This window comes from Dipodomys spectabilis, unplaced genomic scaffold (assembly GCF_019054845.1).
Source record: "Dipodomys spectabilis isolate Male_0828 unplaced genomic scaffold, ASM1905484v1 ptg000197l, whole genome shotgun sequence".
NCBI lineage: Eukaryota > Metazoa > Chordata > Mammalia > Rodentia > Heteromyidae > Dipodomys > Dipodomys spectabilis.
Window position 1 is genome coordinate 12,859,014 of NW_024870874.1, and position 72,089 is coordinate 12,931,102.

The following is a 72,089-nucleotide window of genomic DNA, read 5'->3' on the forward strand; positions in this document are numbered from 1 at the left end:
AATTACAAAAGTCTTTCTTCAGTAACTTTTGTTTCTTTGATCTGTTTCTTTAATCTTATTCCCTGTCAATCATGCTAACTTACAGCTATCATATTTGTAATTATAAAATTACTTTATTCTCTTTATGCTTCTTTTATGTTCACATATTGCTTATCGTGTCCCATAGATGCTATCAGTGTTCTCAAGTATTTACTTCTAAGAAGCAGGTGGAAGAGCACTGGGAGATCATGAGGGCTTATGACTCAGTGACTCTCCTCAAATCTTTTCTGTAGACTTAAAGTACAACTTAAATTTCTCACCCTACTTCACCATGTCTCACCCTGCCTAATTTTTCCAAGGTGTGATTTCAGTGGTGATAAAATTCCTTTCTTGAGCAAACTTCAGTCACCTTTCCTCTCTCAAGTAGTCCTTGTCTCAGACCTTGTCTTTGGCTTCTCTAATTTTGATCAGAATTTTGCTATGTAAATTGACCCAGAAACTCTCCATTTTTGATATCTAATGAGTGTATTCTCTCCTCAGATAGAATCCCATGTCAGCTTATCAGTAAACTTCTAAACATATGATGCCTGTCAGTCATTTTCTATCCTCTGACACCGCACTCCTTCTATTCTCATTAGCTGTCATTCTTAAGATGTCTTTGCAATATTGGAAGATAAATTCCATCTCTCTCTCTCCTGTTGTGAAAATCTTGAAGCCTCCAATTTTTATATAATTTTTAATGAGTTTCATGATTCTACTTTCATTGATGTAATAAAATTTACCCTCCGTTTCATGCTTTAACCATATTTATCCCAGTCAGTATTTTGCAAGGATGTTGTTTCAAAATCTATTAGAAGAACTCACTGTTTTTGATAATCTAAGTACATTATTTTGAATATGAATTATATATACATATGTGCATCTATGTAAAGTTATGTGTTATGTAAAATGGCATATATACTAAACGTTTTTATTTTGTAAGTAAGTGTAACTGAGTATAATTTATGTTGTAGCAGTTGGGCATGGCTGGCTTACCTCTGTCTTCCTAACCACTCACAGTTCATAGCCAAATCAGGCAGTAAAGTTTGTGAGACTCTTATCTCCAATTAACACTGCTGCCCCCCCTAAAATAAAAGCCCAGAAGTGGAGCTGTGGCTCAAGTGGTAGAGTGCTAACATTGAGGAAAAGAGCTCAGGAACAGCAGGCAGGCGCTGAGTTCAGCTCCAATACAGGCGCGCGCACACACACACACACACACACAAATTATGCTGTAGCAATTTGACAATATTACTAATATCCTTAGAAAATGATAGAAGTCAGAGTTAATAAGCTGAAAATTAAGGTAACATTAAGATGTTACAAAGAAAAGCCCCATAAAAATGGAATTATAGACATTTAAACAAATAATCAATTTACAACTAATTAAAAAAATAATATCCATACATTTTATTTATTTTTTTATTTTCTCATATTTTTTTATTCTTATTTTTTAATTGTGAAAATACTGTACAGAGGGGTTACAATTACATGGGCAAGATAATGAGTACATTTCTTTATCAAGCATTGTAGCCTCCTCCTTTGTTTCCCCTTCCCATCCCTTCCCATCCTCTCCCTACCCCCCCTCCCACCCAATCCTCCCCAACCCTCTCTCCCTCCCCTCTGTTTTCGACATAATGACTTGTACATCTCATTGTTGCAATGGGTCCACCTGTATCCCTATTTAAACGATTTGTTTTTCCCCTTCCCCTCCACCAATTATACCGACATCAAATACAGTGAAAGCTGGGGTTATACTGTGGGGGAGGGACATACAAAGCAACAAAGAAATAATCTTATAAATGCGTTAGAAACAATCACATGAAAAAAAAACATTTGAATACATATCTTAGGGTTCATTTCCCTAACATCACCTTATCTGACCTTTTCTGCTTGACTCAGACATATACTAGATATTGCAAATAAGGGAAACCATGGGACCTATGTTTCTTTGGCCTGGCTTACTTCACTTAATTTTAAATATAAAACCAACTGCATTTCTCAATATTTGCCAGAAGATGGTGCTGTATTAATAAAGTAAGATCTCTATTTCAGAAAATACAGCTACATATTATCAAAATATTACAATAAAAATAGTTCCCAGGGCTTGGCAAACAATTCCCTAAAGATATACTCATCTTAGGGTTAATGCTTATATCTTAAATAGAAAAGTTTTCTATGAATTTGGATGGAAAGGACACAAAAGAAAATTTTCTTCATTATAGTTTCCTTTCCAGGTCTTAAGAACAATTTGGGCAAAAAACATCTTCTACTATAGATATCTAAACTAAAGCCATCTTACAAATATTTGGGACAGTTTTAAAGGTTGATGTATACACACACATACAAACAGACAGACACATATACACACACATACAGAAACACACACACACACACAAACACACACAGAGTTTTGTATCAAGCCTGAAAAAATTTGAAAAGAAGCTGAAAACCCGGTTTAATAATGTTAGGAGTCCATTGGACTGACCAGAGGAAAACTGAGTTTCTGCATTGCTAATTGCTTGCATTTAACAATGGCTGACTGAAATTCCTCTCAGAGACATACTTGCACTTTATGGTGCTCATAGCAGGACACCATCTCTCTTCGGGCTCTGCAGATGAGCAGCATCCCTTCAACTACTGAGTCTATTTCAGTTCTTGAATACAGGTGTCATTTTAAAAGTTAGCCCATTTAGCACAAAGGGAACTGTCTCAGTGTGTGCTAATAATGGGACCTTTGTTCAGCATAAAAAATGAGCCTTAATAAACCCTTTCCCTCTGTTTTGCTCCTGGCTCCAGAAATTTCTAATGAGTAGCAACAGGAGCTCAGCAAGCACTCAGAGGTTTTTTAACCTGACAGTAATTGCATCTAATAAGTAGACAGAACAGAGTATTTTCAGCCAACGTTCCACCGAGCTATCCAGCATTCTCTTACTCATTCTTACAAATGATTGGAAAACCAAATGAGTGCCTTGAGATGCCCTCTGAGGCATTGGGTTGCATTGGGCAGGAAGAGCTACAGACATCATGCCAAACTTCACAAAGGTGCGGAATTGCCACTGCTTCCTATTCTATTTCGTTGTTTTTGGTGTAAGCTCAGCATTGCCTTCTGAATCCACAGAAATGCAAAGTTCAGCATTGCTTCATTCTTTGATTCATAATAGCTAATTGGATAGCTGTCTATTCACACTTACTGAAGTCTTCTTCTGGGCAGAATATCTTTAAAATACTCAAAACTGAAAGGTGCCATGATGGTTATTATTACCTGTCAAGTTCATTCGAGTAGGAGATGTCTAGAAGATCAGCAAAGCACCCTTGTGTTTGTGAGCCATTCTAAGAGGGCTAATTAATTTTTTTAAATTCGTGTGTGTGTCCCCTGAAGCTTGAACTCAGAACTTAAGTGTTGTCCCTGAATTGTTTTTGTGGTTGTTGTTTTCTCAAGGTTAGTGTTCTACCACTTGAGAGCCTAAGCTCTACTTTCAGTTTTCTGGTGGTTAACAGATCATTGTCTCATGGACTTTCCTACTAGGGCTGGCTTTGAACTACAAGCCTCAGATCTCAGCCTCCTGAGTAGCTAGGATATTGCAGGTGAGAAACTGGCTTTTAATGATTTTTTAAAATCCTTTAATGGGTACATAACATAATGACAGGACTGGGAAGTGGTAAAAAGTAGGAGAGAAGACCTAGTTGGAGGAAGTAGGTAGCTTGGGGCATTCCCTTGGGGCTATCTCTTGCCCTAGATTCTTCCTATATCCTTTTTGCTTTGCATTGTTTCATGATCAACATGCTGTGAATTGCTGTAACCCACCATATCTTCCCCTCTGTAATGGACTGATTGATACATCTGGAAACAAGAGCTGAAATAAGTCAACCTTCCCTTAAACTGTTTTTATCTGATATTTGGTTAACACTAGGAGAAAGTAACAGGTATAGGTGTGTTTAAAAAAAAGAAAGACATTTTATTTTTGGAAATAGTCATTAAATTAAGCAGATGCAGAAAATAAGTACAATTAGAATATTTTATAGCACCAAGGAATACAAAGTAAAATTGTCATAGTTATTTAGTACCCATTTGATTTCTGATCAGCGCTTCTTGTTACAGATGTAATAAAAACCACTAAGTATGCTGTTTAAGACAGACATCATTATCTTCACTTTTCATACAGTGAAGCAGCAAATCTGAAGAAGTTGACAAATTCACCAAGTGATCCAGCTAATAGGCCATGGGACAGAATTCAGACCCAGCTAATAGGCCATGGGACAGAATTCAGACACAGATTTGTTCTATCTTCAAAGCTTGAACTCTTTCCATCATTCTAAACTGAATTCACGTTGAGAGGCCACCTGTCCCCTGTCTTAACCACACACCCCTTTTGTCTGCTTTCCACTGTGAAAGTTTAGGATACTTGTCTTCTCTTCAAAAAAAAAAATCCCATGGAAAATTTTTCCAAGTCAGAGTTGAGATTGATTTCTGTGATTCATTTGTCACTGTGAAAAGAGATTAGAGTTGAAAGAAAAGTGACTCATATGATGGCTCCGGTTCACTGCTGCATGACTGGCAGCGTCTAGAACAGAAAAACATTTTCTTTCCTTTGGGGAGCTGATGGCAATCATTCTTTAAGTTAGACACCCCAGTTCTCACCGGAGCACCCTAAAGTAAAATTCCTTTGTCTATAAATTCTCTAGATAATCTTTATCACAAAGGACTGAGTACCCTCTCTTCTTCCAACTTTTTGTATTCTTTGTCTCTGACATAATGATTTTATCACGTATTAGATTTTTTTCAGGAGAGAAGTTTGTTCTCTGAAGGGTGTGGAAGCAAGTCAATTAAGTATTTCTTTCCCTTACTTTGCTCATTTCTTTCATACTTTCTGATTAAATCAGTATTTCTTAACTGTGTTCCAAATGAATATATGATTCAAAACTTATATAAGGGTTATTACTTTGTCAACTTTTCAGAAAGGAGGTTTCATTATTAGAAGGTACTTTGCCTTCCTTGCCATTCATTTAGATTACTGATTTTAATTCTCATTTTCTAACAAATAGAGCCAAAAACAGTTTGGGATAATTCATCATTACTCTAGAAATTGCATCTCTAAGTTATTGGTGAAACTATCTATTAATCAACTTATAGTCAAGAAATGCATAAGCTTTATGAATTATGAGTAAATCTATGCTGGAAGCAGAAGTATGACAGAGGAATTCAAGCAAATTTCTGCAGTTAGAAAAGCCTAAGCATAAATCAAAGTACAAGCATGGATAAAGTACTTGAATTCCCTTTCTCTGGCTTTTATCTGATTGTGCTTTACAAAAAAACTTTTCATAAAAATTAAATTTAATAAGTATGTGTTGATGTTATACATTTAAATGTACATACATATTATCATATTCCCTATGCTTCGTAAGAGGTCAACTGATAACTTGTATTATGTTGTGTTTTCTCTTTTCTTTTTCCTTTCATTGATTTGAAGTTTTGACTCAGTTTTTCCTACTCTTTTCATCAACCATGTTTTGTTTCTTATATTCAGAAGGAGTGTAAAATAATCTATTGTCAAAACAATACTATATATCATGTTGCTAAAATCTAAACTAATATGTCACTGTAATCACTTACATTTGCCTATAAGTCCTTAGCTTGTTCCTGCTGACCTTGTATAGAAGGATAGGATCTCTATTTTTGGAGCACGTTTGTCATACCTTGGATTTTGTCAGCTGGATCATCTTGTTTCTGAGACACAGAGTCTCTACTCCAGCCAGGGCTGGTTTTTCTCAAGAAAGAATATAAGCTAAGCATATACACAGCTACTGAGGCCAAGACATGGAAGTGACCTGTGCTCTAGGAGGTTCAATGTCTCTGCCTCAAGGAGAGAGCTACAAAGTCACAGGGCCAAACTTGTGAATGTCAATTTCTATAATCAATCTGCCACAAAGATAAGGTACCTAAAAGAAAGGTACATTTTCAAAAAAATGTTGTCACTGCAATTCTTCAGAGAAATTGAACCAATAAGATGGATAAATGGTAGATAGATAGACATCCAGACCGAGAGACTGACACCAGTAAGGATGGAGAGGGGATATATGAGAAGGGAATTAGAGGAACTGCATAACCATGGCACCTAAGAAATAATAGAGATCATTAATTCATACAAATAGCAATGACCATCACTACTGACTCTTACTATGAACTTGGGTATTTTACAGAATTTTTCTTATTTAAGTTTCACAACTACTCTTCAGATATTGGCTCCTTTTAGGAAACAGTGAGCCTTAGACCAATAAGGAACCTATTCATAGTCAGATGACTGTTAAATAACATAGTCATGATTTGCTTGAGGCGGAGGGTACAATTGCTATACGGTACCATCCTTCATTAATCCTGTTGGTTGGTTGTTGGGTAAGTCAGCCAGAGCAAAGAAATTAACTAACAGTGATGGGTGAGATGATTGTTACTCTGCATTAAACACAAATAAACGATTTCAAATTAGAAGCAATGATCTTGAGCTATCACTATTTTATATGTAATTATATATAAATAGAGGTAAACTAGAAAAATACCTTGGAGGATTGTTGTCTTACACTTTCAGAGTCTGCATTATAATTGGTAGCCCTGCTTCCATAGCAGAATGAACCAATTAACTAAGTTTCCATCCAGCTGCTTGCTAAAATGTCAAGACTAAAACAAGATGCATTTAAAGGCATACAGTAATGAATGGGGTCCATTTAAAAGAAACACCCCAGGCTATATTCCTAATTGGAAGTTTGAAATGATTGGTATCTTAAAATTGTAACAAGGTCTTAGTATTTTTCTAGTTTTATTAGATGTTCTGTTGTCTCACGCCACCTGACTCATAGGCATTTTATGGAAAGTTGTCTTCAAAGTGAATAGAAAGAATTGCCTAAAATACATATGAACTGCATGGAAATAGATAGTATGACCACGAACCTACAAAACATCACAAACCTAGAGTCATCCTTGGTTTTTATTTTTCTCTTACTTCATCATCCCTCTTAACCCCCGCCACCACCCAGCATGGATGTCTCGGTGCCTGTTTAGAAATTTGTGTGTTAATTTTTTTTCATTTCCCCTCTTATTTACCTTGTGGCTGTCACTATCCTGCTCCTCATTTTCCTGATCTTTTTTACTGTATGGTGGTGGGATAAAGCAATAACTTTCTAGCAGATTTTCTTATCTTTAGTGCCTTCTTTACCCATATTCATTTTAGTTAAGATGTCAACTTAAATACATACCAGAATTTCTACTTTGTTTTAATGATTCATTATTAGTATATTTGTAGAATTTCTTCCCAAGTCACTGAATGGCTTGGGAAGTTCTACATGACCAAGGAAACCCCTCCAATTCAATCCAATCATTTTAGGTGATAATGGACTAGGGTTAGGAAGGTAAACCTCAGAAAGGAAAGAATAGATGATGCTAAACTGTACTCCTCAAAATCTGCATGGAAAAACTATGTCTTCTCCCTGAATATCACGGGAAAGATGATGGCTTGTATAAAATGATACTGGATGGTTCTTTTCTCTATTTGTGTAGCCATTTCTCCTGGTCCCTCATTGCCTTCTTAGACAGAAATAATTCAGCTATTCCATGTTATTCTCATTTGTCTCTCTGTTATAAGACTGTGATTGTTTCATATTATGTATATCATTTCATGCCACGTTCATATTTATATTATGTACATCTATATTACATATTTCATCCAGTCATAAAGAAAAAAATAAGTGTTGCTATTTCTGCCATCAAGAATTTCACTATCTAGGATGGTGTAGGTGTTAAGAAAATACTGTAATAATGAGCAGGTAATTTACAACTGTGATAAGTACAAGGAAGCTTATAGGCCTGAGAGATTACCATTGGAAATTTGGCTTAATTAGGGACTGTGATGACTCAATTGAGAGCAGAGCAGGTAAGGTAGACATTAAGGGAGAAGGCACTGGGATATTAAATAAGCAGAGACGAGAATGGTTGAGAAAATGTTCTAGATAGAGATACAAGAATAGGCAAAAACCTTTTTCTTCACATGCACTCTAATAGTTAGAACCACTTATCTTTTTAGAGCTTCTTTACAACGGCAAATTTTCCATGTAGAGTTCAAATTCTTAGCTTCAAATTCTGTCATAATTTTATGACACAGGACCTAGGGATAAGTTAAAAAAAATCAGAGCAAAACAAATTATTAAACAGTGCAAAGTTATTGGAAATGTAACGCCAATAACAAGTTATTTAGCTTTTGTAGGTAAAGATTTTTAACAATATAAAACCTCTGTAATGTGATACTGATTATTTCCAATGATTTAACAATAACTCAATGTCATTGTGTGTTATGAAAGATTTTTGAAGTTGGAAACAAAGATCTATTTAATCTATATGGAATTTAGATGTTTATCGTGATTTGATAGCTTACACAAATCTATTGAATATTTAATATTGCTTTGACATTTTCACATACCAATGTCATTGAATAAACACCTTTTATATGAAAAGCACAACAACAAATGGTGTTGTCATATAGCCACAGTGGTTCTATAGTTTGCTTTATCTGCCAACTGCTTTATCTCCATTAAAGTGATATAGCATCTTAAACAAATGATAAAACTTGATGGCTGTTATCCATGCATGTCAGAGCTCCGAAGATAGCTTTTCATCACATCAGACAGAAGACTCTCCCAGAGTATGTTGCAAAGCCTTGAAGAACAGGTAAATTTTGGAAAAAGAAGAATCACAGTGCTTCTTTGCAAGATAAAGCAGACAAAGGAAAGAGGGTAAAATGATGCTGCCATTGTGCAAATGCACTAGTCAACAGACAGATGTTTGCTTGTGGACACACACAACTCAAGTGAATAAAATATAGTAAGTTATTGATATTGCATATAATTCCACTCATTGAAGAAGAACTCATCATCTAAAATGGAAGATAAAGCTGACAATCACATTTACTTCCAGTCTAATCAATGCCATCTCACCAAGATACCAAAATCAGTCCACAGACTGCTAATATAGCAGTTCAAGACTGACTAAATTCAAATAACAATGCCTGGAGAAAAGGATGCTATTATTTCCGTTAAGTCAAAATTAATTAATTAAGTTGAAATGGCAGAGAGACAGAAAGGAAAAGAAAATGAACCTTTGGAGAGTACAGGGTGGTAACAGTTTTTATCAACCTTCTTTCCTCTTTCAACTGCATCCATCCTGGGGAATAGGCAGCCAGGTCTGCCTTCTGTTTATGGAGTACATTGGTTTACTCCACACTGTGCTACCAAGAGGAGAGAAATGAGAGCTGTATATAATGTATAAAATTTATGTGAGCTTGTATATTTATAGACGCATTCTAATTATTACAAACGAGGGAAACCATGCAATCCTATGTTTCTCTGGGTATGGCTTACTTCGCTTAGTATAATTTTTTTCCAGGTCTTTCCAATTTCCTTATGAATGGGACAATATCATTTTTTCTGATAGAAGCATAGAACTTCATTGTGCATATAAATACCACATTTTCTTAGTCCACTGAGGGGCATCTGGGTTGACTCCATATCTTGGCTATGATAAACAATGCTGCAATGAACATGGTCATGCTGGTGGCTTTAGTGTAGACTGGTTTGTGGTCAGGTGAATAGATGCTCAGGAGTGGGATTGCTGGGTCACAGGGAAGCTCTATGTTTAGTCTTATGAGGAACCCCCATATTGCTTTCCCGAGTGATTGAACCAACATTGTAATAGCATTCCCTTTTGGCCACATCCCTGACAGGATATAAAAGACAAATAATTATACCTGGACATGATTAATTAAACAGCAGTTTAAACATTCACTCAGTGAGAACAAAGGAGGATATCCTTAGAAGATTACGAGTCAATAGCTATGTGCATCTGACCATATAAAATGCTTATCAAATGGACTCCAAGAAATGGAAGAAAGGTTTTGTTTTGTTTTCAAAAATTGTACTGTTTATGGTTTTCTTTTCTTTTCTTCTTTCCTTTTTTCTTTGGTTTATTCCCTTCTGTCACTGTTTATGATTTCTGTACCCTTTGTCTTGTATGTATGTTTATCTGATTCTGGGATGGGGGATGGGAAGCACAGAAATGGTGGGACACAGGATGAACCAATTCAGCCGTGAAACCCACAAGATGCTGTGTTGGAAATGAACTATACTCTTTTGGGGGAGGGAAATAGGACAGGACAAACTGGGGGAGAATGAGAGAGAGGGTGACACTGTTCAAAAGGACATGTACTCATTACCTGACGAATGCAACTGTAACCCCTCTGTACATCACTGTTTATATATATATATATATAAATGTATGTGAGCAACTAGCCCATCAGCTTTATAAGACGTACTGTAGAAACTTGAATGAATTGAATGATTGAAGCTCTTCAAGTCATGCTTATAGGGAAACAGCACACATTTATTAAGTAAACAGGAAAAAGAATCTCTGTTCATAATTTTGTGTTGTTTTCTTATAGTAAGAAAAAAATTGCTACATAAATTTCTTAACCACAATCCTTTTTTATAGAAATGGATCTTGGCAAAAAAAAAATTATGGTTTCCAGGAGTGTGAGCCTCCATTTAGGCTCAGATTTGTGCAGACCTATGTAGTTAGATGATTGTAGTAACAAGAAATTTGAACATTTGGTTTTGTGAGTTTAAGCAGATGGAAATATTCAAGCATCAAATGTCTGTTTGCTCAAAAACTTGTGATAGCTTGAGAAATTTGAAGTTTGTGTCATATTTTTTCTATTAGTGATAAAATAAAAAGTGCAATTTATAAATATTTTGTATACAGTATCTTCAGAAAAATTGTTTGCTTTGCTAAACTGTGAAGCCTGTGGCTGCTTGTCTTGTGTTCTGTTATTGGTGTCAGGATGCAGAATTTGGTTCTTTTGTTTACACTGCCTTTTCACTTTGTGGCTCCCATGGTACTAATGCTTGCTTTTCTTTCCTTTTCTTATTTTTGCTAAAAGGTAACAGAGTGCGAAACATTTACTTTGTTGAGATTCACAATACTATGCCCATTCTCTAAACCATTGAGGATGCAAACCAGGTATGGCATAATCCATTATTTTTCTCAATGAGAGTTATCTGGAAAGGTTTTGTTTAAATGTCAATGAAGAAATTTCAAATTGCTCTCCTTGCAACAGTGATTTCTTGGAAATGTTCAGTAAAATTTAATACAGGGACATTTTCTTTCCTTTAAGCAATCCACCAAAGTCATTGCTTTCGATCTTTTGACAATAGGAAGCCATGTTCAGAATATCCTTTTGCTCCTGTTGGCTAATTAACCTATTATCTCTGGCCACAGGATCTATTAGTTTAAAATGTGCTGAAGCATACTCTAAGCAGAATCAGATTGCCAGCAGTCATGTCTTTGTTTCCAGCACTGATAGTTTTCCACAACAAATCACGATGAGTACATTGGGGAAATTAGGTAGAAGCCATAAGACAATAGTCTTCAAAAATTATGACAATGCAGTTTTGCCAGTCCCACGTGGACCCTGTCTAGAATGATGAACATTCTTTTAGCTATTAAGGATAAGCAGTCCTATACTTAAACGGCTCAGTCAAAATTTGAGGATGAGTTGTTTTACCTGTATGAATTCCCATTGTCATTCAACAGTCTATTATTATTAAAGGGTATTTGTGTGTAGGCACTGAAATTCTATAGCATATACTAATTTGGATATACTGAATTGGATACAAAGGATGTTTGCATGTATGAACTGAAGTTCTATAGCATATACTAATTAGAATTTTGATGCCATTTGAAACATATAGGAACATTCCAAACACAGGACCTTCAATGGATCTCATAAGCAGTTTACAAATGTTGATATTTGTCGGCATTTGTTTTATTGTTTATCATTTATTATTTCCTTCTATCTCTCTGTCACTCTTGTTCTCACATATGTACACAATTGATTTTTTTCTTAAACATTTAAGAGGAGCAAAATTAGGATTTACTACTGTGTTTACTACAAATAATTTCCACATATCTTCCTAAGAACAAGACATTTTCTTTCAAAACAGTGTACTTCTTAAAATCAATATTGAAAAATCCCCACAATTACCTAATTGACAATTTAAATGAGAATTTTTCTGTTTCCTGAATAATAATGCAATCATACAGGTTATGCACTAATTCAGCAGATTTTACACAAGCAAATAGTTCTAATATTCATATATCTTACTGTTTATATAACTGTTTTAATCCTTCTTTCTGGTGAGTAATAGTTTGCTTCAATTTTGGTGATCATGAGACAAGGTTCCATGACTGTTCATGCTCAAATTTGTCTGAAAGCTGATTTGTGCCTAGGATAGGAAGTGCTACATAACAGAATAGAGCAAATTATGTCAAACTTAGTAAGACTTGTCCCAAAGAACTTGCGTAATATTACACTCTTTATGGGAATTCTAATGCTCTATACCTTTTATGTCATTATCAGTAATTTTAACTTCACCAGTTTAATGTTAATTTATATCTTGTAACTTCAATTCATATTTTCTTAACTGCCAACCAATGAGCACATTTTCAGGAGCATATTGTTCCTACTTCTTTTGTTAATTATCTGTTCAACAAGCTTTTCACATTTAATTGTTTACTGGTACATTTGCAATTTGCATTCATGAATAGAAATCATTTTCAGTTACACATTTTGCAAGATACATTGCTTCATAGTTTCTTCTAATATACTTTTAATTTTAAAGACATACAATTTAGTGATTTTAACAATTCATATCTATGCTTTCTCTCCCTAGTTTAAGAACTGAATATTTAACCCTAAGCCATGAAGTTCTACTCCAAGTTTACCTCAAGATATCTTAGGGTTGTAGCTTTGACACTTAGGTTTTATAATTAACTTCAGGTTAATTTTTATGTATGATATGAAATACTGGTTCATTTTCAATATGAATAATCAATTATCTCAGGACCATTTACTAAAAAGAGTATACTTTCCAATTTTAATACTTTGGCATCTTTGTTGAAAATTAACTGAAAGAGACATTGACTTCCATAAGGCACATAGAAAATTGGGAAAGAATTCCCTGCCCTTTCTAACTCTAAGTCGAGAGTCAATCATAAAATCATGACTTTTAAGCCATTCAAAGAACAGGGCAACCAAGAAACATGGGTTATGAAGTTGAAGTCTCTCTGGGAGTCATGGACTAGTCTATCATCTGTCTATCTGTCTGTAGAAAAATATGAGAGGACGAGTCTTTACCAGGCAAGCCAATAAGAATCAGTTACAATAGATACTGGTTCTGTCCAGTGGACACAGTGATGGAAGAAAAGGGATCACCCTTGCAAAGATACTCATATATATAATATAAATATATATGTATATGAATTCAATTACACATTTCTATTGGCATGAGAGGTGAGGCATGAGTTATCTCAAGAATCTGGATCTAGAGCCAGCATGAATAGGTTTAAGTCTTTCACTCCCCACTTGATTTAGAAATCATTAAAGGAAACACTTGTAATGTTTCTTGCATTTTCTAATTTATAATTGCTATTAATGACCTGCTTATATTTTCCTATAGAAATTCATAATGCTTATTTCAGGAGCACAGGATTTAGTTGCAATAGTTTTCAACTGACCAAGGAATGTAGTATATTTTTGATCACCTTCTGAGATGCATCAAGTTTATTTAGACTGAGGTGTCTGTCACTTTGAAATGATCAGTTTATCTTAATCTGTGGCCAAATACATATCAAATGCACTCAGTTTATACTCTTAAAAAGCAGAGTTGGGAAAGTGTAGTATAATTTGAAATACATTTCAGTACCCAGCTATTCCCTTGTTTGATTGTTTTTATGTTTGCTTGTTTCTGTCTATTAAGAGCATTTAATTTGATTCACCCAAATTTTCAATGTAAGGCATTTGTTTGGGGAGCATATTGCTGCAGCACTGATGCTCTTTCAGGTTATTGAATACTTAACACAGTCTCAAGAACACTTGAATTTCAAAGATAATTAAAGATTTCAGACTTTTTCATCATTTTCAAGTTGAGATTTCATAATTCATTCTGATTTTGGCTTAATATGGCAATAGCTTGAAGGAGGTAGAAATTGTCTTTAGTTTTCATTATCTTGCAAAACAAGATTCCTTTGCATGACAATGGATCACTTCTTAAAGGAAAAGAAAGAAAGAAAATGTGCTAGCTATTTTTAGTTTTCTTCTTGTTTTCCATAAGCAAGCAGTATTTTATGGGACATTCTCAGCTGCAAAGGACACTAATAATTTGAATATTTATGTTGTGAAATCTTTAATAAGTAGAGAGTTTAGGAGTTAGTATTGACTATAGTCTGTCTCAGTAATAATCTAATCTAACTTGATGAACAAATATATCTTGTCAATGGAATGGAAGATTCAATATTTTGAAGAAATCAATTTTTCCCAATATACTCCAATTACAATTCTATCAAGATTTTGCAAGGAAAATGACAAAAATCAAAAGTGTTTATAGGAAATCAGACTGTGCATAATAACTAAGGCAATTTTGAGAAAGAATAAAAGTGGAGGATTTCCATAGCAAATATGGGCTTTATTTTTTAACTATAGTAGTTAAGACCACTGAATGCTAGATGAATAGACCAAAGGAACTAAATCGCTATTTAAAAACTTGGCTACACGTACATATCTCTTGATCTGTTACAAAGCAGACATAGCACAGCCAAGGCAAAACACTAGTCACTAAAACACACGGTCCTGAGTTAGTTAAAATCTTAGATAGAATTGAAACTACACCATAATTTCTATTTTACATATGAAATTAGTCCCAGTTGGGTTTTAGATTTAATAACAAAGTTTTGGGCAATATTTAGGATTCTTTCCCTCTAAATTGCTCATAATTTCTGTTCCTTTCTATTTCTCTACTTATTACTTTTAACAGGTTTCTTAAAGTTGAGGTTCCAAGTTATTTTATTAAGGAAAACTAGAGTTAACTTCTTGGAAATTGAATATTTATTTGTTGTATTATGAAAGTTGAGTATAAAAGAAATGATCATTTCCAATATGTTGTCTTGAATATTGGAAATGATCGGTATAACTTGGGAGGGGTGAGAGAAATTAGGAGAAAAATGAGGGAATGGGTAACAAGTTTGACAAGAAATGTACTTATTACCTTACTCATGTAACTGTGACCCCTCTGTCCATCATCATGACAATTTAAAAAAGTAAGGAAAAAATAAAGAGAAATGAATGAATATAGACTAGATCTTCAATTTGTGTGCTGGTTTCATTTAGGGAATGTGCAAGTTGTATTTCTGTTATATATCATTTCATAGATATCTGAGGCACTGAGATTTATTCAAATTAGCTAAGGTTTTATGACCAACTGCTTAATTAAAATAAAAACTTTTCTTACTTACTTTAGATGATCATGATATGAGTGTGTAAATTTCTTCAAGCTTATAGTTCCCTGGAGATTGCACAAGTATCATAGCCTGGAGCTGGCTTATAATCCTAGCTATTCGGGAGGCTGAGATCTGAGTATTGTGGTTGGAAGTCAGCCCAGGCAGAAAAGTCCCTGTGAGATTCTTATCTCCATTTAACCTCTCAGATACCAAAAGTGGTGCTGTGGTCAAGTTGTAGAGTGCTAACCTTGAGCACAAAGAGGCTCAGGGACAGTGCCCAGACCCTGAGTTCAAGCCTCACAACTGAAAAAAAAATGTCATTGGATTTTATGTATAATCAATGCTTTTTCTTTAAATGCCCAAAGCTCCTTTCTTGTACAGAGTTTATGAGCAGACAAACTATCAAAAGTGACCAACACTGTTGTTTGAGTGACCCAGTAAACACGACAGAGGTTTGGGGACAAGAATCCACTTCCTGAAAGAGATAAAGGAAATGGATCTTTTTTTTTTTTTGTCCATTGTGAGGGCTTGAACTCTTGGCCTGGGCACTGGCCCTCAACTCTTCAGCTCAAGTCTAGCACCCTACCATGGAGCCACAGTGCCGCTTCTGGCTTCTTTTCTGCTTATGTGGTGCTGAGGAATCGAACCCAGGGCCTCATGCATATGAGGCAAGCACTCCACCACTGAGCCAACCTCCCAGCCTAAAAGAAATGCATCTTTCGAGAACTTGAGATCTCATATTTAGAAATATATATGGAATCTAAACTGAAAACTATATTCTGCAAGGACTGAAAGTCTGCTCTATCAGCTCAATCATCTTTTGTTTTGACTTTAGAAATCTAATGTCATTTCTAGCTTGAGCAAATGTAATCACTTTGACAGCCAAGTATCTTTACTTCTGTGAGGACTAGGTGAATTTTCTAATAATGATGTCATATACTTCAGACATCCTAGCACGTGGGGAAAATTGTATTCTCTTTCTTTGTCTTCTGTTCTTTATTTGTGAAACTGTACTTATTCACATTGCATATCATGGACTGGTGCACATGCCATTTGTACAGCTAGTTATAACAGGAATTATTTAGTTCATGAATAACAATGAGACTCACTTTTGGAACCGAAGGAAATGGGCATTTTTTCCTCTCTTATGGTCTGTTCCATGGGAGCAATGGATCCTATTGGTACCATTAAGCTGACAAACTCTTTGCTTATAAAAAGAGGTGCCAGGGGAATCATCAATAAAAGTCTTCATCCACCTCTTTATTTGACTAAGTCCTTTTCAGATTCTAATTTTACCTGATCTACTCAGGATAACTTGCCTTTGTGTCTCAGGTCTTGGATTGATACATTCCTCTAGTTTCTTTTAGCCGCCTTCCATCATCTTCTTGGAATTCTAATCACACTCAACTGTCATTGGTGGTTCAAAAATGATATCTCAATGTCCAGTCAAGAAACCTTGAGGTAATTTAATCTATTCTTCCCCAGTAAGCATGAGCTTCAGTAGCCCCAGAAAACTGTTACCAAATATTTTATTAATGCCTTTCTTTGCACAACTCTGTGTTAGGACAACTTTATCACATTCAACTCGAGAGGCTTCCTTTCATGATTGGCAGCTAAAGCCTGACAAAGAGTAGCCAACCAGTCTGCATTGCCTTGTTTAAAGAACAACTTCATTCTGAACTCTTAAGAGGAGGTGGCCAGACAGTTTCCACACTATTAATATGTTTTGGGAAGGCAAGTAAGGTTTTCTTTCCAGTTATAGAAATAAAACTGAAATAGTCAACCTATTAAGCTAAGCTAAGCAGGAGAACCTTTGGTCAGTATGTAGAGATGTCTCTGGCAAATACATTCTGTGGGTGGGATGGGTATTTTAAGAAATAATTCTTAAATTCATAGGGGCTAACTTTGATTCAGATTTGTCCTAACCTTCTGACGAAGAGGTGTTAAACCTGTGGAAATATTTATTTCATGACAATTCTCACTTCTGTCTCCTTAAACATATGATTATCATGCATCACGGGAGACTTTACTTTTCCATGCAGGGGAAAAATATCCTCTACATCCTAGTAGAAGGCCAAATGCACACTGAAATCTTTCAGGAGAGAGAACTTCCTCTTAAGTCAGTGAAAGCAAAATTCATTCATCTTCTTCCCTTATTTTCCCAACTCCTTCCAGAGATATTCTGAAGTAGGAAATCCAGGCAGAACAAAGCCACTTGTAGCATGCTGGAAGAGCAGCAAGATCCTATATAAATTATAAATGCCTGAGAACTTAATGGAAGAGAAAAAATTCATCCAACTCCACATTTCTCCACAGGAGAAAAAATAAGTGGAAGGAAGCTTTGTTTTGAAAATGATGAATGGAACAATTTGCAAAGAGCCAGATATTGCATCTATGAGTGAATGTGTCAAGGAACAATTCCACTGATACATAGATGATGGGGGAGAGAAGCTGTACAAGTTGGGGCCAGCAGTCGGGAGACAGGAGTGGTCGAAGCCACATGTGGAACAGGAAGAAGTGGGTATATTTGCATGACCTCTCAGATGGGTTCATTTTGGCTCTCAGCAAAGAAGACAGTAATGGAGTGCTTGGGAGCAGCGATTCTAATGTGTAAATTCTTCGAGAAATAGATGTTTTTATAGCATCTCTATAGGGTGAGGCTACGATGAATTTTTGATGAGTTTTGTGAGTTTTAGGCTGTTTATTCTTAAACCAGCACTATGCTGAGATTGGCTTGCAGAAAATCTTATTTTGACTGATAATACTCAAAGAAATTCACATGGGCATAGACCTATAATAGATCAATTGCCTGATTAACATAATGAAAGCCAGTTACTATGCTGACACAGGAAAACCCGCTGTCAGTCCTCCATTTCCAGTTACCATGTGACCTCTTCAAATGCTTATACATGGCTATCTATTAGTCATGATCCTCCTGCATTCAGCTTCTGGAATGGTTAGGATAACAGGTATGAGCCACAGGTGCATGGACATATTGCCATTTTTTCAAGACTTTGAGGACAAATACTTCATTAAACTTCAGACACTGCAGTGCTATATTATGGTGTCTCATGTAGTTGGCAACAAATTTTAAAGAAGTAAAAGATACATAATAATGCTTAAATTTATTATCCTTGATTGTTTTTCAAGATATTACAAAAGGGCAAAAAACTAAGGAGGGATTATTTGAAAGAAAACTATTAGACCTAGTCCATGGAAAATGGCAATTAAATAATTTTCTTTCTTATTTTAAGTTGCCACAATCTCTAAATAAGGAAAATTGATTTTTATTATAGTTAATAAGAGGTTCAGAATAAAATATATTTCACATCATCAGCTAACTCATCAATCTGGCAATTTTTAAAAATGTAAATTATTTTGAATGCATACATTTCGTGTGGTATCTCAATAGGTTTTTTACATCTAAAATGTATGCTAATTTTAAAAACCTTTAGAAATAAGATCTTGTATTCTTGCTTTTGACGAGGAAATGAAAAAATGAATATAATAGTGGACATAAAATACCTAGTAAAAATATGAATCATGAAAAGATGCATGGTAAATTAAGCATAACTTTGTACTAAGTTGGTTGAAATATCTCAGATCAGTGCCAATTTAAGCTTAGAAGCCATAGGTCCTGTACTATCTTAAGTCTTACACTATTTAACTTACCAAGCAGATCAGCAATATTAAAATTTGAAGTAACATTTGTTTTTGAATGGTAGAACACATTGCTATGATGTATTTTGTGGACAATTACATACAAAATTAGGTCAACAATTATTTTTGAAGGGTAAAATGGAAAAAAGAGAACAATGGAAAGGGTGACATTCATCAAAATATTCTGTACTAAAATCTGATTTATGGAATGGTAACCTCTTGTATAACTACTAAATAATAAAATAAAATGAAAATATAATGTTGAGGAAGGCTAAGTAACCTCTGTGTGACTGTATATCTGTGCCTGAGATCGTAAATTCTGTGGCTTTACAATACCACTTTAAGTGCTAATTGATCAGTGTAAAAACATAGAAAATAAGCTTGGGAAAATGTCTTAGGACATTGGCTAACATTTATGTATGCATGTTATTTTGCCAAATTTCAGAATTTGTTGAATTCTAAATTCTAATTCTAAATTCTAAAGCTGATGTCTATGAAGACTGAGCTGTCTTCCTGAATGATGTGTATGTACAGTGAACTGTTAGTAATATCAAAAAGAGCGTTTCCAGAAAGTCAAAGGGAGAGTTGTTTCAAGATAAATTCAATTGAAAAAAAGATGTAAAACTAACAATGCATCACACATTTTATTTGACAAAAATACAAAACACATAGTCTGTTCTTTTGACATTCTTTCTTACCCTTCTCATTTCTGTGTTTATAAATAGTAATGAAAAACAGTAGGAAATGGTCAATAGATTCTTGAGTCTTTTCTAAGCCACAGACAGTAAAGGTTCCACTCTATTAAATACTGTTATTTACTGGCTGGCTCCAAGCTTCAGGGTATAAGCTGGATCTTGGTGATACTTCATTACTAATTACTGAAACAATGATTAATTGCTATTTTATTTTTATATCAAGGTTAAAATTTAGAGATAGTACAATGAAAATAAGAGCTTATGAAACTATATTTCTATATAAGACAAATAATGTCTACAAATAACATTGACCAGAGCTAAAATTAATGTGTAATAACAGTCTAAAGACTATTACTTGTTGCATAAATTTACATTTCAGGGAATAAAAATATTTTAAAATTCAACTCCAATCTGAAATAAAATCTTAAACTTAACACAACGGCTAATTTGTGGTGTTATGAAGTATAAGAAGTCTTTTAACCCTCAGTACTGGAGTTTGAATTTAGGACCTTATAATTAATCATTTGGTGCTCTACTGCTTAAGTCACAATTCACACCCTGTCTTTTGATGATTAGTATTTAAGGACAGGATCTTCAAACTACTCTGCAGAAGATAGCCTTCAACCACAATCTTTCCATTCTCAGCTTCAAACTTTTTTTTTATTAAATGGTGTTTTATGTATTCCAAGTTTAGAACATGCCTTGGAAGCTTTAGGTGAGGCAACAATTACTAGAAGAGGGTCTGATCTTCCTGCCTAGGTTGTGTAGGGGACTGGGTCTTTTACTTCCCTTTCTACAGGAAGAATATTCTTCTTCCATATAAAAATCTGCTTCACTTTCTACTTCTCAGTTACTGCCCATGAAAAGATTTAGTTTCATGGTTAGTTGGAAATAGCCTACAAAACTTTTGATCCCAAACGATAAGAAAATACAAAACATCCCCATTTCTGTGATTATTACCTCTTTCTATCAATAAGAAACACAGATTAAAGAGAAGAGGACTTCATTCTTCACCCTATCTTTCACATTATTTCCTTTTTACAAATATTCTATAATTCTGAAATCTATCTTCCCTACAACAAACTCTCTTGGTGAATAGGGTTATTGTAGCTAGTTCATCACTGGCCTTTCTTTTATAATATAATCTTCAACACTTTTTATGAAAAAAATGAACTAAAGTCTTTTCTTACTAACAAAAGAGTGATTATTGTTTCTGATAGTTGAACAAATATGAAGGAGCTCGGTTCACAGTAAATTGTAATCTTGATATTTATGAGATTTGTCAGCAGAGAAGTTGAGTATAATCAAAAATATGTTACAGGATAGTAACTATTAAAAATAATCCAGAAATTATAAATTTAAATAATCCCACCATATCATAGCTCTGAATTCATGCATCTGGGAAACGTAGTCAAGAGGAACCACTGAAATAAGGTGTTGGGTGGGAGGCAAGGACATTTAGAAAAGTCAAAATCAAAAACAAACAGGAGCAAGAGAAAAGAGTTGTATCCCACGCCTGGAAAAAGAATCTTCTTAGACAACTGGAGGATTTCAGTTACTGAACAATGTTCTGTTTTGAGATATCTGTGCATCTTCAAGTAGTAGCTATGCCAATGAAGCTGGTTAGACCAACATTTTGCCAACTAAGGCGTTTCCAATAATAAATTATTTATTCAAATTCCTTGATTTAAATACATGTAATTGATTAGATGTGGGCCCCTTGTAATACATCTTTCAAACCAAACTGTTCGGCTTGGTGTCAATGGAGTTTGTCTCCATGACACAATTAATTTTAAAGCCTACTATGTTAAATATGTTTTTTTTTGCAGTTTTATACAACAGATACAATACCTTGAATAGCTTTATATTTAAGCCATTTTAGATGGTAACCAAAGTATGCTACTTGTTTTCAAATGTCCTTATGTCATGTAACAAGTATAAGAAAGAGCAATAGGGCAGGTTCCCATGGCTCAAACCTTTGTTTTAGGAAGCTGCAATCTGAGAATCATATTTTGAAGATACCCCCAGCAGAAAAGTCTGAGACTCTAATCTCCAATTACCTGGCCAAAAGCTTGAAGTGGAAATATGGCTCAAGTGGAAAAACTACCACCTTTTGATGAAAAACAAAACAGAATGGAGCCCTGAATTTCAGATTAAGTACAGGCATGCAAGTGCACATGTGCATGCACACACATGCACACACACACACACACACACACACACACACACACACACACACACACACACACACACACACACACACGAGAGGTACAGCCAGATATGTGTAAAGCTGGGAAGGCATAGATTGTGTTGTATGGCACTATGACCCCCTTGTAATGAGGAAACACATGAAATCTACAAATGCCAGGTAAGAAACTGATTAAAATATTATGTAAAGACTTACGTGTAGAAAGACAGAAAGCCTTGATGTGCAGCATCTAAATTCATAATGTTGCGAGATTAGGATCCAGGAACAAGAAAGTCTGGAGGGGATATTAGCCTGGGTAGAAAAACTAGAAGTAGGAGGGTTCTGGAAATCCTTACAGAGGTCTAAGAAAAAGTTAGAGGGAAATGGACAGATGAAAGGGTAAGGCCAGGGATGAATATCAGTAGCCGCAGTCTGTATGGATGCAGGGTAAACAGCACAGCTCTGCACACATGACATTTATACCCTTGCCTAGAACTCCTTATTCACATATGAACATTGTCCACACAGCTATTGTTCCTCTAACATGGGTAGCTTGCTGTTCTGCTATTCTTTCAGTTTTCTTTGCTTCATAAGTAAATGTTTAGTCACAAAGGTTATTAAAACAGATAGTATGTGACTGCCCAATAGCACATGCATATCTAGATTCTCAGAGGAGATGGTAGGCTTTGGTTAAGTACCATTTAAACTGATTTAAGCCAAATAACAGATAGACAAATAGAATAATAATTTATGGCTTAGGAATAAGATAGTTATTTCTTGCCTTACGTAGTTTCCCTGTGGAGCTTATTAACAATGAAAACAAAGAAATGTAAAATAAAACCTTAAGCTTTGATCTAGTTCCTTGTATACTTTTTGCAGAAACAAAGATTTTGCTATTTGATACACTTCATTGTAGTACCCCTCCACTCTCAAATCCCAAACTACCAAAAATCTATATGCTAACTCTCATCACATAAAATGATTTTAATATATTGAAATCATGAGATATCACACCAATGCCATGCGAGCATTTATCCAAGAAATTACAAGTCAGGATACTGTAAAAGCCCTTGCAAAATGATGTTCATTGTAACATTATTAATTATAGCCAAGTTATTGAAACATCCTAGGTTGCATTCAACGGTAAAAAGATAAAAACATGATTATATATATATATATATATATACATGCATACATATACACACATATATGGCATATGTACACACATCCCATATAGCTATGTACATATATAATGCATGTACATATGAATTTGATCAGCAAAATACAGAGAAGCCATACTTTAAAGATTGAATTAAGAGTCTTTATTAAAATGCAAGTGGACTCATGTCCCCAAAATATATGTATGTTTTATATATAATACATACAGTATTTATCTATCAAGACACAGGATCCTGTATGTAGCAAAGAAATGGATAGATCTGGAAAATTATGTTAAGGTAAGCAAATCAGGCCCAGAGAGGACCAGGTTCCAGAGAGACAAAGGACACATTTTTTTTCTCACATGTGAAAGTTATGATTTATTAAATATATATGTAAACATATGCAGGGTCCTATGCAAACATATACAAATACACTAACTAAAGTATGGTTTAGATATGGGACAATTTTAGTGGTGTAATTCCTTTGAACATCTTGGTACTTGAGAGATCAGGGGAGGGGTGGTAGAGTCAAGGGGAGAAATATAGATGAATAAAGAGGAAGGGTGGGAAACTGTAGTCATACTATTCAAGGTATATATTTTAAAATGAAATTAGGAAAATTGAGAGGATGAGTAAGGTTGGGCAAGATGAGGTAGAATGATGAGATGAGCAATGCTGATCAAGACGCATTGCACTCATAAATTGACATGTTGAATTGAAATCTTTATGTAAAGCTACTGGAAGATAATAAAAGTACAATACAAATAATGCCACTTTGTTCAACACAAGTTGAACATGGAATGGGACAGCTCAGATAAAGAGTCAAAAAAGCTATAAATATGTAGGTGCTGATTTGGAATAAAAGATGAGTTGAAATGATGTCCCAGTATCTTGACTTTACCTGACAAAACCAGCAAACCAAGAAAGGAGAGACGGATGGTGAGAGAGAGGAATGCTTCATTGTAATATCTGTTCACAACCAACCTCGAGTCATAGACTGGTAGATTCTACTTTCTTCTATGTGATAAATAGATTCTCTAATGCTTTAGAGAATCCATTATATATAATTCCACCAGAAAACTATTGCAAATAAAAGTAACTTATTTATTATTACTGTTCCTATACTGTGCTAACGGAATTAGCGCCAGTGGCAGGTACTAATTTTGGGATCTATGACTGCAATCATGTATGATTTCTTTCTTTTTTGATAAGAGGCCAAGGACAATTTGAAGCCACCATTTCTTCTGGATCAGTTACCATTAGTGACCTATAAATATGGTGAAATATGTTACAATTATCCTGTGTCTGCAAGGACTTTTACAAGCCAGACTCCTTTTCTGTGCCCTTCATCCTACCTCACCTGAGTGGCACAGAATGCCTCAGTACATTTGGTGACAACTTATATAGCTTGATGGGTTAGTTTGCTCACTGAGTAATACAATTGCAATAATTCATACTTCCTATTGTCCTACATACGTCCTGGCCTTGGGCTCCACTCCACATACAGTTCTGTGAATTTCCATGGCCCAAATCTATCTTAGTATATTCATAAGCAGTCCCCTTCAAAAATGATTACTGAAATATTAACATGTAGTTAGGGGCTACTTACCTTTCTTACCTTTTCAGGTAAAATGTACTTACAATAAAGTTGGAAGATATTTTCCACTCACTGCCAACTATCACATTGAAAAGATTTTATTTTGGACCTGGATCATTTCTATTCCAATAAATAAATCAACACACACATTTCGGTGGCTCCAACTTTATAAGCATGAGTGCCACAATGTTGCTGGGGTTGCTTGGCAACCACAAAATAGTGAGATAGCAAGATTGAAAAATCCAATAAAATAAGCAGTTATATTTATGTAGTTGGAGAGAGAGAGAGAGAGAGAGAGAGAGAGAGAGAGAGAGAGAGAGAGAGAGAGGAGAGAGAGAGAATGTTTTGGGCTTGGGTAGCCAATAGGTCTTTGAAATTTCTAACAGTCATTTTAAGATTGTGGGCCAATTTTACAACAGTAGCTTTCATCATCCTGTTCAACTGTATTACAGCTTTGAGGAATACCATCTGCTGATTTCTTACATGCTCATTCATGATATTACCTCCTGGGTTTGTAAAGACTTCAGTGAGCAGTTTGCTATTAAAATAGATAGCTGGGAAGCAAGATCTAAATAAATTTGCCAAGCATCTTTTTTCAACCATGTAATATTTTAAAATAAATGTCAGAAAAAAAGTTTGTGCTTTTTTGCCTCCTGTTTGTGGCACTATTTATTCATTTTCACCAAATAGTGTGCGTGTAAAACAGATAATGTGATATGTGTTGAGAAATGGGGATATATATGAATATGACTTAATATTTTAAATGTCTATAAAGATAGAAGGTAATAATCAGAATAAAAAATCATAAAATGGAGGAATAAAGGAGTACAGAGGGGGAAAATTAGATCAACATTTATTAGATGCACATATGGAAATATCACAATAAAACTCCTTTGTATAATGTGCTAATTTTATAGCATCCTTGAGTCAATAATATAGAGTCAATAAATAAAACATCTTACCTTACTTGCCATGACATGTTGACAAATGTATCCTAATTGAATTGATCTATGTTTAGTTACTTTTGATCACAAAACCATCTCTCATTTATGTTAAGATGCACACTTCTGGGGTTTTATGAGAGCAGAATCTAAATATTGCAAATGATTGGTTTCTAGGATGATAGTAAATCCATTCTTTCATCCACTCATCTATTTATTATTTGTTTGTATACACTGAGCTGGGAAATAAGGAAGAAAGATCTCTGTCACCAGAAATTCACAATAGAGTCACAGTGTTTGCTCATTTTCTTATATAAAATATGTACTAAAACAGGGGAACACTCAACAGCTGGAGAAGGCAGAAGATGCACAGAAGAGCTGCATTTGTGCTATGAGTTAAACAGTGACTGGGATTCAGTAGGCAGAGATGATAGGAAAAGTCTGTGTTTGGATGTAGATGGCCAATGGGGAGGTGAACTCAGAATCAATCACTTCAGGGAGAAGGCTACGTGACCCAGCATGTCTGGGATTTGTCCAGGGTCAAATGGAAATGAGAAGACATCCCACCAGAGAGATAAATACAGCCCAGCTGGTCTTATAAAGCGAAAATTCTAACAACATTAAATACAGAAAATAATCATATCAAAAGCAGGTTGAAGGTGCTTGAATTTTTTCTAGGCTTCTATCCAAATCTGAGCTCTCCTGACAATGCTAATTTGGCCATCGACAGCGAATATGCTGGGTTCCTTACACAGAAGGATTTGTACTTCATACCACTTCTGAAATTTGATCTGCAAAGAATTTCTCATCTTGAGTGTCAGCATTAGCGCTGCCACAACTGTCATTGTTCTAGTGGGAATTATTGCTGAAAGTTGTCAGCTTTTACAGCTCAAATTTCTACCTTTACCCAACTCCTCATGCCTGCTAGGTGAAGAAATATTAGAAAGTAATGTAGATTAAAAAATCTTCTTTTCTTGGGAGTTTCACACAAATTTCCTAAAATGCTCACTGAAAACATGAAGTCTGACTTTTTTGTGGGGTGAAGAGCTATCGGCCAAGTCTCAGCAAGAAATTATCACAGGGAAGTTGGAGAAAGTTAATTGTGAATGTCATAAAGGGATATTGCAAGTGTAGCTAGGTACACATGTAATATTTTAGCTTCCTGTGGATAGTCCCTAACTCTAGGCCTAAGGGAGCAAAGAGAAAGAATGACATTTGTAGCAGATCCCTAGAGAAAATGCGCAGTCAGGAGTTGTCATCTAAAAGGAACCTTTATCACTTTTGTCTTAGTCTTTAGCCACTATCCAAGAGGACCTAGTGCACAAGGGTGTGTGTGTGTGTGTGTGTGTGTGTGTGTGTGTGTGTGTGTGTGTGTGTGTGTGTGTGTGTGTGTGTGTGTGTGTGTGGAGCGTTTTATTGGGCTTGAGCTCTGCACTTTGAGCTCCTGTTTGGCTTTTTTTCACTCAAGGCTGGCACTTTTTCACTTGAGACATGTTGTCTCTAGGTTTGGCTTTTTTGCTAATTAAACGGAGATAAAACTCACAAAGATTTGTTTGCCTGGTCTGATTCAAACTGCAATTCTCAGATCTCAGCCTCATGATTAGCTACAATTGTAGATGTGAGCCACCAGTGCCCAGCCTATTTTCACTTTTTAAAAAGATATTGATATAGCCACAGTTTAGGAAACCAATGCTCTCCAGTCTACACAACCTAACTTGGGAAGTAATATTTGGTTCTTCTGTTGTTAACTTTTTTTTTCTTGGTTGACCATTTATTGTATGTCAGTGAAGTTCTTAAGTGGTATCACTAGACACTGGGAGCATATTCAGAATCACTTAGCTCTATTATATATATATGAAATAAAGTGGAAAAGATCCATGGGAAAAAAAAGCTACTAACATAAAAGCAATTGGGCAGAATAAAAATGATGACAAGGATACCCTGAAATATGTTACTATTAGATTCTAGGTGAAATTACCATTTATACCCAGGGATTGACAAGAATAGGAGAACCACTCACAGGTTCATTTAAACAAATATACCTGTAGCCAGAGGCAAGAATCTGAGCAATATCCATAAGGGTTATTCAGAAGACCTCTTACCACAAATGGTAATTTGTAAATAGAAATTTGGCCTATCCCAATGAGTTCTTCTAATAAAAAGGATGTTCTTAATAAAGTAAGTGGCTTTAGAGATGACTCTGAGTCATCTACGCTTTCTAAATTTTCATGCTGTATCTATGAATGAGATCAATGTGATACCATTCTCTCAAAAGTTGGTCTTAAATTTATTTTATTTTAAGATCATTATAGCTTCGCATTAGCTAGGGATGGTGTAGGGATCTCTCATAGGATTTCCCCAGTTCCTCCCAATGGGACCACGCTGCTATGCACTAGTACACAATCACAGCCAGATGCTCACATGGATCCTCACAAGCTCAGAGACCATCTATCACCACATGAATCCTCAAGATGCCCTTTGATACTGACACCCACGTCCGACTGACAACCTCTGACAGCCACTTTTTTCTGGTTTTTTTTTTTTTTTTTAGTTTTACAGTTTGTCATCTCATGAATGTTACATAAATGAAATAATGCAGCATTCATGAATCATCCCTCATCACAATTATCTGGAAATGCATGCAGGTGGCCAAATGTATTCTTCACCTCATGGAAGGATATTTGCTTTTCACTTTTGGATATCATCATTCAAGCTGACAAAAATATTCCCCTATAGGGCTTTGTGTGGACCAGACATTTCCGTTCTAGGGAGTGTCACATTGAATCTCATGGTTAGACATATTTAATTTTATAAACTGCCTTTCAAAATGGCTGTATTATGTTACATTGCTTCCAGAAAGGCATCATTGTTCCACGTTCTTCCAGTCTTTGGGGTTGTCCATGTTTCAGGCTAGCAATTATTATGGGTACATCAAAAGCCGAGATTACAGATGTTAACTAAGTACATCATCTTTTTCAATGAAATTGATTTGCAATTCTCTCATGACATTTGATCTTGAACATTTTTTCATATGTTAATTTACCATCTGTTGTGTCTTTTGGGGTGGCTTTTTTGTTTTGGTGATATTGGAGTTTGAACACAGGTCTTACATTTGCTAGGTAGACATTCTATTACTTAAACTGTTCAACAAAGCCCTGTTTTGTTTTAGTTCTTTTTCAAGTGCTCAGAGCTGGCTTGTGAGTTTCTACTTATAATTCTGTTAGAGGTGAGATTACAGATGTGAGATAATATATTATCTTATTTGTTGAAATGAGGGTCTCTTGAATTTTTTCCCCGTTGGACCTTAAACCATGATCTGACAATCTCTGCTTTCTGAGTAGCTGATGTTATATACATAAACATGGTTCTTAAGAACATGGTTCTCAATTTTTAAGTGTCTTTCAATAGTTCTTTGAATATTTTTTTGATGGTCATTCTTCAACAAAGTTTGTTAATATTTGTGTTACAATATATAACTTGCCTTTTTCATTCTTTACATAGTGTCATTCACAGAGAGTTTTTATTTTTTTTTATTTTTGTGTGTGCCTGTCCTGGGGATGGAACTCAGGGCCTGGTCATTGCTCTTGAAGGTTTCTTCTTTTTTTTCTTTTTTCTTAAGGCTGTACTGTACCACATGAGCCACAGCTCCACTTCTGGCTTTTTTTGGAAATTAATTGAAGAGTTTTTGGACTTTTCTGTCTTCGAACTGTGATCCTCAGAGTTCCGCCTCCTGAGCAGCTAAGATTATAGGTGTGAGCCATTAGTCCAGACATAGAGCATGCTTTAATTTAACTGAAGTCTAACCTGTATTTTTATTTTATGTTGATATTTTTGGTGTTGTATTTAAAAAGTCATTTCTAAACCCAAGGGAATCTAGATTTCTTTTAGAAGTTACACATTTTTTTTTTGTTTTACTTTTTAAGGGCTGTGACCAACTTTTACTTATTTTTACTGGAATAGTCTAGATTTTATTTTTGCATGTCATCATCTTGTTTTTCCAACACAATTTACTAATGTGACCATCCTTTCTCCTTTGAGTTAGCTTTGCTCCTTTGTCACGGGTTGGTTGACTCTAGCTTATGCTATTAGAGCCATCTAATGTCAGTACTATAATTTTATGTTTCTCCAATATTATGTTGGCTATTCTCTCTCTCTTACTTGTCCATGTAAACTATAGAATGAGTTTGTCAATATCCACAAAATAACCAAACGTTGTATTGGAGTTTCATTAGAGAGCCAGCTCATGATAGCTTGATGGATGCAGAAATCCATTTTCATCATCCAGTCTCTGCTGATGCTTGATGTTTGATCTTGGTTTCTCCATTTGGTTTCCACCAGGACCATGATGGTGCGTGAACTTACTTCTTTTGTGATAAAGCAGGTATTAGCTGGATATTCTCTGACATCCTCCTGGGCCATGTATTGGAATGCTTCATGATAGTCACACAAATGTGGGAGTATAATGCGATTTGTTGACATGGAGAGGGTGTGGCTACAGTTCTTCTGTGGTATCTGGCTGGAATATAGTAGGTGCTGTTTAAACACTTTCTGCTTTTACTACACTATTTCAACCGAGTGCTAGTTGAGCAACTCTCTCCCCTTCCCTTATATCTTCCTGGGTTTTTAGTTTCTTCAGCTATAGATATATGAGGCAAAACAAAATTAAGATGCCTTATTATGATGGTATTTATTGGATCTTGAGTTCCCTAGTCTTTTTGTTCTCTACTGCCTTTCTGTCTTATACTGTTTGTATTCATATTCTTATGTGCCTACAAATTAAGTTGTTTTTATGAAAAGAAGCAAGGAAAGGTGCGCCTCCTTTTTCATATTCTAGAAGTAGAAATTCTGGAAGACATAAGAAGGGTAAAATTTGGAAGAACTGTGTATGGGGCAATTCCAACTAAATTAGTTTTTTGATACAATCCACTGGATGGAGGCAATCATATCAATCTTTTATGACATTTTTTTCTCAGTTGCAGTAGTTATGTTGTGGAATCAATTAGAATGAGATGTAATAAGGGGCTAGGAGTCCAATTCACAAACTATTGCAGTAAGCAGTTTATGGGGCTTTGGATCAATTAGAGAGATGTTGATTATGAAAATAAATGTACTTATTACCTTAAGTATGTAACTGTAACCCCTCTGTACATCACCTTGACAATGAAATTAAATTTAAAAAAGAAAGCTAAAGAAAATACAAAAGTTAGAATAAGCAGAAGTTATATTTTGTCATTATCAAATATACTGGACAGCTCCAAGGAGCAAGATAATGCCAGAAATAATTGCCATAAAAGGTGAAAAAGATATTAGAGGGGCTGGGAAGGTGGCTCAGTAGTAGAATACTTGCCTTGCACGCATGAGGCCCTGGGATCAATTCCTCAGCACCACATAAACAGAAAAAGCCAGAAATGGTGCCTATGGCTCAACTAGTCGAGTGTTAGCCTTGAGCTGAAGAGCTGAGGGACAGCGCCCAGGCCCAGAGTTGGGGCCTCATGACCAACTAAAAAAAAAAAAAGATGTTGAGTATGGTGGCATATATAGCTAATCCTAGCTACATGGGAGACAGAGGGGAAGAATAGTAGTTTGAGGGCATCAAGGCAGAAGTTCAAGACCCTGTCTAGGCATACAAACTAACAGGAAAAGGACTGGCTGAAGTCCTTTTGATAGACTACTTTCTTAATGAGCAGAAAGCTCTGAGTTCAGTCCCTAATATCTAAAAATAACAAGATATAAATAAGACTAATAACAAGATATAAATAAGAATAATAACAAGATATAAATAAGACTAATGATCAGTGATAGATCACGAAAATGAAGTTTGAGATGACAGAGAATTCAACATCATGGAAAACAAAAAATTATGTATAGGAAAAAGAAAGCTTTTAAGAGGGAGACAAGTTTTAGAGACGTTGAGCTTGATGTGATGTGAGATAGTTTTGTAATGATGTTCTGGAAGCTGATCGATAGAAGATGAGGATTTAAGTTGGAAATAATTGATTTAAAGTATAGTTTTAATAAAAAATTTTCCTCAAAGTCAATGTTTTAAAGCTGTTGATCTTAATTTTTTTTAAATAGAATAGACCTATAACAGGATTCATTGAAACTGCAAATCAATTCGATCACAAGTTTGAATAAAGCATGCAGTTTGAAATTAGGATCAGCTAAGATTAACCCCTAAATGTGTTGCTGACTAATCTGATTTTATCATTTCAATTTAATCTGTTAAGTGGGATTCTGATTCTAGGTAATAATATTGTTATATTGTTTATAGGACATGCAGATTAAAATGCCTAACACATGGAAACAAAGTATAAATTTTGATATCCTTTCTTTTTATTGAATACATTTGTTCTGGAAATAAATACCACACTCATTATTTGTGCTATGTTTGTTATTTTTTTTTTTTTTTTGGTGCAGATTTTCTTTTTTTTATTGTGAACATACTGTACAGAGGGGTTACAATTACATGGGCAAAATAATGAGTACATTTCTTATCAAGCATTGTAGCCTCCTCCTTTGTTTACCTTTCACATTCCTTCCCAGCCTCCCCCCCCCCATGGCCCCCCACAGTCCTCCCTCCTTCCCCCCCACCAAAGTTGTAAAGTTTGTTGTCGACATGACAACTTGTACTTCTCATTGCTGCAATGGGTCCTCCTGTATCCTTATTTAAACAACTTGTTTTTCCCCTTCCCCTCCACAAATTATACCAACCTCAAATAGAGTGAAAGCAGGGGTTATACTGTGGGGGAGGGATATACAAAGCAACAAAAAAATAATCTTATAAATGCGTTAGAAACGCATGCATGAAAGAAAAAAAACATTTAAATATATATCTTAGGGTTCATTTTCCTAACATCACCTTATCTGACCTTTTCTGCTTGACTCATACATATACTAGATATTGCAAATAAGGGAAACCATGGGACCTATGTTTCTTTGGGCTTGGCTTACTTCACTTAACATAATTTTTTCCAAGTATTTCCATTTCCTAACAAATGGGACAATGTTATTCTTTCTGATGGAGGCATAAAATTCCATGGTGTATATATACCACATTTTCTTGATCCATTCATCTGCTGAGGGGCATCTGGGTTGGTTCCATATCTTAGCTATGGTAAATAATGCTACAATAAACATAGTTGTGCTGGTAGCTTTAGTGTGGTCTTGTTTGTAAACATTTGGGTAAATGCCCAAAAGTGGGATTGTTGGGTCATAGGAGAGCTCTATGTGGAGTCTTTTGAGGAACCTCCATACTACTTTCCAAAGTGGTTGAACAAGTTTACTCTCCCACCAAAAATGAAGTAAGGTTCCCTTCTGTCCACATCCCCTCCAGCATCTGTTGTTATTAGAGTTCTTGATTTTTGCCATTCTAATTGGGGTGAGGTGGTATCTCAATGTTGTTTTGATTTGCATTTCCTTTATGGCTAGGGAAGTTGAGCCTTTCTTCGTGTGTCTATTGACCATCCTTCTTTCTTCCTCAGAGAAGTTTCTCTTTAAGTCATTTGCCCACTTATTTATTGGGCAGTTGTTTCTTTGAGGATTTGTTGTTGGGGGATTTTATTTTTTGAGTTCCAAGTATATTATAGATATGAGACCCTTGTCCATTGTATGGCTAGTGAAGATCTTCTCCCAATCCGTGGACTTTCTATTGATCTTGCTAGCTATGTCCTTTGCCATGAAGAAGCTCTGCAACTTTATGCAATCCCGTTTGTCCAACCTTTCTTTGATTTGTTGTGTTTCCGGGTCTCTATTCAGAAAATTTCGGCCAGAGCCAAGGAAACCTAGGGTTTCTCCTATTCCATCCTGTAATGTTTTCAGAGTGTTTGCTTTGACTCCGAGGTCTTTGATCCATTTGGAGTTGATTCTGGTGCAGGGTGATATATAAGGATCTAGCTTTAGTTTTCTACAAGTAGTTAACCAATTTTGCCAGCACCATTTACTGAAGAGGCTTTCTTTCTCCCATTCTATTTTTTTTAGCTCCCTTATCGAAGATTAGATGGCTATAGGTCTGTAGGTTCATTTCTGGGTATTCAATTCTATTCCATTGGTCCTGAGGTCTGTTCTTGTGCCAGTACCAAGCTGTTTTGATTACTGTAGCTTTATAGTAGAGTTTGAAATTTAGTATTGATATTCCTCCAGCAGCGTTCTTTTCTTTAAGGAGAGTTTTTGTTATTCGGGGTCTTTTATTGTTCCATATGAATTTTTGGATTGCTTCTTCTATTTCCTTGAGGAATGAGGTTGGAATTTTGATAGGTATCGCATTGAATTTGTAGATAGCCTTGGGAAGTATTGTCATTTTCATGATGTTAATCTTTCCAATGCAGGAACATGGGAGTTTTTGCCATTTTCAAGTTCTGTTTTGATTTCCCTTTTCAAGTTTTTAAAGTTTTCATCAGAGAGGTCCTTCGCTTCTTTGGTTAAGTTAATTCCTAGGTATTTTACTTTTTGTGGGGCTATTATAAATGGAGTTGCTTTCCTAATTTCAGCCACACTTTTCTCCTTGTTGGCATACAGAAAAGCCATTGATTTTGGGGGGTTAATTTTATACCCTGCTACTTTGCCAAAGTTTTGAATCAGCTTGAGTAATTTGGGAGTGGAGTCTATGGGATTCTTTATATACAAGTTCATGTCATCTGCAAAGAAGGAGAGTTTTATTTATTCTTTCCCTATTTGGATCCCTTTTAAGTTTGCATCTTGTCTTATTGCTGTAGCTAGGCATTCTAATACTAGATTGAAGAGAAGTGGAGAGAGTGGACATCCTTGTCTTGTTCCTGAGTTAAGAGGGAATGGCTTTAGTTTCTCACCATTGAGTATAATGCTGGCTATAGGTTTGTCATATACTGCCTTTATTGTATTGAGGAATGTTCCATGGATTCCTAATTTTTCCAAAACCTTCATCATAAAGGGGTGTTGGATCTTGTCGAATGCTTTTTCTGCATCTATTGAGATAACCATGTGGTTCTCATCCTTGCTCCTGTTGATGTGATGAATAATATTAATTGATTTGCGTATATTGAACAGCTTTGCATCCCTGAAGTGAATCCTGTTTGATCGTGGCGTATGATTTTTTGGATGAATTGTTGAAGTCGATTGGCCAAAATTTTGTTGAGAAGTTTTGCATCAATGTTCATCCAAGAAATAGGCCTATAGTTCTCTTTCTTTGATGAGTCCCTGCCTGGTTTTGGGATGAGGGTTATGATGGCTTCATAGAATGTGTTCAGTAGTGAACTTTCTCTTTCAATTTCATTGAAGAGTTGGAGGAGTATTGATGTGAGCTCTGCTTTGAAGGTCTTGTAGAATTCTGCTGTAAAACCATCTGGTCCTGAACTTTTCTCAGCTGGGAGGTCTCTTATTGCTGTTTCTATTTCAATGCTTGATATGGGCCTGTTAAGATGGTTTAACTCATCTTGGTTTAGTTTTAGAAAGGAAATTCAAATGTTCATGCTATTCAACAAAAATGAGCACACAAATTACCCGCTCCTCTGGGACACAGCAAAGGCAATACTCAGAGGCAAGTTTATAGCTCTGAGCTCCTACATCAACAAATTAGAGAGATCTGAAACTAACAATTTAATGACACATCTGAACGTCCTTGAAAAAGAGCAGCAATATAAACCCCAATCCAGTAGACAGAAAGAAATAATTAAAATTAAATCAGAATTAAATCAATTAGAATCCAAAAAAACTATAGAAAGAATCAACAAAACAAAGAGTTGGTTCTTCGAAAAAAATTAACAAAATTAATAGACCCTTAGCAAATCTTATCAGAAAAAGAAGAGAACACACCCAAATAAATAAACTCAGGGATGAGAATGGAAACATCACTATGGAAACAACTAAGTTTCAGAACATTTTAAGGGAATACTTCTCAAAACTTTATGCTAGTAAGTTTGAGAACTTGGCAGAAATGGACCTCTTCCTAGCAAATATTGGCATGCCAAAACTAAACCAGATTTTCTTTTATTTGACTCTTGGGTGTAACTTCAAGCACAAATCCCAAGTTGATAAATTTATCCATTTTTACTGTCCTATCAATGCTTAGTTATATGACAATTTCAAACTCTGCAATGTAACTATGTCAACACTAAATGTTTTATTAAAAATGCTTGAAAGTGATGTACATAGTTTGCAAATGTATACATTAAATTTATTTAGATGTTAGACCATCAGCGCAAGGTACAACAATATTTTTGTCAAAACGGATCGGATTGCTTTAAGATCTGTGTATAAAGATCAGAGAAATGTGCTGGGTGCTTGAGGTACTCTAGGCATTTATGTAATGGAGCATGTTTGTGCTGTCTCCATTAATCACTAGCATCTTATCTTTCTTTCCTTTTTTCAGCCCAGGAAATCAAGTGATTGTTCTGTATTAGACAGTTTGTGCTCACAAACACTTTTCCAACTTCTATGGCCATATAATTAGATTTCACAAGTGATTGTAAGCAATTTCCACACAATGCCTTTAAACTATACCATGTCCTCTCTTTCTCTCTTATTCACCTTCTTTCCTGGAAGTTTGAACTGAAATTCATGAAAGTTTACTTCTTGATTGTGCCTTGGATATGCTGTGTTTAACAAATATGCCTTAATTGGGTTCAAGCACTGGTTGTTTGGAAGCATATGGCCATCTTTAGTAATTCACTTCTCCATGAACTCACTTCTCCATCTTTTTCTAAAATTAATACTGCTTTTGTCTTCTTTCTGTTTTCATCGTTCTTGACTTTCTAATAAGAAGCATTTTCCACCCGCCACTTTTCACTTTCACAGTATCATACTTCTGCATGTTTTTCAATTTCACTGATATTCCTTCTCAGCTTCACGGATATTCCTTCTCAGCTTTGCCTTATAAGAGAATCTTTAACTGTGGAATATCTGTGGGCTTTGTCTTGTCTTACCTCTCCATATGCCACTATCCAGACTGATCACTTCCAAATGCAGCTATGTATATGTACATATCTATCCATATGTATACCTACACATATATGTATATACATAAATATGTATATGTATATATGTGTATAAATGTATATAAACATGCACATATATGTATAGTTATACATACGTATGTATATATCCATACCTACTCCTATACACACACACACACACACACACACACACACACATATAGATTAGGTCATAAGGACTTCCCCATTATGAGTGGCATCAACATTTTCATATAGGAGGCCTGAGGAAGCATGTTTGCCCCTTCTGATGAAGGAGAAAGCAGAAAAAAGAGCCATCTATGAAGAAGAAATGAAGATCATGCTAGACATTCAACCTTTGTGCAACCTAATCGTGGATTTCTCAGCTCTGCTTGTGGGCAATAAATTTCTGTTGCTTACGAAACGCCTAGTTTAAAGTATCTTGTCAGAGTAGCCTGGATGGTTCCAAGACAGCCTTTGAGAATATATAAGCTAAATCAAAAGCAAGGAATTGTCTGCCTATTTCACTGATATATCCCAAGGCCTGCATCTTATATGTAGTATATGAATAAGTAAGTACAAATATTCTTTGTGAAAGGAAGTTTGGTGCAGGAATGTAGGCTGTATTTGATGGCTTTGATGATTTTTGGTATTTCTTAAAATGAACCTTTTCCACTTTTATTCTGTAATATTAATCATTTCAACAGCTAACATTTTGTATCTTGCTCTCTTAAGACCAAGTAAATACTTTTCTTCATTTAATTTTCTTGAGAGCTGTGATGTCATGTGTTTTCCCACGTTAGAAATTTCATGGAATCTTATCTCATAACTCTGCAGGTCAGAAACCATTTGTCAGACTACCCCAAAGAGAGATGTTCTGTAAGAGGCATGAGAACCTGGTATTCTCCTTAGGAGACTAATTCCTGAACTGTTCATGAAAGTGTTCAATTATTCCATACCGAGAATCTGTATATGCACACAAATAAAGTTTCCATTTTCAAGGCCTCTTTCGGATGTTTATTCAACATTTATTTAAAAAAAGAACCAACTGTGTTCAGAAACTAAAAACAAATCTAAATGATTTTTTCCCTTTGTTATAAAGACAGATCTTTATCATTTTTTTCTCTTTCTTTTTAGGGGAGTTTTGGGATTTTTTTAACTTTGAAAGTAAAATACTCAGTAAGAGATGAATAACCTTAATAGAAATTGGGAAAAAAAATCTAACTTTTTTTTTTAGGTTGAGTGACTTTATTGCTTTAATATATAATAATTTTTAGGAGGATTTGTACATACTGTTCGTTTGGATGGGCAGTGAGTCATGCATATTTTTCCTAATCTCTGTCTCTAACAAATGGTTTTGTTTGCGTGTTTGATGACCTTTGTGGGGAACTCTGGATAATAAGATTCAGAATTAAGACATCCGAGAGCATAGTGCACAGATGGGCTTCAGCTGATAGTTCAGAAAAATAATATCTTCATCCTACCGCTATTTTCCCATAAATCTAGTCTCATCTTCCTGTTTCACAAATAACTTAGTTTTTAATGCTACTGCTATTTTTTGCTACGATTAAAAATTGTTTTACTATTTCTGTCTGCTGAGAAGTTGTATAAATAAAAAGCATAAGGTGGAAGCAAGTCCCAGAGGGAGGGCAATATTTTTTCCGAATCAAACACACTGACTTTTTTTCAAGGGTCACTTTAAGTTTCTGGCAAGCTTCTTTACATTGTACCACCACAGGTCTAAAAATGAATTAGCTTCTGCCTTGAGTCACCTCCGGAAATTAAGTTTCTGTGTTTGTGCTATCTCTGGGACTTGAGCAATAGGTTTCATTTTAGCTCGAAGGAAACTATACTACCAGAAATAAGGTTCTCCCTACCATTTTTCCCCCAGTGCTATTTCAGGTGATGAAAAATAACTAATAAACCAGGAGAGAAAATAAAACTACCTCGATTGCTCAAGGCTGTGAAGAAATTAGGAGAAATCATAAGAAATTGGTGAGTAAGACTATAAACAAATGTTTGAATCCTGTCCAGTGTCTATTGTGTGTGTGTATGTGTGTATATGTGTGTGTACACATAGAGAAGAAATCAGGTTACTTCTATCATACGTATGAAAATATGGTATCCCAGAAGATAATAATAAACAAAGATCTTTATATTTTGAAATCCAAATTTAGAATTATTGGTACCATTCTGCTCCTACTCTACCTTTAGATCCAAGAAATTGTGTCCTTAATATATATATATATTTTTTTTTTCTATACAATTTTTATTGTTATCATAAAGGTGATACATAGGTGATATATACAGTTATATTAGTAACATAAAGAGTTTTTTGAACAATGAGAAGAAGTTACAGTTGTATTGATCAGATAAAGAGAGTTTCTTTTGAACTATGTCAAGGAGTTCTTCTTGAACAATACAAGGTGTATAGTTCATTTTTAACCTGCTACTAGTCAATAGCACTAAGTGCATTTGTTCACCCTTGGTCCTATCATTTCTGTGCCCTCGTCTTTATACCCTCCAAAAGAACAAACAAGATAAAAAGTAACAAAAACAAAACAGCAACAAAGAAAACAAATCTCATTTCCATATCCTGGAGTTCATTTCTATAAATATTATTTTAATTATCAGATGCATATAGGTATTGCACCTTTGTGTTCCTCTCCTAAGCGTATCTTCTTTTGGTCTCTCTGTATGTGAGACCAAAGAAATATAGGTTGTGAGATTTCCCTCATTTGTGGTAGCTAGAATGTGCCTATAAATTGACAAATAAACACACTGGATGGTAAAAAATAGTAAATTAAAAACTAAATTTAAAAAGAAACAATTTTTTTAAGTTTAAGAAGTTTTTCTGTATTTGTATTATACATTAAGTGCTTACATGTGACAACTTTGAATGCTCATGGAGTCAAAATTTCAAGACATGCATTAAATATATTTGATATCTCTAGGAAGTCTGGGCATAACTTTTGCTTCTATATAGACATGATGTGAAGATGAAATAACATAACATAACAAAAATACTACTGAATAATAATTTAGAAAAAATAAGGTTACCCATTATAAATAGTAGGAAGGAAAACTAACTAAATGAATAGGAATAAGAAGAGACACTCCCTAAAAATCAAAACTAAAGTTTAAATATGAAAATGTGACAGAGATATTTTATGCCCATGACATGAAGCTCTTCCTGATTATCAAGATGAAGGATGTTATGAGGGTTTACATTATGATGAGTTGTTCTCTGAAGGACATAGTCTGATGGAACACATGTTAGCATTGACTTTCTACACAGCATTGCTTCTTTGCAGAAATTCAGTATATACCCATGAGAGAACTCCTTATGGACCTGTCCTATTCTTTGTTCCATACCCCTATGTTATTTGGGGATGTGGAAACCAATGACACATTCACTCACCTATGAGACCACAGATACGGCAGAACAATGCTGATTATCTATACTAACATAATTTCAAGTCCTCTTAAGCCTATAGTATATATCATTATTATTTTTTTTTAATTTTATTTGAGAACATACTGTACAGAGGGGTTACAATTACATGGGCAGGATAATGCATACATTTCTTACCAAGCATTGCAGCCTCCTCCTTTGTTTATCCTTCACCTCCTTTCCCAGCCTCCCCCCTCCCCCCCACGCAATCCTTTCCCCCCTCCCCCCCCCACACCGACATTGTAAAGCTCATTTTTGACATGACATTTTGTACTTCTGATTGTTGCAACAGATCCACCTGAATCCTTAAACGACTTGTTTGTCCCCATCTCCTCCACAAGTTATACTGACATCAAGTATAGTGAAAGCAGGAGTTACACTGTGGGGGAGGGACTATATCATTATTTTTGAGACCGTAACCTTTCTGGTTTTTTCTGCTTTAGTTCCTTAAAAACTGGAAATTCTTCAGCTAGATGCAATAAAAATGTAGAAAAAAATGGCACACAACACATTTTCACATTGGAGTGTTCAATGTTGCTTTTTATTATGGCCAGTCTGATGTTTTTCAGGATTCCACTGTCAATATTTCAACACTCAGGATTTTAATCTCTTTGGGTTATGATTATTAGAATTTTAGACAGTTGTTATTTTTATATTTTGGTGTTCCAGTATTTATTTGGGTTCCAACATTTTGGAAATATAATAGGTGCAGGGTTATAAACTGTAACTTGTTCCTCAAGTTTTAGCCTACTTGTTACACAGGAAATTGCAAATATATTTGACATTTTTGTCCAGAAAGCTCTAGAATATTACAAATGCACAGTAGTTCACTTGTTCTTTTAAATTACTATTTTCCACCTTAGCCAGTCATTCTGATAGGTGTAGGATGGAGGGATAAAGAAGATCGATAAACTGAGAAAATGGACTATTCAGGATAATCAGAAGGTCATTTTGAAAATTCACACTACAGGTGCCAGTGGCTCACTCCTGTAATCCTAGTTACCCAGGGAGCTGAGATCTAGAAGTTCAAAGCAGTTCAAAGCCAGCTGGAGCAGAAACCTTTTCAGAATTCTATCTCCAAAACTACCACCAAACAGCTGGGCTGGAAGGATGGGTTAAAAGGTTGAGTACTGACTGATAATTCATGAGAACCTCAATTCAAACCCCAATATTACCAATTTTTTAAAAGGAAAAACAGAAAAAAAAGATAAAAGAAATAGTATGCGTTTATTCACATATCCCCAAGAGTCCTTTGAGAAGGTCTGGGCCCCCATTCATACTTGGAAATCATTATCAAAGATTACATCATGTGTTTAAAAAGTAGCAAGAATATAATTTCTATCAAGTTTAAAATTGTTTATGTGCCCTGACATTGGTACGGTTTTAATCAATGTCAAAAGTAAAGACAGGAGTGGTTATGCTAAGCAAAACTCATATGTCTATGGAATATATAATTTGATTGATAGCTTGTTTTTCTTTATAGATTTGTGGTTAGAAATGGTAAAAGAATAAATCCTATTTCAGGCCTTGTAACATAGACAGCTGGAAAGGAAGTTGAACAAAAGAATTCACCAGAACATGATTCGCAGTTTCACTTATGCAGAATTAAATGTAGGCCGGGTAATAGATTAGGAAAATAGCCTATAATCAGTGGACTGCCCCCAGTGAGACCCTGTCATTAAAACTTTAGAGCTGAGCCTGCAAACCTTGGTTCCTTTGATTAGGCAATTTACTTCATTTCCATCCTCCTGTCTGCCAACACATTCAGTTGCAAAATGACTTCTGATTCTCTAGACTCAAAGAGGTTGTTTTGTGGTAAACAATCACAGAATAGATTATCTTATTTAGCTATCCATCCGAACACAATCAGAAAACAGGAGGAATTTATAGATAATATTATAAAGATACAAAGGCTGCTGATTTCTTTTAGATGGGCAGAACAGGTACAGGCTCTTGTTGAGGCTTGAAAAGCTCAGGTGCATGGCTTTGTTCCTTCCTGTAGGCAGACCTCAGAGATACAGTTAGCAAGTTGTGGAGATACAGAAAGGCTGGGTATTTACAATAGAGTCAGATTTGGATAGATTCTAAAGTGACTGCACATCGTTTCAGTTTTCACAGCTGTGCTTTATGCATAAGAATTTTGTCACTGTGTTACAACTGTGTTTTGATAGAATAATACACAGTGAGATTGTTTCTCAAGGTTCAATAGGAATGAAAGGATCATATCTAATCAATAGATACATATCTAGCTCTACTGTGGCCTATTATTAAATATCACCAAGATGTATTCATGAGTATTATTGTTTAAAGATGTTACTGATTAGGAGTTCCAGGATACTATTTCATGGGATCATGGAGATATTTCTCTTTGTTCCCTGCATGGAAATTCTGAAAGGCTATGCATTTCTTGTATGAAAAATGGTTGGAGATCTCAGCCTCTAATCTTCTCATCTTATTTTCTGGATGATACGGGAAGGAAGGAATAGAAGCACCAAAGATATTCGGGACAGGGCAATTTTTTCAGATATGTTTCTTTTTCTAATTTAGATAAATTATAGTTAGAGCACACTTTATCATTAAAGTAATAGGTTTTCCCAATCATTCGTCTTAATAATGCAAATAAAATCCATTAATGCCACACATGTGAATCAGAGTGGAGGCTAAACTTTAGCTCTTTGGAGATATCTGCTGCTGGCAAAGAGTAAATTGTAAAGGAGAAAAGGGCAGCTTGGAACAGAGACAAAGCATAAATAACAAGCAAGGAAGAAACACCGGGAAGATGATAAAGATATCAGTACATTCAACACATTTTCCTTTTCTCAGACTAAGGGCATCTTGCATTGTCTTGTACAGCTGTGACCTTTTCTGTAAAGATGTCTAAAACACTGCTATGACCTTCATTTATGGTGATTCTATGTATCAGGCAAAAACCTTCCACAAAGTCAGATTTGCAATATTACCTCTGCTTAGAAACTGTGCCTAGTAGAGTTAATTTTCTGTGGCTTTTAGATCAAAGAATTTGCTCACCTCCAATTTGGCTTTTGAGACTGTGGACACAATGTATTATGAAAATTTAGGGGCATTATCCATAACAACTGTTCTAGCTTCTAATGTACAATGTAATATTTAATATTTGTAAATGTATAAAATTTCATCGTGACAGAAGTGCTGTGCTTGGGTATTCTGGGAGCAGGGAAAAGCCCATTGGAAGCTAGGAAGTGTGTTGGGATTTTATGACTGTGACTCAACAATTATCAGACATTCAAGGAATAGATGCAGAATGTAAGGACAAAATACAGACTCGAGTTCCATGTGCTGAAGGGAGCACATAAACAAACAGAAACATCCACTGGGCTCTTTTTTAAAAAAAAAAAATTACAATACTGCTCAGCTGCCTCAATATTTATGCTGAAATGGAAAGGCTTAACCAGATTCTGGTGACTAGTGTGGTGGAAGTATAGAACTGATTGCAGTTGGTTGTGAAATGATCAAGAGTTCAGAAGAAACGTCCAAGTAAACTAAGATTACATAATGAGTAATGAGTCAATCTCTCATCCAGTAGGTTGCATTTCCTACAGAAATATATTAAATTTATGTAGGAATTCCCAGAAGCAAGTCCAGTTGCATTGTGAACTTGTTTTAAATTCCTTCAAAAGTTCAGATTTATTTTCCTTTCTTGATAAATAGTTGCTTGCAATTATTTGTCCTTATTCCACTCCTTATCTGCTATTTACTGTAATAAAATGTAGAGATTCTTTTAAATGTGTAAGAGGGATATTAAGGTAAGCTATATTGTTGAGAAAATAAATCTAATTAAGGAGATTGCATATCTGTGATGAGAACTTCCTTCCAGAAGGAAGATTCTAAAGACTGATTTCTAAGGACAGAGCATGACTACCTCAAAGCTTTATAAAGGCAGAAAACTTGTGTGGTAACTGACAGACCAGACACATAAGCTTGCTAGATGCTTCTAGTCTACTACCTATAGAGATCTGACTGTATTGGTAATTTTTTTTTGGCTCCTCAACGATTATACAATCATCCAAATGGCCTTAGCAGAAAAAGAAATTCCCATTGTATAGCAAGTGTTAAAAATGATCTTGTTTACAATGGTGCTCAATAATAATTGGCCACTGTTGAGTTTATGCATCTGTTTGTAACCTAACCACCTACCCTCAGCACTCTTAGTCAGAGTTCGGAATGGAAATGATTGCCTGTACAGTAATAAACAATTAAAACTCCCAGTTTCTCTTACAAAAAACAAAACAAAACAAAACAAAAAACAAAAACAAAGTGTGGCATGTATGAAAACTTCTGAAGTAGCTTCTAATATCTAAGAAAGCTCAGTTAAGTCTTACATCTGCTTGGGCTTTGCATGTCATGATTGGAGCTACAAGACCATCTTTTTTCCATGAGGTATACTTAGGGATGTATAGTCCAAATGCTAGGGGTGGACAAACAGAAAGATGGGAGGAGTCTGGGTCCCATCTTATATTCCAGTTACTATCCAAGATCTTGGCTGCTTAGTGGTAGAATTTTTGTATACAAGAGAGCAAAGCTAAACAAAATAAAAGAAATTCACTATCATTGTGTAGGTGAGGAAGAAGAATGCAAACTATGTCTAATAACTGAATGCAATTACTGACTAAAGATCTTACCACGTAATTTAAAATATTGTAAACCATTTTTTTCTTTTCTTTTTTGTTGGAGGTGGGTCACGATCCCTGAGGTTTTTCTCTTAGTTGCTGAGATTACAGACTAGGATCACTTCCAGTTTTCTAAGCCTAAATTTTATAATTAATTTACTGGCAATCATCTTTTTACATAACTATCCCCAGAATCCATTCAGATTTTCCATATTTCATGTCCTTCTAGAGATATAATGACATCAAGTGTCTTTTTTACAGGGCATACATGTTAAAATAATAGGATGAGAATAATTTTAATTATTATGATATAGATGTGGTATTTTCCTTGTCAGAATATAGGAAACATTGCATTGCTCTTCAATACTGAGAAGAAAACTCATATCACTTCTTTGAAAGTAATAATATGGACAGTAACTGTGTTATTGTAATATGAATATATTAAGTCTTTCAGACTGAAAATGAATACCATGAAATTAACTCCTGCTTAAAATTTAATATTATTTCCTTTTAGTTGAGAAGACCAGCTTAGAGCCAGATGTTCCTCAATACTTGTGCTTTGAATATTCAGAAAAATTTTGCATGTGTAGAGTTTGTGGTTCTTGAAGTTGGGAGAGAGATTTATTTTTGCCATGTTACAGTCCAATAAAATCAGATTCTGCAGTTACATAATTTGACTACCTTAATTAATTCACAACAGCCAGTTCATGGATTAGTTGGCATTTAAGATATTTTAAAAATTAATGTATTGGATTTTACACAAGGTATGGAAAAGAAAATAAAATGAAGAGGAGGAAAATAGAGAGAATGGAAAATTTTCTGTGCTTTTGATATTAAAAAATGCATTTAGAAGAGAGTCTACTTTATCAGAACTAATGCCTGTGAAAATTAGATTTGCTTGTTAAGTTTCAAACGACTCTTTATAAGACACTGAAAAATCAGTGAAATCTGCTCATGGTTTTCATGTTTTTAATGAAGATAGCACGGACTTATTTATTTTTTAAAAAATAAGTTTTTTATTGTGAAAATACTGTACAGAGGGGTTACAGTTACATGAGCAAGGTAATGAGTACATTTCTTATCCAGCATTGTTGCCTCCTCCTTTGTTTCCCTCCTACCATCCCATTCCTCCCACCTCCTCAACTACACCTTCCCTCCCCCACCTAAATTGTAAAGTTCATTTTTCTACATAGTGTGTTGTACATCTCATTGTTGCAAGGGATCAATCTGTATCCCTATTTAAATATTTTGTTTTTTCGCTTCCCCTCCCCAAATTATAACAACATCAAATAGAGTGAAAACAAGGGAGGGACATACAAAGCAACAAAAAAATCACATGGTACATTATAAATACATTAAAAACAATAGTGAGGAAGAGAAAACCACTTCTGTCGCTATCTTGGGGTTCATTTCGCTTAACATCCTCTTATCTGAGCTTTTCTGCTTGTCCCAGATATATGCTAGTTACTGCAAATAAGGGAAGCCATGGGACCTATGCTTCTTTGGGCCTGGCTTACTTCACTTAATGTAATTTTCTCCAAGTCTTTGCATTTCCTAACAAATGGGGCAATGCTATTCTTTCTGATGGAGGCATAGAATTCTATTGTGTATATATACCTCATTTTCTTGATCCATTCACCTACTGAGGGGCATCTGGGTTGGTTCCATATCTTAGCTATGGTAAATAATGCTGCAATAAACATAGTTGTGCTGGTAGCTTTAGTATGGTTTTGTTTGTAATCAGTTGGGTAAATGCCCAAAAGTGGGATTGCTGGGTCATAGGGGAGCTCTATGTGGAGTCTTTTGAGGAACCTCCATACTACTTTCCAAAGTGGTTGAACAAGTTTACACTCCCACCAGCAATGCAGTAAGGTTCCCTTCTGTCCACATCCCCTCCAGCATCTGTTGTTATTAGAGTTCTTGATTCTAGCCATTTTAACTGGGGTGAGGTAGAATCTCAATGTTTTGATTTGCATTTCTTTTATGGCTAGAGAGTTTGAGCATTTCTTCATGTGTTTATTGGACATTCTTATTTTCTCTTCAGAGAAGTTTCTCTTTAAGTCTTTAGCCCACTTATTTATGGGGCAGTTGCTTCTTTGAGGATTTGCTGTTGGGGCATTTAATTTTTTTGAGTTCCAAATATATTTTAGAGATGAGACCCTTGTCCATTGTGGGCTTCCAATCTGTGGGCTTTCTATTGATCTTGCTAGCTATGGCCTGTGCCAAGGAGACCTAAGTTTCTCCTATTCTGTCCTGTAATGTTTTCAGGGTGTCTGCTTTGACTCCAAGGTCTCTGATCCATTTGGAGTTGATACTGGTACAGAGTGATATATAAGATCCAGCCTTATTTTTCTACAGGTGATTAACCAATTTTGCCAGCACCATTTACTGAAGAGGTTGTCTTTCTTCCATTCTATTTTTTTAGCTCCCTTATCACAGATTAGGTGGCTATAGGTCTGTGTTCATTTCTGGGTTTTCAATTCTATTCCATTGGTTCTGAGTTCTGTTCTTGTGCCAGTACCAAGCTGTTTTGATTACTATAGTTTTGTAATAGAGTTTGAAATCTGGTATTGTTATTCTTCCAGTATTGTTGATTCTGTTAAGGATCGGTTTTTGCTATTCGGGGTCTTTTATTGTTCCATATGAATTTTTGGATTGCCTCTTTTATTTCCTTGAAGAATGGGGTTGGAATATTGATAGGTATCGTATTGAATTTGTAGATAGCCTTGGGAAGTATTGCCATTTTCACGATGTTTATCCTTCCAATCCAGGAGCATGGGAGGTTTTTCCACTTTCTAAGTTCTGTTTTGATTTCCCTTTTCAAATTTTTAAAGTTTTCATCATAGAGGTCTTGCACTTCTTTAGTTAATTACTAAGTATTTTATTTTTTGTGGGGCTATTACGAATGGAGTTGTTTTCCTGATTTCAACCACGTTCTTCTCATTGTTGGCATACGGAAAGCCATTGATTTTTGAGGGTTTTTTTTTCTTTTATTGTGAAAATACTATACAGAGGGGTTACAATTACATGGGCAAGGTAATGAGTACATTTCTTATCCAGCATTGTTGCCTCCTCCTTTGTTTCCCTCTCCCATCCGTTCCCATCCCCCACCCCCCACCCCCCCCCCCAGCCAAAGTTGTAAAGTTCAATTTTCTGCATAATGTCTTGTTCATATCATTGTTGAAATGGGTCCACCTGTGTCCATATTTAAACAATTTGTTTTTTCCCTTCCCCTCCACAAATTATACCAACATCAAATACAGTGAAAACAGGGATTATACCAAGGGGTAGAGTTATACAAAACAACAAGATAAGGACTCAAATGGTTTTTCTTTCTTGCTATTGTTTCTAATATATTTATAAGATATTTCTTTGAGGGTTAATTTTATACCCTGCTACTTTGCCAAAGTTTCAAATCAGCTCTAATAATTTGGGAGTGGAGTCCATGGGATTCTTTAAATACAAGATCATGGCGGGGGCGCGGATAGGAATGGATGGTAAGGGGAAACAAAGGAGGAGGCAACAATGCTTGATAAGAAATGTACTCATTACCTTGCCCGTGTAATTGTAACCACTCTGTATGGTATTTTCACAATGAAAAAATAAACAGATCATGTCATCTGCAAAGAGGGAGAGTTTTACTTCAGCTTTACCTATTTGAATCCTTTTTATGTTCACATCTTGTCTTATTGCTAGGTATTCTAATACTAAATTGAAGAGGAGTGGAGAGAGTGGACATCCTTGTCTCATTCTTGAGTTTAGAGGAAATGGCTTTAGTTTTTCACTATTAAGTATAATGCTGGCTGTAGGTTTGTCATATTCAGCCTTTATTGAGGAATGTTCGCATCATCTTATTTCTATTACTGGTCATGCTTTTGGATTTGTATATTAAACATACTGTAATATCTCATTTGAAGCAGTAAATTAGACTTCTTTCTTTCCATTTGCTTAGCAGTTCTCAGAATAATCCTTTGAAACTGCCCATACAACCAATATAGGAACTTTTTGTTGTTGTCGTTGATTATTTGTTTTCTGGTCACCACTCCAATAAAGTATCTTTTATTTCCCTGAAATTATTGCTTTAAACACTTTGGTAAAGAGTAGAAAGAGTATATAAAATGTGAATTGAAGTTGGAAGCTGGGGAAATTTAAAGGTCTTTTTGTGATCAAGACTGCTCTACAAGTCGTCTTATAAAACTAATATGTACAGTTTTTTGCAGGTTGGATTTTATTTCTTCCTATGTGAAAAAATATTTGTGTTTTCAAATTTGCTAGACAGCTCCAAATTATGCACAATTGTAGTGGCTAGGTTTCATCATGAGGGCTGTTCATTTTACAGTGCACCACGTGTCTTCAAATTTGTGTGCCCATTTTTCCTGGATTGCTTTGTCTTAATAAAGACGTATGCCTTTTCTCTTTGTGTTCCTTCAGGTGAAAAAAATACAATGTCTCAAATGCATATCTAACTTGAAGTGTGGGGACAATGCAGATAGAATTTTAAAGTGTTTGTCCTTAAGATGATACATTAGTTTTGCTTATATAGAACCAAAACAAACCTGAAAAACTATCACTAAACATGGCAGTTCCAACAATTTGGCATACCCCATCAAATAAATACAAATCTTGTTTTCTTCTCTATGTTGAGTAGTGAGGAGCTCTGGGAAGTCAGGAATTATGTCTCTATTTCCCGGACTCAAGTTCTAACCTTGTAACTTTCCACATCCATGACTTTGGGAAAGACATTTTAATTAATTTTTGTTCAAATTTCTTCATCATTGATAATGATGACTGTGATAACTATATCATTGAGCTTATAACAGAACAATTACAAGACACTTATTGAGTGATTGTGTCAGGCATTATGATAATTACTGCACATGGAGTGTTTCATTTAATTCTCCCAACCACTATCTGAAATAGACACTGTACAAATTTCCATTATAGAGGCAAAAAAAATCTCTGAGTTTAGGGAGATTAGGTAGCACCCCACCACCACACGCTCACAGTGATAGAGTTGGAATTTGTCCCTGTATAATCTGTCTCTAAATTTCATGCTTTAAATTTATACAGCATGAAGTAATTTATTAAATGTAAAGTGGCATCAATTGTATTATAAAACCCTGCACTTTGAAATGTAAATTGCTTCGTTATAAACTCTTTGAATAAGCAGGATGACCTTCAACTGAGCAAAGCTTCCATTGTTCAGAGTTTTTTTCCTCACTTAAGATACTAGGGCAAAAACGACTAGCCGAGACTCTGCTCGGTCTGTCAAAACCTGCTGTTATTCTTGGAACTAGTAAGTGGAATGTGAAACATATTTTTGATGAAGTCACTGGTAAAGAATGGGAGATAGACATGCTATTTTTTTCTTTTCTCAGCACACCTGTCATTTGAAAGGGAAAGATGGAATAATCACAGAAGTCACACTTGCCTTGTACAGACCCCCCACAAACATGTTTTTATGTTGTGTGTGTGTGTCCCCACAAGTATTGTATGTGTGTGTGAGTGTGTGTATAGTTATTAAGGATCAATATTAAGTTTTGCATAGCACTAACCTTAGCTTTTAAAATTCATTTCTGAGATTGATGTAAAGTGTTGGCTGCAGCTGTAATGGAGTAAACCAATACCTATGTGCTAATTTTCTCATTAATTGATTTGCCCCTGGCATCTAGCACCATATGCTGCAATGGCCCAAAGAAAATTATCATAGCACAGTTTTGTCACTGCAAATCACAACATCAGTAAAACATGATTTAGTGAATACAGTTATATTTAACAGCACCTTCAAACAATTATTATAGCATAGTTAATATATATTTTACTGACTGAAACATCATGTAAAGTGTTAGACATTGCAAACAATACAGTTTTACAAAAGGAACAGCACTATGGGCTTAATAAATACAGTGTATAATTGTGCAGTGGGATCCTCCATGCGTTACTCATTTTAAAAAAGTTAATTGCATGATGTTTTTATAGATTTTAAATTATGGCCTGTAAGGTAGAAGCCCACCATCAATCACAGATATAAACCAAGTACACATCTCTAGAAGTACTTAGATTTTCCATGTGTCTTAAATTATCTAATACTGGTTGAGTTTTGCTTCTTTTAGTTCCTTTGGCTATAATAGTCATTAGACATTTTCATCAAATACATGTGTCATGAGTCTACCCTATTTTTATCCTTGCTCTTCAGATGTGGTTGCACTCAGTATGGTAAGAGTGAGTGATGGTCATTGGTCACTTCCTCATGTGGAGCTGTATCAATGTTTCTTTGATTCAGTGATTTGAGTCCATTTCCTGGTTGTAGTCATTTACCTCCTTTGAGTCTCATATTATACTTGATATAGCTCATCATATTTGTTAAGATAGGAACAATGTTCCTTGTGAGTTTCTAAATTTGGAGGGGATGCAAAACTCCCTATTCATCAATTTTTAAGTGAAAGTAATTTTGGTTGAAAATTCTTTTAAAAGAAGAGATTGTTTTATATAAAATCGTATTAAGAACCATTAAGAATTATCTGGCTAATTTTACTATTGGTGGAAATATCCACTAAGAGCCAGTAAGTTGTCAAGTTACACCTTGGAATGACAATTTTGGGACTAGAATCTGGCTCCTTTGCATCTTCATGGTGCTCTGTGAACTGTGTTTGGGTTTTATTGTTCACTGAAGATGGTGGAGAACAAATCAAGGTGATGGGCATGAATACTTATTTTCACCAGCTGAAGGAGACCAAAGGGTTTAAGCTGGTTTCTTTTCTTTACACTGTCTGCCACTTGAACTCATCCTTTGAATAAGATATGAGAAAGGCAATGCACACTTGCTTAAGATTCTGGCTCTTTCTCAATAAATTTGATGTATAGTTTTATCAGATGCTCTCTATTTTGCTGAGAAAAAAATTGTCCCAGGATATTACAAATCAAAATTCTATTATTTGTGTTTATGCAAACTTACAAGTTTAAATCTATATTAAATTTCTAAAATCTTACAATTGCAAAGGATCATCCTAAATAGAGCAAATTTAAATGTTTAGTATGGTGCTTAATTCAACATTGACACAATTATAGACAGATAATCTAATAGGAGAGAACATGGACATAAGATTACACTTGTATATTAACTCGATTTGTAGTAAATATATGATTGTGAAATAGTAAGGAAAAGATAATTCATCTCAGAGAATAGTTCTGAAATTTGAGGATTTTAGTCTTCTGTGTGTCTAGGATTACAGATGTGAGCCACTGGACCCAGGGTTACTGGTTTTGAGAGGTAAGTTCTGAATATTGGCTTTTTATTAGATGTATAGTTTACAAAAAGTTGTCCAGGGGCTGGGAAGGTGGCTCAGTGGTAGAGTGCTTGCCTTGCATGCATGAGGCTCTAGGTTTGATTCCTCTGCACCACATAAGCAAAAAGAAAAAAAAAAGAAAGAAAGAAAAAAAGAAAAAAGAAAAAAGTCAGAAGTGGCACTGTGGCTCAAGTGGTAGAGGGCTAGCCTTGAGCTGACGAGCTGAGAGACAGCGCCTAGGCCCAGAGTTCAGGCCCATGACTGGACACCCCCCTCCCCCCAAAAATTTTTGTCAATATACTTTGTCTTTTCAAGTGTTGACTAATTCTTTTTCTTTCTTTCTTTTTCTTTCTTTTTCTTTCTTCCTTCCTTCCTTCTTTTCTTCCTTCCTTCTTTTCTTCCTTCCTTCCTTCCTTCCTTCCTTCCTTCCTTCCTTCCTTCCTTCCTTCCTTCCTTCTTTCTTTCTTTCTTTCTTTCTTTCTTTCTTTCTTTCTTTCTTTCTTTCTTTCTTTCTTTCTTTCTTTCTTTCTTTCTTTCTTTCTTTCTTTCTTTCTTTCTTTCTTTCTTTCTTTCTTTCTTTCTTTCTTTCTTTCTTTCTTTCTTTCTTTCTTTCTTTCACCTTCTTACCTTCTTCTTCTTTTTGTTCATCATGGGGCTTGGAATCAGGGCTTAGGTGCTGTTCCTGAGCTCTTCTGCTCAAGGCTAGCACTCACATTTGAGCCATAGCTCCACTTCTGGTTTTCTGGTTGTAAACTGGAGATAAGAGTTTCAGGGAATTTCCTACTTGGGCTGGCTTTGAGCTGTGATCATCAGATCTCCTCCTATGTGGCTAGGATTACAGGTGAGAGCCACCAGTGCCCAAGTGATTGTTTATTTTTTTGTATAGTAGTTTTAAGTTTGATGCAGCCTCATTTGGCTATATTTGATTATAGCAACATTTTTTCAATAGCCCCAACGTGAAAATCTCTTATTAAAGGGTGGATACAATGTGGCATATTCATACCTTAGTTATGTACTACATAATGTAAAATAACAACAAAGGAGGAGACAATAATGCTTGATAAGAAATGTACTCATTACCTTGTCATGTAATTGTAACCCCTCTGTGCAGTGTTTTCACAACTTATTTAAAAAATAAATGTAAAATAACAGTAGAACAGCTTATTTCCACAAATATATTTTGAATGAAAGAAACCAGTTGAAATATGTACTTCATTTACTTGAAATTTGAAGACAGAGATTTATTGTAAAAGCTTGGTAGTATTTGTAATATTTTTAATATATATATATATATATATATATTACACATATATATATACACACACACACACAAATTACCCATAAATAGTACTACAAAGTATCACTTGGAAAAAAGTAGACTTTCAAACATTCCTAAGGAAAAAAAATGTTTATCTTCATTTATGTTGCTCAAAAAAGAACATCACCATTTCTGTAATGTATATGTACATACATTTTTGCTACATATATTTTATAGCATATTGTATATTCATATATGTTATATGTTATACTGGAGCTTCACTGCAGGGCCTTGTGTTTCTTGTGTTTGCTAGGCAGACTCTGTGCCACTTGAGCCATATATTTGGTTTCTTTAACTTCTACCCATTTTTCAGATAGAGTTTCAGATTCTTGCCCCACGCTAGCTATCCTACCAGTCAATCTATCTTATATTGTTGGGATTATAGCAATGCACCCCATGTCTGTACTATTTGTTAAGATAATTTATTGCTTCTGTTAGCCTCCAACTTCAATCCTCTCAGTTTGCCTTCGAAGAGCTGATATTAGTAGGGGCATTTTTCTTGATTTTGGGAGTAATTATGCTTATACTGTATATGCATTTTATGAAAACTGAACTGTACAAGTGATGTGAACATAATTCTGTGTATAGGCTAGTGTTTGTTATAGAAATAAGTTTCGGTCATTCGTTTAATTTTTGGGGGTTCAAAATTTGAACTCATGGCCCTATATTTACTAGGCAGGTGTTCTAACCTCTTCTGTTCATGTCCACTCTTGTGTGCTGGTTATTTTCAAGGCAGAATCTTTCTTTTACCTTGGCACCTGGATAGGAATAATTCATCTGTGTGAAGCTTCAAATTGTAACTCCAAGTTGAGTAGCCATATCCAGCTCTCTTATGTACTGAGGCTATCCTCAAACTGCAATCCTAATCTAATTTTCCTTAGTAGTTAGAATTACAGGCATGAACCACTGTAGTCTAACCTGGACATTGTTTTAATGGTCTGTTCATTAACTCTGGGGTGCAAGTTCTTCTCTTGGCTTATATGATTTTTCAACACAAATTTTGATTCCTTTCTCTTTTTTTGCCAGTCCTGGGGTTTGAACTCAGGGCCTGGGCTCCATTTCTGAGCCTCTCTATGCTCAGGTCTAGTGCCCTACTACTTCAGGTACAGCACCACTCCTGGCTTTTTCTGTATATGTGGCCAGAGCTTTATGTATGCTAGGCAAGCACTCTACCACTAAGCCATATTCCCAGCCCAAACTTTGATTATTTTCATATTTTTATATACATATATAAATGAATCTTGCCACTATCTGTTACTACCCATCAACTCGTGACCTCATAAATAGCTCTACAAAGTAACATACAGAAAAAGTAGATTTTCAAACATTCCTAAGGGGGGAAAAATGTTGCTTCATTTCATTTGTTTTGCTTGGAGAACAAAGTCCCCATTTCCATAATAAATCATATATGTAAGGTAATTCAGAGCTTAAAATACGATTGCATTAGCTGCTAATTTCTTTTTTAAGTAACATGAATCCAATAAGCTAGGAGATCTTGGAGTAAGCTAAGTCTTATTTACAGCTCTGTATCTAAATGCTTTAATAATTATATAGTCATTCTTGTGGGTTTGGGTAATTCGTTGTCACTGAGAAAGTGGCTGAAGAAAAATGCTTTCATTTTAGTTTGGACACATCTGTCTTTGAAATGAAATAAGGATATTTTTAGTATATTTTGTATCTCCAGTCGTCTGGGGATGATTTTCCTGAAACAGCATTCAGGCAGAAATAAAACAGATGATCTTTCTTTAATTTTTTTCACTTCAGACAAACAATCCAAATGCATCCATGTTTGTTGAAGAAGCCTAAAAACAATTCATAATTATCAATTAGCATATGGATGAAGTTTGCACAAGGAACTAACTTTTCTTAGAAAATTAAATTTTATGTTTACATTAACTCCCAATAATATGGATACAACTTTTACATTTTATGCTGATGGTTCAGAGTAAATGATACTTTTAAATTTCCTTCAAAAGCTTACATTCACTCCTATGGATGAACAAATCTTTTCAATTTATATTTTTGTAAAATAGAAATAATTATTACCTATATCATTTGTGTGCTGTAACTCATTCCATTAATGCTTTATAATTATTTACATACTGCTTGTATAAAAGTAACATATAACAGATATTATGGCACCCAGTCAAGCCATTAAGAGTGTAATTTGATGCTGTATTAGAAACACATTCTTTTCTAAATGTGAGAAGCAGTATAATATTCTCTTATTAAGTTTTTTCTTGACTTTAAGTAGGTGTACCAAGGAGTTGTCATTCAACAAAGTAGTATATGAATAAAATGAATCTTGATCAATGTCATTCTTTTCAACATTCTCTTCCCCTCCCTCAATTCTACCCCTTCCCTCTACTTCATTAATGCTATAAAATATGCATTGGATTTATGACTGCATTTTCACTTTCTCCCTCTTTTCATGAGTCTTTCCCTCTTTGTGATTCCAACCCTGAGTACGCATTTCCTGGTGTTGATTTTGTTAGACTGTTAGTTTACCTTTTAAGAAATTACATCATTTGAGCTCTTGCCTGAATCTATCATATTTCAGTTAATTCACCTTGTGCACAGTTGGATACTATCCCATAGCATATATTTATGTATTTATAGCTTCTACATATGAGAGAAAACATATCTCCTTTGTCTCTCTGGGCTGGACTTCACATAACATAATTTTTTCCATTTCTTTATAAATGATACAATATTATTCTTTTTATTGGATGAGCAAAATACCATTGTATATGTACATCACATTTTCTTGATCCATTTGTCCATTGAGGGGCATCTGGGCTGACTCCATACATTAACTATGGTAAATAATGCTGCAGTGAACATGGTTTTAATGTTTTGGATAAATGACCTAGAATGGAATTGCTGGATCATAGGGGTAATTCTATGTTTGGTTTTTTTGAGGGCCCTCCATGCTTCTCAGCGTGGTTGTGCTAAGTTTCATTCTCATCAACAGTGAATTACAATTTCTTTTGGTCCAAATCCAGATCAGCAGCCATTGTTTGTATTTTTGATGATCCTTATTCTGACTGGGATAAAATGGAATATCGGTTTTCATTTTCATTTCCTTTATGTCTGGACAAATTGAGCATTTTCTCATATGTCTGATGGCCATTTTGCTTCTTGTGAGAAGTCTGTATTTAATTCTTTTGCCCATTTTGATAATTGGGTTGTGATTTTTTGATGCTTTAATTAATTAAGCTCTCTGTATATTATAGACATTAGGCCTCTGTCTGATACATAGAAGGCAAAGCTGTTCTCCCATTCTGTAGGCTCTGTTTTTAGCTTAACTGTCGCAGAAACACTTTAGTTTCCTGCAATCCATTTATTCACTCTGTCTTTGATTCGCTGCATAAAAAGCAGTATAATATTCTTAATTCATACGTGAAACTTCCTTGATATGGCTGGTAACAAAAATCCATCTGACATGGGAGTTAAAAAAGTCTTGAATGTTGAATCTGAGTCTTATTTTATCATATGTAATGTTATTGGCCCATGATAAAAGGTTAAATAAAATATGCATAAATGATCACATATGATAATTCATATGATATAGGAATAAAAATGCATTAATTTGTATTATGTAACTTGCTGAAATAATTCTTAAAACACAATTCATTCATCATATTGTCTACTATATAGTATTTGAAGGCCAAAAACTTAGAAAAATTAATTGATATTTCTAAGGGGACTTCGAAATGCAATCAGGCTCTTCCTTTTGCACCACTATATAGACTTGGTGCAGTGTTTGGATTTCTTAGGAAGAATCTGTAATCTTGACTTACTACTCATATTACTTAGAGGGATTTTAATCATTTAATGGGTTAAAACATCTTACTTCAGAAAAAGTGAAATCATAATTCTTTGGCACACATAAAATAAATATGTGTTAAATAACTTATTTCAGAAGAGATCAGAAAGATGTCATGACTTCTACAACGTGTTTTACATGTTAGGGCTTTTCCTCACAATTTATTGATAAAAAGATAGAATAATACTGCTGAGTTGGCTATAAAAAGTTTGTTTAATAGTCAGTAGTAGTTCATAAGCCTTTGAGATTATCTATCCTAGCAGATAGAATGTGTTCTCATCTTTTTATACAAAATATACAGTTACTAAGTTTAAGTACCCATATTTTAATAGTGAGCTATGAACATTTTCCTGCACAGTACTGGGGTAGCTTTTGCCTCTTTATAATACTAAGAGGATTTATAGCCCAGAATATTTGCTTTATTTCCAAGATTTGGATAATTTTCCAGATACCACTAGATAATGCTACTTTCCACATTTCCTTCATAAAATGCTATTTGAAATTGACAAATAGAGGTTTTCTTACTTTAGACTATATTGGCATAGAGGTAAAATTATCCTCTAATTCAAGTACCAGGCTTCGGGTTATTAAATACTGAGAAGGAAGAGATATGCTTTCAAGAGACGCAAAGAACTATGGGTGTTTATACTTCAAATGATGTGATAAAATTGACTGCAACTAATAGAGTGTGAAATAGTCTCCCAAGAAACCTAATGAAGTTCTAAAGAAAACAGTTTAAAACAGGAGTGAATGAAGGCCTTAAAAATCCAAGCAAAGAAAATTGTTGCACTGAAATTTGGTTTTTAAGTTGTTACAAAATATTGCTGCCACTAATTCTGGAGTTTGCATTCATGACTGGCCAAGTGTCATCTTTTGTTGATTCACTTAATTTAGATGTCCCCCAGGAAACAAAACGGAATCAGAGAATTCAATGGTTATTGAATTTTGTAAATACCAATAAGGCACAGCAAACATTTGCTTCTTAGGTGGATAGTGTTACCAAGAGACAGGCATTATGGAGAAAGTTGTTAATATGATTTCTTTTCTTTTTATTTAACTTGATTTTCTTTCTTTCTTCCTCCTCCTCCTCCTCCTCCTCCCCCCTCCCCCTCTGAACTCTAGGCCTGTGCACTGTCCCTGAGCTCTTCAGCTCAAAAGTAGCGCTCTGCCACTTGAACTACACTGACACTTCTGGCTTAAGTGACACTTCTGGCTTTTTTTCTGCTTATGTGGTGCTGAGGAATCAAACCCAGGGCCTCATGCCTTCACTCTAGCGCTGAGCCACCTTCTCAGGCCCTTACATTGATTTCGTTTCTTTTTTTTTTTAATTTAATTTTATTTGAGAACATACTGTACAGAGGGGTTACAATTACATGGGCAGGATAATGCATACATTTCTTACCAAGCATTGCAGCCTCCTCCTTTGTTTACCCTTCACCTCCCTTCCCAGCCTCCCACTTTCCCCGACCCAATCCTTCCCCCCCCCCCCCACACCGACATAGTAAAGATCGTTTTTGACATGACATTTTGTACTTCTCATTGTTGCAACAGATCCACCTGAATCCTTAAACGACTTGTTTGTCCTCATCTCCTCCACAAGTTATACTGACATCAAATATAGTGAAAGTGGGGGTTACACTGTGGGGGAGGGACATACAAAGAAACAAAGAAATAATCTTATAAATGCGTTAGAAACACATGCATGAAAGAAAAAAAACATTTAAATACATATTTAAGGGTTCGTTTTCCTAACATCACATTATCTGACCTTTTTCGCTTGACTCATATATATACTATATATTGCAAGTAAGGGAAACCATGGGACCTATGTTTCTTTGGGCCTGGCTTACTTCACTTAATATAATTTTTTCCAAGCCTTTCCATTTCCTAACAAATGGGGAAATGTCATTCTTTCTGATGTAGTCATAGAATTCCATTGTGTATATATGCCACATTTTCTTGATCCATTCATCTACTGAGGGGCATCTGGGTTGGTTCCATATCTTAGCTATGGTAAATAATGCTGCAATAAACATAATTGTGCTGGTAGCTTTAGTGTGGTCTTTTTTGTAAACACTAGGGTAAATGCCAAAAGTGGGATTGCTGGGTCATAGGGGAGTTCTATGTGAAGTCTTTTGAGGAACCTCCATACTGCTTTCCAAAGTGGTTGAACAAGTTTACATTCCCACCAACAATGAAGTAAGGTTCCTTTCTGTCCACATCCCCTCCAGCATCTGTTGTTGTTAGAGTTCTTGATTTTTGCCGTTCTAACTGGAGTGAGGTGATATCTCAATGTTGTTTTGATTTGCATTTCTTTTATGGCTAGGGATGTTGAACATTTCTTCATGTGTCTATTGGCCATCCTTCTTTCTTCTTCAGAGAAGTTTCTCTTTAAGTCATTTGCAAACTTATTTATTGGGCAGTTGTTTCTTTGAGGATTTGTTGTTGGGGGGTTTAATTTTTGAGTTCCAAGTATATTATAGATATGAGACCCTTGTCCGTTGTATGGCTAGTAAAGATCTTCTCCCAATCCGTGGGCTTTCTATTGATCTTGCTAGCTATGTCATTTGCCCTGCAGAAGCTCTGCAACTTTATGCAATCCCATTTGTCCAAACTTTCTTTGATTTGTTGTATTTCCAGGTCTCTATTCAGAAAATTTCAGCCTGAGCCAAGGAGACCTAAGGTTTCTCTTATTCCATTCTGTAATGTTTTCAGAGTGTCTGCTTTGACTTCAAGGTCTTTGATCCATTTGAAGTTGATTCTGGTGCAGGGTGATATATAAGGATCTAGCTTTAGTTTTCTACAAGTAGTTAACCAATTTTGCCAGCACCATTTAATGAAAAGGCTGTGTTGTTCCATTCTATTGTTTTAGCTCCCTTATCGAAGATTAGACGGCTATAGGTCTGTAGGTTCATTTCTGGGTTTTCAATTCTATTCCATTGGTCCTGAGGTCTGTTCTTATGCCAATACCAAGCTGTTTTGATTACTATGGCTTTATAGTAGAGTTTGAAATTTGGTATTGATATTCCTCCAGCAGTGTTCTTTCCATTGAGGAGTGTTTTTGCTATTCGGGGTCTTTTATTGTTCCATATGAATTTTTGGATTGCCTCTTCTATTTCCTTGAAGAATGAGGGTGGAATTTTGATAGGTATTGCGTTGAATTTGTAGATAGCCTTGGGAAGTACGGCCATTTTCACGATGTTAATCTTTCCAATCCAGGAGCATCGGAGGTTTTGCCATTTTTTAAGTTCTGTGTTGATTTCCTTTTTCAAGATTTTAAAGTTTTCATCATAGAGGTCCTTCACTTCTTTAGTTAAGTTAATTCCTAGGTATTTTATTTTTTGTGGGGCTATTACAAATGGAGATGCTTTCCTAATTTCAGCCACACTTTTTTTATTGTTGGCATAAAGAAAAGCCATTGATTTTTGTGGGTTAATTTTATAACCTGCTACTTTGCCGAAGTTTTGAATCAGCTTGAGTAATTTGGGAGTGTAGTCTATCGGATTCTTTAAATACAAGATCATGTCATCTGCAAAGAGGGAGAGTTTTATTTCTTCTTTCCTTATTTGAATCCCCTTTATGTCTGCATCTTGTCTTATTGCTGTAGCTAGGCATTCTAATACTAGATTGAAGAGAAGTGGAGAGAGTGGGCATCCTTATCTTGTTCCTGAGTTAAGAGGAAATGGCTTTAGTTTTTCACCATTGAGTATAATGCTGGCTGTAGGTTTGTCATATACAGCCTTTATTGTATTGAGGAATGTTCCATGGATGCCTAATTTTTCCAAAACCTTCATCATAAAGGGGTGTTGGATCTTGTCGAATGCTTTTTCTGCGTCTATTGAGATAACCATGTGGTTCTTATTCTTGCTCCTGTTGATGTGATGAATAATATTAATTGATTTGCGTATATTGAACCAGCTTTGCATCCCTGAAATGAATCCTGTTTGATTGTGGTGTATGATTTTTTGGATGAATTGTTGAAGTCGATTGGCCAAAATTTTGTTGAGAAGTTTTGCATCAATGTTCATCAAAGAAATGTGTCTATAGTTCTCTTTCTTTGATGAGTTCCTGCCTGGTTTTGGGATGAGGGTTATGATGGCTTCATAGAATGTGTTCGGTAGTGAGCTTTCTCTTTCAATTTCATTGAAGAGTTGGAGGAGAATTGGTGTGAGCTCTGCTTTGAAGGCCTTGTAAAATTCCGTTGTAAAACCATCTGGTCCTGGACTTTTCTTAGCTGGGAGGTCTCTTATTGCTGTTTCTATTTCAATGCTTGATATGGGCCTGTTAAGATAGTTTAACTCATCTTGGGTTAGTTTTGGCATGTAAATATTTGCCATTTCTGTCAAGTTCTCAAACTTATTAGCATAAAGTTTTGAGAAGTATTCCCTTATAATTTTCTGAATCTTGGTTGTTTCCGTGGTGATGTTTCCATTCTCATCTCTGAGTTTATCAATTTGGGTGTGTTCTCTTCTTTTTCTGATAAGATTTGCTAAGGGTCTGTCAATTTTGTTAAGTTTTTCGAAGAACCAACTCTTTGTTTTGTTGATTCTTTCTATTGTGTTTTTGGATTCTAATTCATTTAATTCTGATTTAATTTTGATTATCTCTTTCTGTCTACTGGATTGGGGTTTATCTTGCTGCTCTTTTCCAAGGAGGTTTAGATGTGTCATTAAATTGTTAGTTTCAGATCTCTCCAATTTGTTGATGTAGGAGCTCAGAGCTATAAACTTGCCTCTGAGTACTGCCTTTGCTGTGTCCCAGAGGAGCTGGTAATTTGTGTGTTCATTTTTGTTGAATAGCATGAACATTTTAATTTCCTTTCTAATCTCTTCCATGACCCACTCATGATTCAGCAGTGTGTTGTTCAGCTTCCATGTGATACCAGACTTTCTTTGGGGGCTTTTGGTGTTGAGTTCTAATTTTATTCCCTTGTGGTCAGAGAGAATGCAAGGTATAACTTCAATGTTTCTGAATTTAGACAAGTTTGCTTTGTGGCCTAAAATGTGGTCTATTTTAGAAAACATTCCATGTGCTGCTGAGAAAAACGTGTATTCTGATGCTGCTGGGTGAAATGTTGGTAGATGTCTGTTAAGCCTTCTTGATCTATTCAGCTGTTTAGATCTGCGGTTTCTCTGTTGAGTTTTTGCCGAGTTGATCTATCTAGTGGGGAGAGTGGTGTGTTAAAATCCCCAACAATTAATGTCTTTGGATCTATATGGGATTTGAGGGAAAGTAGTGTTTCTTGGATAAATTTGGGTGCTCCATTGTTTGGCCAATAGATATTTAGAATTGTAATATCCTCCTGAAGGAGAGATCCTTTAATTAGTATGTACCGACCTTCTTTATCTCTTCTCACCAATTTTAATTTGAAGTCTATTTTATCTGATATTAGGATTGCAACTCCCACCTGTTTATGGGGTCCGTTTGCTTGGTAGATTTTGTTCCAGCCTTTAACATTGAAATGTGTTTGTTTTTACGGGCAAGATGTGACTCCTGCAGACAGCAGATAGAAGGGTCTTGTTTTTTCATCCAACTAGACAGTGTATGTCGCTTAATTGGAGAGTTCAGTCCGTTAACGTTAAGAGATATGACAGAGGTATTTGGGAGTTCCTGCCATGTTATCCACCTTCTTGGGGGCTGGGAAAACTGGGTTCTTCCTATGGTTCTAGGATTCTCAGTTTGGGTGCAGTTTCTTGGCCTTTGTTGCGGTCTTGTTGGTTTTCTATGTGTAGGACATCTTTAAGAAACTTTTGTAGGGCTGGTTTGGTGGAGATGTATTTTTTCAATTTTTTTTTGCTATGGAAGGTTTTTATTTGGCCTTCAGTTATGAAGGAGGATTTAGCTAGGTACAGTATTCTTGGTTGATAGTTGTTTGTTTTTAGGGCATGGCATACATCATTCCAGGCTCTTCTTGTTTTGATTGTCTCTGCTGAGAAATCTGAGGTGATTCTAATTGGTTTCCCTTTATAGGTGATTAACCTTTTCTCCTTGACAGCTTTAAGGATCTTTTCCTTGGTCTGAGTTGATCCTGTGTGGATTATAATGTGGCGGTGGGATGTCCTATTCTGGTCTGGTCTATTTGGGGTTCTAAAAGCTTCTTGTATCTGAATAGGCCTATCTTTTTGCATGTTTGGGAAGTTCTCTGCTAGGATCCTGTTAAACAAATTTCCTAGTCCATTAATTTCTGTTTCTAGGTGCTCCTCTACACCCATTATCCTTAGATTAGGCCTTCTGATGGTGTCTTCTAGGTGTTGGATAGATCTATCATATTTCTTGGACTTGTCTTGGATGGTTGTATGTTCTTTCTCTATAATATCTAGGCTGTCTTCAATCCCTGAGATTCGATCTTCTGCATGGTCTAACCTGCTGTCAAGACTCTCTACTTTGTTTTTTATCTCTTTCCCTTCTAATTGGTCAGCTTTGATGGCTTGTAGTTCTTTGTTGAAGTTCTGTTTTAGGTCTTGTATGAATTTCTTTACTTCCTTAATTTGCTGTTCAGTGTTGTTCTCAAATCACTTAGTTGATTGGTTATGGTTTCTTTGGACTTCCATTCCTTCTGTTGGGTTCCATTCAGCATTCCCTTTGTGGACTCCCTGACTTCCTTCAGCTCTTTGTTAATGGATTCCATGAATGCCTTTAGTGATCTTTGTGTGTTTTCTACCTGGTCTCTCAATTCCTGTATTGCTCTTTGATTAGCTTCCTCCCATTCATGGGATTCCTGTAGTTCTCTTTGAGTGTTCTCAGCCTGTTCACGCCATTCCTGCCTTCTCTTTGAGTATTCTCAAGTTGTTCACGCAAATCCTGTGTCAGTTTTTGAGTAGCTTCCTCACGCTTATGACATTCCTGTATAAACTTCTGGGATGCCTCCTCTCTCTCCCTATCACGCTCATACAGAGTCCTTTGTACATTGTCAAACTTCTCATTTATCATGTTTGCCTGCAGTGTTTGTAGAGCTATTTGGGAATTCTCCTCTGGATTATTCATTATCTGTTCTGACCCCTGATTATCAAGATTGGGAATTGAGATACCTGAATTTGCCATTTTTCTTATGTTTCTGGCTTACTCTGCCCATTTGAGATGAAGATAGCACCAGTTTTGTGCTAGAACACTATCTTAAGGCAACCATCAACCAAAGTATGCATTTGTACAGTCAATAGTCTACAGATACAATCTAGTTCAACAGATACATCTATTGAACATCAAACAACTATATGTTAATTGACTTCGAACCGCAGAGAAGAATTTGGAAAACCAGAAATTATTAGGGTTAGGGAGAGATGTGGGTAAAGAATAGGGATAGATTGGTGTGGGGAGGCACAGGGAGAGTTAACTATGTCCTAATCACAATGCAGGAAATAGGTTGGGTAGGATGCAAGTAGAGAGAGAGAGGAAAAGAAGAAAGGGAAAGGGGAATGAAAAGAGACCAGAAAAAAAAATGGAAACGTAAAAATTAATGTTATTATAGAGAATAAAAGACCATCTATTTAGAGAGGAATGTGAATATATTGAGAGAAGGGGAGGGACGTAGAGGAGATGTCAAAAACTTAAAAAAATGCTTAAAATATTATATACGTATAAAGAGCTAGTACTGCTATTAAGGAATTTAAGTCTCAGAGGTTTTGAATTGAGTAATAAATTTGTGGATTAAGTGTATACACAATGGGGGATAGGGTCTACTAGTTAACTACGGGTTTATCTGAGGATGTGCAGGACAAGAGTTAAGTCATATAAAGAGGAACAAAAGAGAGGAAAAGGTGAAATGGATAGGAAAGGGAGAAGAAAAGATCAGAAGTTCAGTAGAGCTAGACAAAAAACAAAAAGATAATTAAGAATGAAAGAAAAAGAGAAAGAAGACAAGAAAAGAAAGGAGAACGCACATTCACGTATAATAAAAATTATAAGCAGAAAAAAAAGTTACTGGAAAACTATTATTTTTTCAAAAGAGGCAAAAATAAAAGATTAATAAAAGTTTTAGAAAAGGAAAAATTTTTTTTTATATATATAAGGTACCAAAAAAAGAAGAAGAAAAAAAAAAGAAAAGAAAAAAAGAAGAAGAAGAAGAAAAAAAAGTTCTTTGATTTTTTTTTTTTTTTTTGGGAGGGGTGGGAAGAATCCTGTATCTCCCTTTTGTCTGTAACCAGCCTCTTGTTGGAGTCTCTGGTCAGCTTGAGGTCCTGTGGCTTGATTGGTTTCTTAAGTCAGTTTGTTCGAACAGGCAGAAAAATGCTCTGCTTTACCTAAGATTTTGAGATCCCCCTCCCAGGTTAGTTTAATGGGAGGGTGATCTGCTTTGAGAATCACAAAAGAGGGGGATGCAGTGATGAGGCTAGTTCTGGGTAGAGTTGAGGCCTTTCAACAAACAGTAGCTTTTCCCTGGGGCTATTTTGTGAAAAAACTCACAGCACCCAGCCTGGAGCCATTCTCAGGGTTTCTGTTTTTCAATTGATTGTGGAGGCTGCTAGAGGGAGGGGCAGCCTCTGGCTCTGATTACCTGGTGAGGAGAGCCACTCCAATGGCTGGCGCCTGAGCTGGGTGACTTTTCCCTGGATGGAACTGAGTCTGTGAAGTCACTTCGCCGTTAAGCTCTTGTGACCTGCTAAATGACTCGTTTTATTCCAAGGCCTGAGCTAGAGCTGGCAGCTCCTCTGAGCTTTGTCGGTATCCAAGATGGAGATCACTGGTGCTGGGGGGGAGGGGTGGCCTTCCCTCCTCTGCTCCCTGAGAAGGAGTGAGGACGTCGGGCTTCTACTCACGCCAAGTCTTGGATCCTGGGTCGTCTCTGGTCTGCAAACTGCAGGATGAAGATGTCCGCTCTGGCTCCTTCGTCCCGGACTCTCTGTGTCTCAGGTATGACCGCGGTGGCAGTTGCCGCCGCGACCCTGCCGCCGCCGCAGCGGTTGCTGGCAAGTGCTCAGATGTGTCTCCTTGCCTTGGCTTCCCCTCTCTTGACTAACTCTCTGTCCTGTGATGGCACACTTGGTGTGATTCTCTGGCTTAGGACTGTTCACTGGAACTCTAAAACTGCTTTCTATGCGAGAGCTTGTTCAGATTCCAGCTTCTCCTCTGCCATCTTCCGGGAACTTTACATTGATTTCTTAATAAACATTTTTTTTTTTGTCAGTGTGGGGCTTGAACTTTGGGCCTGGGCGCTCTCCCTCAGCTCTTTAGCTCAAAGCTGGTGCTGTACCACTTGAGCCACAGTGCCATTTCCAGGTTTCTGGTGGTTTATTGGAGATAAGAGTCTCATGGATTTTGCTGCCCAGGCTGGCTTTGAACCATGATCCTCAGATCTTAGCCTCCTGAGTAGCTTGGATTATAGGCATGAGCCACCAGTGCCCAGCTCTTAATAACTCTTAATAATGATTTTGTGGGCAGATGTCCTGTTAAGCATATAAAATGACGTAATTGTTTATGCTCTGGACAAGTACTACTGAGAACCTTCATTAAAAAACTAAATTACCTTAGTAACCAACAGTGTTAGATGTAAGTGAATTTTTGTTATAAGTGAAATACTATGTATTAATGAACATACTCAATACATTTAAATAAAGATAATGTAGGCAAATAAAAAAAAATTCTTAGAGGGGATGGGAAGGTGGCTCAGTGGTAGAGCATTTGCCTTGCATGCATGATGCCCTGGGTTCAATTCCTCAGCACCACATAAGCAAAAAGAAAAAAAGAAAAAATTCTTAGAGGTTAAAAAACAAATGACAAATTTTAAATAAGAAGGAGCCTTTTTTCATGTTTCTTTTTTAAAATTTAATTTTATTGTAAAGATGCTGTACAGAGGGGTTACAGTCACACGAGTAAGGCAATGGGTGCATTATTGTCGATTATTGTTACCTCTTCCCTTGCCATTGCCTCACTATCCCTTCCCTCCCCCACCCCCTGACTTAACCCTCCCTCCAAAGTTGTAAAGTTCATTTCCAATATACTGGCCTGCCGGTATTGTTGTTTCTATGGGTCATCTTGTGTCCTTTTTTCACCATTTTGTTATTCCCCTTCCCCTCCCCAGATTAGACAAATGTATATACAAAATGCAGGGTACCAAAATCAAGTACAGTGACACTAGGCTATATACCATAGGGAGAAGAACATACAAAGAAAAAAAAAATCACATAAATTTAAAACAATAGCAACAAAGACAGACCTCTTGTGTCCATATCTTGGGTTCATTTCACTTACCATCATCTTATATATGGTCATATGTACAAAGCTTTTGAGCTTTTCAGCTCATCTAATAAGATTATCATATACGTGAACTAATTTTTGCAAATAAGGGAAACAATGTGTCCTAACTTTTTTGGGACTGGCTTACTTAACTTATTATGATTTTTTCCAAGTTTTTCTACTTCCTAACAAATGGGGTGGTGTCATTCTTTCTGATGGAAACATAGAATTCCGCTGAATATATATACCATATTTTCTTGATCCATTCATCTACTGAGGGGCATCTGGGTTGGCTCCATATCATAGCTATGGTGAATAATGCTGTGATAAACAGCATTTTATGTGCTGGTAGCTTGGCCTTGTTTGTTTTTATTTGGGTAAATGCCCAAAAGTGGAAATGCTGTGTCATAGTGGAGTCTTTTGAGGAAACTCTATACTGCTTTCCAAAGTAGTTGAACAAGTTTATACTCACACCAACGGTGCAGTAGCATTCCCTTTGGCCAAATCCCCTCCAGCATCTATTGCTATTATATTTCTTGATTATAACTGAGGTGGGGTGGAATCTCAATGTTGTTTTGATTTGCATTTCTTTTTTTAAATATGCTTTTTAATTGTAAAAATAGTTTTCAGAGGGGTTACAGTTACATGAGTAAGGTACATGAGTGTATCTCCTATGGAGCATTGTTACCCCATCCTTTGTTTTTCCCCTACCATCCCTTCCCTTCCCACCTCCCCAACTCCTCCCTCCTCCCTACAAGTTGTAAAGTTGGTTTTCAACATAGTGTCTTGTATATCTCATTGTTACACTGGGTCAATCTGTATCCCTATTTAAATATTTTGTATTTCCTGTCTCCTCCCCAAAGTAGAAAAGTGTATATACAAGATGCGAAGCAAGATCGAGTCAAATACAGTGAAAACAGGGGTTTTACCATGGGGGAAGAACATACAAAAGAAACAAAAAAAATCACGTAGTTCATTGTAAGTACATTAAAAACAATAGCAAGCAAGAAAAAAAAAACACTTGTGTCCCTGTCTTGGGGTTTATTTCACTTAACATCATCTTATATGTTCATATGTGCATAGTGTTTTACTTGCACTACTTTTGTGGCTAGAAGTTGAGCATTTCTTCATGTGTCTATTGGCCATTCTTATTTCCTCTTCAGAGAAGTCTTGCTTTAAGTCTTTAGCCCACCTGTTGATAAGGCAGTTGTTTCTTTGAGGATTTGTTTTTGGAGAATTTAAATTTTTGAATTCTAAGTATATTTTACATATGTATAGCTAGTGAAGATCTTCTCCCAGTCTGTGACTTTCTATTGATCTTAGCTATGTCCTTTGCCATGCAGAAGCTCTGCAGTTTAATGCAATCCTGTTTGTCCAACCTTTCTTTGATTTGTTGTGTTTCTGAATCTTTATTAAGAAAATTTTGGCCTGATCCAAGGAGCCCTAGAGTTTCTCCTATTTTTTTTCCTGTAATGTTTTCAGGATGTTTGCTTTGACTTCGAGGTCTTTGATCCATTTGGAGTTGATGCTGGTGCAGGGTGATATGTAAGGATCTTTACTTAAGTTAATTCCTAGGTATTTTATTTTTTGTGGGGCTATTACAAAAGGAGTTGCTTTCTTGATTTCAGACAAGCTTTTCTCATTGTTGGCATACTGAAAAGCCACTGACTTTTGAGGGTTAATTTTATACACTGCTACTTTGCCAAAATTTCGAATCAGATTGAGTAACTTGGAGGTGGAGTCCATGGGGTGTTTTAAATACATGTCATCTGCAAAGAGAGAGAATTTTACTTTAGCTTTCCCTATCTGGATTCCCTTTATGTTTGCATTTTGTCTTATTGCTGTAGCTAGGCATTCTAATACTAAATTGAAGAGAAGTGGAGAGAGTGGATATCTTTGTCTCGTTCCTGAGTTTAGAGGAAATGGCTTTAGTTTTTCACCATTAAGTATAATGCTGGCTGTAAGTTCACCATACACAGCCTTTATTGTATTGAGAAATGTTCCCTTGATTCCTAGTTTCTCAAGAGCTTTCATCATAAAGTTATGTTAGATCTTGTCAAATGGTTTTTCTGCATCTACTGAGATAATCATGTGGTTCTTATTCTTGCTCTTGCTGATGTGATGAATTATATTAATTGATTTGTATATATTGAACCAGCTTTGCATTCCTGAAATGAATCCTGTTTGATCATGGTGTATGATTTTTTGATGACTTGTTAAAAGTTGATTGGCCAAAATATTTTTGAGAAGTTTTGCATCAATGTTCATCGAAGAAATGGGTCTAACTCAGGAAGCTGAGATCTGAGGATCATGGTTCAAAGCCAGCTTGGGCAGTAAAGCCCCTGAGTCTTTTATCTCCAATAAACCACTGGTAAAGCAGAAGTGGTGCTGTGGCTCAAGCAGTAGAGCACTCACCTTGAGCTGAAGAGTGCAGGGATAGTGCCCAAGCCCAGAGTACAAGCCTCACGACCGACAAAAGAAAAATAGGAAAGAAAAGAAATGGATCTGTAGTTCTCTTCTTTGATAAGTCCTTGAGTCCTTGTCTGGCTTTGGGATTAGGATTATTATGGCTTCATAGAAGGAGTTTGGTAGTGAATTTTCATTTTCAATTTCATTGAAGAGTTGGAGGAGTATTAGTGTGAGTTCTGTGTTGAAGGCTTTGTAGAAGTCACCAGTGAATCCATCCGGCCCTGGGCCTTTCTTGGATGGGAGGTCTCTTATTGCTGTTTCTATTTCTATGCTTGATATGGGTCTGTTAAGTTGTTTTAACTCATCTTGTTTAGTTTGGGCATATCAATACTTGCTAGAAATTATTCAATGTCATCCGGATTCTCAAACTTACTAGCATAAAGGTTTGAGAAATATTCCCTTAGAATGTTCTGAATCTTGGCTGTTTCTGTGGTGATGTTTCCATTCTCATCTCTGAGTTTATTTATTTGGGTGTGATCTTTTCTTTTTCTGGTAAGACTTGCTAAGAGTCTGTCAATTTTGTTAATTTTTTTAAGAACCAACTCTTTGTTTTGTTGATTTTTTCTATGATTTTTGGGCTCTAATTCATTTAATTCTGTTTTAGTTTTAATTATTTGTTCCTGTCTACTTGATTGATACGGCTTGTTGCTCTTTTTTCAAGGAGCTTCAGGTACATCATTAAATTGTTGGCTTGCGATCTCTCCAATTTGTTGACATAAGAACTCAGAGCTATGAATTTTCCTCTGAGTACTGCCTTTGCTGTGTCCCAGAGTAGATAATTTGTATGTTCATTTTTGTTAAATATCAGGAACATTTGAATTTTTTCTCTAATTCTTCTGTGACCCACTCGTGGTTCAACAGTGCCTTGTTCAGCCTCCATGTGTTACAGGATTTTCTTTGGTGTCATTTGGTATTGAATTCTAATTTTCTTTCATTGTGGTCTGAGAGAATGCAGGACATAATTTCAATTTTCTATATTTGGACAGATTTTCTTTCTGACATAAAATGTGGTCTATTTTGGAGAATGTTTCATGTTCTGCTGAGAAGAACATTTATTCTGATGCGGATGAGTGAAATAGTCTATGGATATCTGTTAAGTCTAGTTGGTCTATGCAGTTGTTTAGATATGCCATTTTTCTGTTGGGTTTTTGCCATGTTGATCTATCCATTGGGAAAGTGGGATGTTAAACTCACTGATAATCAATGTCTTTGTATCTATGTGTGATTTTAGGGAAAGCAGTGTTTCTTGGATAAATTTGTGTGCTCCAGTATTTGGTGAATAGATATTTAGAATTGTTATATGTAGGAGAGATCATTTTATTAGTATGTAGTGACCTTTTCATGTCTTCTCACTAATTTTAATTTGAAGTCTATTTTATCTGATATTGAAGGAGCCTTCATATATTATTCGTATTGCACTAATTTTTCCCTAAAAGGATCATTTCTGTTATTCACCAGCATCTTTTAAATGTTGTAATTAAAGTGTTTCCTTAGCCCAAAGTCTAATTCATATTATATTTTTTATTTCCCAAATATGTATTTAATGTATATTAGCTGTAATCTTTTCTCAGAACTATTTTAAACCAGAAATCCACACAAAATTCTCAGTTCAGTCAAAGAATCCTGCTAAGTCTTCCAATACTTCTATTCAACCACTGTTTGTGGTCTGGTAGTCATTTTCAGAAAGTTGGTCTTACAACCTATATTTGATTTACTAATTACATGTAAATTTAAGACGGGTATTAACACAAACATATACTCCATTTTATTAAGTGAAACAATCTTAATATTTTTTCTTCTATTAACAAACTTCCTAGGAAAATATTCAAAATGAGGAAAAGACAAAACAGAGTTGGTCTCCACTATTTTATAATGATTTAAAAAATTATCTTAGTAACTGTAGAAACAAGTTGCCATTTTACAGAGAATTTTTTAAATAGAATATTAATCAATGTCATCCCTTTTAACATTCTCACCAACTCCCTAGCCCATCCCTTCCCTCACTTTTCTTAATTTTGTAAGATGTTCAATGAATTCTTTATTGCATTCTTCTCTCATTGCCTCTTCTTTCATCTACTTCCTTTCCATCTACTGCACCTCATTTCTTTTGAGTAACCATTTCTTAGTGGTTATTTGATGTACCTTGACTTTGTTTTCTGTTTTATTCTTTTCCTTGACTTCGTTATTTTAAGTAATCACATTATTTGAGTTCTCCTTGAATCTACCATATTTCAGTTAATACATTTGTGTACATTTGCATACTACCTAATGTATTTACTTACAACTTTATATGATAATTCTACCTTCCACATATAAGGAAAAACATGCATATTTTGCCTCACTGGGCCTGACTTAACATAATTTTCCTT